The following is a 60,948-nucleotide window of genomic DNA, read 5'->3' as shown; positions in this document are numbered from 1 at the left end:
ACGCTCAGCGGGGTGCCTGCGCTAACCTTGAGCACAGCACCCCAAACCTCGGGCAGACGCTGGAGACCAGACTCCTTCAACTCGGCCGCCCTTGAAAAAAAGGGGGGCTCTCAGATGTGAGCTTTAATCTTCCCGTCAATGAAATCCTGATTGACACACCCACATGTTCATGCACATGTGCATGATGCCATCCACTTCCTCTGTTGATTTTCTCTCTTTCTAGCTTCAGGAAGCCTTTTCTACCGGTAATTAGACACGAATCCTTCCAATGTGTGAGTCAATATGGGGCTTGAATGTCTGCAGCTCTGTAGTGTTGCTGTAGATAGTGATCCTTTTACTGTCAATGTCTCCATTCATGAAAAGAGCTACTCCACCTTTATTTGTCACTCCTCTGTCTCAGAGGAATGGGAGATTATTACAGGTATATAACTCAGCTTTTTTACTTGACACCATTGGTAAAGTGGTTGATAAAATCCATAGTCCTTGTTCTGCGTAACAAAATATTCCAAAATATATCTGAAGTTAATATTAGGCTTCAGCAGTCAAATTAAAAGGTATCTTCCAAACTTAGTCTTTTTTGTACAAAATTCCCTCTCCTGGAAAAAAATGTGAACCTATCCTATAACATCGATTATTCAGTTCAGGCTGTGCTCATGCAGCATTCGTAGGAGCTGGATGGGACAAACAAAACCGACCTTTCTCCCAGGACCGCTGTTCATTCGCCGAGTGAAGCAAGAAGACATCGATGTATTTGTCGCGTAACTTGTGTACTTAAGTAACCGCACGAGTAGTTTTGTTGCCTTGAGCTAACTAAGTATTTCACAATCTTTTCCTAAACCTAGCCAAGTAGTTTTGTGGCCTAAGCTAACTAAGTTGTTTCCTGTGAAGACGCAAGTTTATTTTGAAAAGCCTGTACGCATGAAACCAGCGGAAATTGACACAGGTTGCTGGCTTTTGTAGGAAGACACGCGCTTCATAAGATATCATACAAACTGTTGATACAATCACAAATAGACTGGTTTGTTTTCATGGGTATCGAGATGTGTTTTACTGTGTGTGGTTGTCATTTGCTATTTTGCTTACATGGAGGAAATTACGTTTTTGTTTTGGGTTGACTGATTGATTACATCTTTGATTGTGTTATTCTGTCAACATGTCATTTTTATCATGGTTGTGCATTCTGTTTTCCCCCAAATTCGCATCATCAAAAAATAAATAATTTTTTCTGAGCATGAGGTAATTGGTTACAACAACTTGCCTGTAGATTTACTTCAGAATTCATAGAGGGTGCGATGTGCTGAGTTGCTTCTGGGAGTTCCGTGTCTCTGGCAGACAAATCGGTGCACATACTGTACATCAGTGCACCTGGCCTAACACTGAGCTCACCACAATGCACGGCGATGAAATGACTGGAGCCAAAGCATTCCATCTCTGCTATGAGAGATGGCTGGATAATTCTTTAGCTTAGATGTTGAAATCTGTTTTAAGAATAAACCAAAAACAACCTTAAACAGCAGCGGTTTGATGCCTAAAACAAGTCAGTCTTGACTCTAGGCTGAGCACATATTGATCAGGAACTGCAGCCACTGACCCTTGACCCTTTGCTGTTACAATGCAAAAACATTGTTTTGCTGCCAAATCAATGGTACCGGGAAATGTGACGTATAGTAGTCTGACCCCTGCTCAACCCATCTTGTTAAAACTCAGTTCCTTTTTCTTTTTATATCATTATTTCCGAGATACTGTATTTCTCGGTGTCTTCATTAATAATGCAGGAGGATATATAATCCAAATGACTGAAGTTGGAGCTGGTGATGTATGTTGCAACGGAGGATAGAAATACTCAGAGATGTCTTTGGGGACTATGTCTCTATTCTCTTTATTGACAATTTCGTACCTTCCTTCTTATCCAGCCAAACTCGTCTGGACCCCCTACTGTGATTTGAATGGCAAAACTCCACGTTAGAGCTTCTCATCGGATACCTGACAGAGAGCACTCTGTGTTACACTCCCCTTGGTGGAGTTGCCTCTTTCTTAGACAAGAGGGGAAAAAAAATGTAAAAAAGAAACTCACTTTAGAAAGTTTTATTCCAGTCTGTCATTCGTTTCTCCTGCCGTCGTGTGTTTGAGGATTTCCCCCTACGACTCACTGAAGACACACAAAAAATTAATCATGGTGCACAGGAGGTGGCTATAATAACAGTAATGACAAATCATCTGACCGCCCAAAAAGTCATTCTTGCACTTATTTTATCTCGACATCAAAGAATGCAAGGGAAGTAAGAGACAATCAGAATATGAGCTGTTTCCAGGGTCGTGTTTTAAATTCACTTTTTGAAGTTTACATCAGACACACAGTCGCTACAATGTTATTACTATTATAAACACTGCAGCATGGAATACCATGCAAAGATTATCATACTGTGTATTTATTTCCATCAAACCATTAAGACCCCCTCATACCAGCTTCTAATCAACAAAGGATTTCCAATTAAACCAAATGAAAATGATCAGCACAATGAGAGGGTGTGCACAGGATTCTGAGATTTTAAAATGACAAAATGTAGCCTCTTGAACAAATCAGGTTGTTTTATTGATGCAATAGTTCCACCAAGTGGTTGCATGAGCAAATTGCAACCATTGAGGAACTACCAACACGGACATTGCAGTTTTCCGCTTCATTATATTTCTGGTGGCTTTTCTCGGTAATGTGTCAAATGAACCGTTTCTATAGTGCCAGAGCTTCTGCTTTTTATAAAAACTATAATTCCTCTTCATGGTCCTTCTAAATGCAGTGCACTCTCACCCTGAAAAGCACTGGCCAGAGGATATAATGTCATCACACCCTCGTGAACAAGTGGATTGGCATGTGGCAAACCTGGAACATTGTTTTTATTCTATTTTGCAAACAGACAAACAGGAGGGACTTGGTGGCAGAACAAGTTTCGCTTACATGAGGAAGAGGAACATCTGAAGTCACGCAGCGTTTCAGTCCAATTGACAGATGGAAGGAAGAAAGCTCTCTGTTGTGGAAACTCTACCGTGAGTGATCATTTTACAATTGCGTTATGTTGCTTGCTTTTGAGGTTTCGGGCCCTGATATCAGTCTTGTGTTTTGTAAATGTTTTGATTGTGGAACACATTTTTTCTTTCAGTGTGTACACCAACACCAACAGCCTCCGTTGTTAGTAAGTATACTGATCCGACGGTGAGCTTTCTGAGTGGAACTGGTGACCAATAGCATGATGATATGTGGGTGTTCCCTGTGCCAGCTTGTGAAACTGGAAGTACACGTTGGATGTCCCTGAGTATGGACGCTGACATGCAACAAGCATGTCTATCCAGGAGCTCGTGCTGAGACAACGCACAGAGATCCTGCATGCGCTGTGCAGCAGCGGGTCGGCTGAACATCTGGAGCGGGTTCTGGACATTCTGCTGTCCCAGGGGGGGCTCATATTCGAGGACTACCAGAACATACAGGTACCGGGCAGAGCACTGTATACCAACGCCAGACAGTTGCTCGACCTGGTTTATATAAAGGGAGTGGACACCTGCGCGCTCTTCTATGCCGCTCTCCAACAGGTGCTGCCGGAAGGGCAGCGAGCTGGCTTCTCATTTTCAGAATGCGGTTCAAATCCAGAGGAAAAGAAAGAAGAATACCAGAGCACATGTACTCAGAGGCTTTTGACTCAAAGACCAAGCCTGGTCAGCAAGCTACAAGGCTGCATTGAGGATGCACTACAAGCTCTCGTCATATCAGGACACTTTACCTCCGCAGACTGCGACGAAGTGCGGCTGCCTATACACACGCCCGCTCAGCAGGTACTGTGATTGGCTCATGTTGTATACACAGTGTTCAACCAAATTCCTGTCGTTTTAATTTATCTTTTCAGTTATCTTGGAATTTAAACAGCTGTTTAGTTTTTGCATTCCCTTTTTATTGGCAACGTGGGATGTTATACAGGGATTTAAGCTGTTGCTGTTGTTTTGTTTTTACATTGCTCAGCACACCCACAGTGTATTTGATCTTGTTGCTTAAACTAGATATGGTGCTGTCATGCAATGCCTTTGTGCTCATTCTATAGGGAATGTTTGAATGTTCACTTTCTTTCCATGAACTAGATGAGAAGATTATACTCTCTTTTCTGTGCGGTAAATATGAATCTAGCACCAGCAGCCTCTTGGCACAACGATTGTTAAAGGTCACCAGTCAAGAGTCTTTTTTAGAAAGTTCTACTCCCGGCCACAAATAGTCCGTCACATAACACCCCCATAACACCGCAATGTGTCTTTTTTACACCTCAGGTTTCGCAGTGATTCAACATGTTAATTAGGGAACTTTAGAGGAGCTGGTAGGCGGATCCTTCTATCTTTGGACAGGCTAACTGTTTCCCCCTGTCTCCAGTCGTTATGCTAAGCTAAGCTATCTGTCTGCTGGGGCCAGTTTCATACTTAGCATTCAGAAATGAAAGTAGTATCAATCTTTTAACCAAACTCTCGGCAAGAAAGCAAATACTGGTATTTCCCAAAATGTTGAACTATTCCTTTAATAATGAATCTGTTGCCACTGCTATGTCCATCAGGCAAGGCGTTTGCTTAACCATGTCAGATCAAAAGGAGAATCAGCGGCGAAGGTCACACTGCAGTACAGTCAGGAAAAACAGGAATCTGGATCTCCGCTCAACCAGGACAATTGGACTCCTCCCAAAGGTATGTCTTCATTTGAATCATGCGGACAACTATCAGGCTACATACAGTATGTAGGCCCAACTTGAAGGGCACGCAGACGTCAGCTCCAAAATGTAACGGGTTCTTCTTTGGACCATGCTACACACTTCATAACATAACCCTATATATATATATATTTATAGATGAGATTCAACGTGCAAGCTAAATATAAATATTGAAATATACGCATTTCCCTTCAAAACATGCAAATGGTGGAGCTCCAAATATAGAACGTGGCTAGAAAAAAAAGTGTATTTCAAAAATGTGAAAAGACCAGCTGTCAGCACACCACAGTTCAGAGTTACAGAATATATTGGTACACATAGTATGTATCATTTTGCAGTGCTATGTATTTACTGCAGTTCATCTCATGTGTAACATGTATGCTTTTTGTCACAGAGGTCTTAAAGTATCAGAAGAAGCTCAGCAGTTCTGTGTCTGCTCAGTCCTGCTTTCTCAGTACTTATGGAGGGACCAGCCACATGTCTCTGGATGACATCTACACTGAGGGCCAGCTGGAACTAGCTCATAACTGCGATGATGTCCATGGACCTTTGGGCCTGAAGGACATAGTTGGTACAGTGGGTACAGTGAACGAGGAGGCCGACACAGTGCTGGTGTCTGGGAATGCGGGCGGAGGGAAGAGCACCTTACTCCAGAGGCTGCACTTGCTTTGGGCTCGGGGGACAGCCCTTCAGGACTTCCTCCTTCTGTTTCCATTCAGCTGTCGCAAGTTGAATTCAGAGCAGCAGGAACTGTCTGTCCAGGAGTTGCTGTTTAATCACTGCTGCTGGCCGGACAGGGAGCAGGAGGAGATTTTCCAGTTCATCCTGGACCACCCACAGCTCATCCTCTTCACTTTCGATGGCCTGGATGAGCTCAAGCAGGACTTTTCAGATGAGCACAGGCTCTGTTGCCCCACTCAGCGTGCACCTGTTCACATACTGTTGTTCAACTTGATCCAGGGTTCCCTAATGAAGGGTGTGCGGAAAGTGGTGACTAGTCGGCCAGAGGCAGTGAGCCCTGTGTTGAAGAAAAACCTCCGCAAAGAGGTCCTCCTGCAAGGCTTTACCCCAAGTGGGATTGAGTGTTTTGTGCGGAAGCATCACCGTGACCGCACTGTGGCTGCTAATGTTTTGGAGTCCCTGCGGACAAACAGCGCTTTACTTGGACTGTGCCATAGTCCAGTCCTCTGTTGGATTGTCTCACAGTGCCACAAGGAGCTGCTAGGTTGTGGAGAAGGCAGCCCACAAACAATCACAGACGTTTTCCTTATGATCTTACAGCACTTTTTACAGCACCAAAGCTCCCAGAGCACCATGGGGTCAGGTTTGCTTCACGAGCACCTAAACACAGTCTTGCATCTCGGGCAGCTTGCCTTTGAGGGAATAGAAACAAGCTGTTACATCTTCTCAGGTACAGCCCTTGAGACATGTGGTGTAACTGATACGGACATCTGCATGGGCTTTCTCATACAAAGCAGACATTTGTCCTCCACCCTCAGTCAACACTTTGAATTTCTTCATGTGACTATGCAATGCTTCTTTGCTGCTCTGTACATTGTTTTGTCAAAGAACACTGACCGTTCAACGATCCCTAAGCTCTTTGAGACGCAGAACATGACAGGTCTGAGGAGCAGCACATGCTTCGGGGTCTGCTTGCCTTCCACTGACCAACAAGAGCAGGCTTTAAAGGGGGAAGCTACATCTGTTAAAACACCAAATCTGCAAATCACAGCCACCTTTGTGTCTGGACTATTGTCCCAGCGCCATCGTAGCCTGTGGCTCCACTGCTGCCCCAGTGCAGTGATGGAGAAGAGGGTCAAACAGGTGATGAGATGCCTGTCCAAAGGCATGCAGAAACACTTTAAGTCTATCCCTCAACCTGTAGAGGGGGAGAAACAGAGCATGCATGCAATGCCAGGCTTCGTCTGGCTTATCAAATGCATCTATGAGATGCAGGAGAGCAGGATTGCTAAAGACGCCATGAGTAAGCTGGAGGTGGACCACCTGAAACTGACCTACTGTAACATCGGTCCTGTAGAGTGCACTGCTCTAGCTTATGTGCTCCAGCATTTAAGGAAGTCTGTTGGCCTCCAGCTCGACAACAACTCTGTAGGCGATGTTGGAGTGGAGCAGCTTCTTCCCTGCATGCCCATTTGCAATTCCCTGTAGTGAGTATGAAAAGATTAAATACCATCTCTTCATTGTGGTGGATAAAGCTTCCACAACTGTAAGGCAAAAATACATGTTATGCTCAAGTGTCCTATATTCTTCCATTATCAGCCTCAGAAATAATAACATTACAGATGAGGGAATTCACAAACTGCTTGCTAAAGGGATCCAGTGTGACAGCTTCCGGAAAATTGCGTAAGTCAGTGTTGTCAAAATGATGAATAACGCCATCACATGTCCCAAATTATGTTTGATCAATTACCTTTCATAATCAGTTTGTTTGTCTCTAGGCTTTTCAACAACAAGCTAACTGATGCTTGCACACAGCACTTTTCTCATCTTCTGAAGACCAAGCAGGATTTCCTTTCTCTTAGGTCAGTGCATACAGTATTTTCAGCAGCACTCATCAGATGTGACACTAAAATGGAACTATGATGATACGCACAAAGTCTGTGTAGCCTGTAATGAATAGCAAATGAACCTCTCTATTTCCTCTCAGGCTTGGCAACAATAATATAACAGAAGAAGGAGCAAAGCAGCTGGCAGAGGGACTGAAATACAACCATTCACTAACGCATTTCGGGTAAAATTCTTCCTGCAAAATGCCATAAGTTTTATTGGTGGTGCATTTCTATTTACTAATCTTTCTTTGTATTCCCAGGCTTTGGGGCAACAAGATAGGAGACGCAGGAGCAGAGGCTCTTGCCAGTGCTCTAGAAAACAGCACATCTCTGGTGTGGCTTAGGTAATATTTGCTTTGAATATTAGATCCTTAGGTATATTTAAGACAGTGTTGAAAATGTATTACACTTGTGAACATATTCAGATATGTCAGACTTCTGTGTAGCTGCATAATGACCACAATTATGTATGTAAAATGCATATATCCATTGTGAGGAAGTAGCCACAGTTATACTTTTGAACCTTTTAGTTGAAAGCAATATGTCTTCCTGCAGCTGAAGAACACTTAACCTGAATATAATCTAAATTGTATGTAATGCAGTCTGGTTGGCAATGGTGTGGGGAGTGCCGGAGCATGTGCCCTCGCCAACATTATCAAGAACAGCACGTCACTGGAAGAGCTTTGGTAAGTTTTCGCAAAAAGTTATACTGGTACTTACAATGAACACAATGTCTAACGACATTAATTGATCCACCCTCTTATTTCTTGTAAAAGGTTAACGGAGAACTGCATAACCAGAACAGGGGTGGAATGCCTGATGCAAGCCCTAGAACACAATACTCGCATGAAATCAGTATGGTGAGTGACGCTCACTCTTTCTTTTGTGTTTAGTACATGTGCTTGCTTAGTGGTTGTCTACATCCTGGATTTGGGGCAAGTTAGGGCAGCACTTCTCTTTTCAGTGCCTAGAAACACTGCATCTTATTTTGGCTCAACTTGAATTTCGTTTTGGCTTTAAGCTTCTTGTCCATTTCTAAACTGACAGTGTCATTGATTGATTTTGTCCCACTACAGGTTGAAAAACAATGACCTCAGTTTGGAGGAGGTAGAGGAGCTGACACAACGGGAACCAAGACTGATCTTCTGATTTAAAGTTGGCCAAGGACTGTGTATTGCTTTAATGACTTTTATATTTATTATCGGAAATATTTATATAAAAATGGTTGATGGTTGTATCATGGTTTTCTGCTTACAGGAATAGAATGACACTTTTCAGGGTTTATCCAAATACACAGAATATATCCACCTTTGTTTTGGGTTTCTTTTGAAGGTGTAGGTTGTGATACGATCACATAAAACCACACCACCTCTACCACCACCACTGTTACTACTACTGAAGCACTTTGAATTACCTTGTTGTTGAAATGTTTGTGCGATACAAATAAACTTTCCTTGCCTTGCCTTACTGCTAATAATAGTATTATTAAAGTAACTACACATATTCACAATACTTAAGTACAGTTTTGACAAGTACTTGCACTTATTTCGATTTTATGCTATTTTATACTTCTACATCACTACATATTAGAGGGAACTATCTGATTGAACTATATGTACATATATAGATATACAGCTATAGTTACTAGTTTCAGACTAAACTGTTCATCCAAAACATATGATCATGTTAGAAAATATGACACAGATATGACATATAACCTCCCAACAGTATATTACGCAGTGGTAAATAGCCCTTCTTCAACCAGCTGCAACATTGACATGCTTCATACATATGAATGCATGACTAACTAAAATCCAATAATATAATATAAATGCATTAATTAATGTATAATACTCTAAAAGAGATCAATTGAGCACATTTACTTTGATTATACATACATGTTACTGACAATAACACTTTTTTAGTTCTAAATACATTTTAAGTTCTTAACTGCCAAAGGGTATTTCTTAATTGATTTAGTATTGCTTCTTTTATTTAAGTAAATATTCCACAGTAAATACTTCTTCCACCACTGCCTGGCCAGAGACAGCATCATCTTGCCCTGAGAGCTACACCTCAACCTAACTCGTGTTCTGCCATTCATGGGAAAACCCCACAGAGCGGTGCCTGGATACAAACATAATGGACAGCCAATCAGCGCTCAGAAACGAAACAGCTGACCAATGCCTGTCAGGGAGTGCATGATGTCATACACTAGGTTTGTGAGGTCGTCTCCTGTAAATAATATATCTCATAGCTGTAGCGAAACTGTATTATTTCACGTATTTCCCATGGAGAGCAGATTTATCTAAATGCTGATAGCATACTGTCGAGATTGGCAGTCCTCTGCCGGCCCGGTTGCTACCGGTCAGCTCGCGAGGCTAACTTTAGCGTGATACTGAGCTGGTTTAGACGCTAGCATCAGCTAGCCACTGAGCTAATCAGAGGTTAATACGGGAGGAATCTAGCTTGTTTCCAGAGGCCTGTATCTAAATGAGATGGACACCTGAAATGACAGTCACCTGTATTCTCTAACTGAAACTGACGCGTATCAAAGGTAAGTGTCCACGTCGTTGGTATTGAACGTAAATTACTATTTGGGGCTTTTTAGCTGGCGGTACGTCAGCTACTTCCCTCTCTTAAAGGGCCTGTGACTGACAGCGTTTGCATGGCGATGACACACTGCTGCTCTGGTTGTCAGTGAAAATGTCAACGAAAACGAGTCATCACATGGGTGTCCGCGAGGCCGACACTGGAATAAACACAATTGTAATCATCTTTGTGGTCGTCACATGGGGTCAGCGCCAGGTTGAGATCACTTTCAGTTGTCTACCTGCTTCTTAGCACTGTACAGCATTAGCCATACACAATATTACTTCAATTTGATCATGGTGGTACTCTGACATTACACAATTTATTGAAAACAACTATATGCGAACCAAGTTAGCAATACTGTCATGCTTTAAACAAAAGACTGATGAAGTGTGCTCTTGACTCTGTGGTTGATCATCATTTCTGAGGTGTCATCAGGGGAAACCCAGTTGTCTGGTATCTGAGCCTTGCCCTGTGTGTTTGAATAAGTCAACTGTTGACTCACTGTTTATTTTTTGGAATATTCAAATCAGAATATGAGTATATTGTCACACAAGGACCTGCTAAAAAAACAGGGGTACTGGGCAGCAGATAGGGAGAGTACACATCATTAGCTAAATAAATCCACATATCTTTTAATTTAAAGATAAACTTACCTTTCAGATTTCCATCAATTATTATAGATCTTTACTGAGGTCCCCATTCAAGTGGTCATTTGTTATTTCTTCCTACAGGTCAAGCTTGCCTTGATGTTGGACCTCCTGCATAGCATGCAGCCATGAGCTCTGCCCTGTGGAGCCAGGAGAAGCCCAGTGGGGGCTTCAGGGAGGACTGGCGCTTCTACATGGTCGTAAAGGAGTGTACGGTGGAGAAGCCTCCCCAGAAGACCCTGAGGATCCCCCGTGGCAGTCTTTGTCAGGCCTGCCAGGAGCGCAACAGCCTGGGGAGAACACTGCCCCCATGCAAGGGCAAAAAAAGTCTCCGCATCCTGGACCAGACCAATGTGGTGCTGAGCCTGGACGAGAGGGAGGTCTTGGAGCTGGATGAGAAGCTGGCTGAGCTGCTGTTCCCAATCACCAACTGTGAGGAGCGGTATGCCCTCCTCTGCAACAAGTCCCGACTAGAGCGCGTCCGTGATATTGACTGTGGGTCGAAGGTGCGCGTCCAGCTGCTCTCAGGGGATGAACCTCTGCCCGGTGTGGTTCGCTTCAAGGGCTCGCTGCTCCCTGACAGAGCCCTCTCTGGGATCTGGTTTGGAGTGGAGCTGCTGGTGAGAAATAGTTTGTCTTTTGTTTCTTTCTTTTTTTAAAAGAGGGTTTCGTGGTTATTCTGTGATTCCTCTGTGATCGGTGCAAGAGAGCTCTACTACGGTAGAAATATTAATTTCTGTGTTGGTGACATTGTTTATTAAGTTGCACAGTACAAATGAGATATCTCATCAATAAAAACAGAAGAAAGTCAGTTTCAACTTGAGCTGGCACTGCAGCTTGAAAACAATATGTGCAGATATGGAACCAAAATCAGAATTGCAACCAAACACCACTGTGAATTTGTTTTTATAGGATACCAATTTTAAAGGTCATCAAAGGTCATCATCAATCATTTGAGATTTCAAATCAGCTGTCAAAAACAAACATGTAATCCTTGTTCTTCACGTTTCAAACCAGTTAAAACAGATTGCATCTGTGAGCCTTGTGTAGATTACTTCAGTCTTATCCAATACAAAATAAACATCCAGGAACTGGCTTTTGAGAGCATCTTGAAACCAGCTGATTTTCTTTCTAAAGCTTAAAGCTACATCAGAACCACAGTACAGCAAATTAAAACACATGCATTGTCTTTATTTATTAAGAAGAGATGTACAACCAGGGCCTTTATTAATTACAGTGCTCATGGCAATTGCAATACAATGAAGTGTTTGTACTCCTGTTCTTGATGCTATTTTAAGCTCAATAGACTTTAGTATCAACATACATGGGAGAAAAGCACATTTGGATGAATTGGACCCTGAAGCAAATCAAAGTTTCTGCTGATTGTTGTCGAGCTATTTTGGTGACTGTTTGTACAGAGCACAAGGCAGAGCTGCCGAGGCGCAATGCTAACTATTCACAGTTGTATGCCATTTGCTTTGACAATGTCGCATCTCGGCACTTTGTGCATCACATTAGTTTTGACTTGCTGAAAATGCGGGATTAAATGAAGTACATGTTGGTCTGTGAGATGTCAACATTCTTCGGTTATTGTCTGCAAAGTTTATTCTCACTGCCTGCCCTTTCTTAAGCTTTAAAGATAGACTGTCTTCGTGTTATTTTAGAGAAGGCTGACACAAAGAAGCAGTATTTTTACTGACACAAGGGCGAACCTTTGTGTTAACTATTCCATTAATCTCAACACTAAATGTGATTATTCGACATCACGCTATTCGTTCTGTACTGTATGTACAGCAACGTTACACAATACAAAGGGTCACTTATTGCAGCACAATGTTGTTTTTATTCTTCCAGCTGGCGTCTTCTTGAGTGGGCTGATGGAGCTCAAACCTACAGACCGTAGCTCAGGCCTCAGTTTGCACACATGCTTCAGATACAATTCAGATTTTATGCCCCTACAAATTAGAGATGACTCTAATTCATATCTAATAAGCATGTGAGAAAAGAGGCACAAGATGTTACTGTATGCTTTGTGAGAGCATCTGTGCTAGAACCTTCTGAATGTATTCATCATTGCAGTATATCAACTCGTATTCCTGCTGCAGTGATCGATCTTATGCGCTCACAGCTCTATGATGTTGACTTCCCTTCCCTGAAAAAATGCTGAGCAAGCAGCCTCGCTACCTGCCCTACTTTTTTATGATTTTCTCATCCCTCTTGCTCCTGTTCTGTCTCGCTCTGGACACTTGTCTCATCCTCCTTCCTTTACTTCCTGTCTCCCAGGAGGAGGGCCGAGGCCAGGGCTTCACGGAGGGCTCCTACCAGGGCCGACAACTTTTCCGCTGTGAGGACGAGTGCGGTGTGTTTGTGGCCCTGGACAAGCTCGAACTCTGGGAGGATGAGGATGTCGAAGACTTTGGCGAGCTGGAGGTGGACCACGTCAACCTGGTGGAAGAGGAGCCGGACTTCCCTCCACTGGAGATCAACTCCAGGGTCCTGGTGCAGACCAGGGACGGGCCGGAGAGAGGCACCATCATTTTTTGTGACCTGCTGCCGGGCAATGAGAGCCTGGGCTACTATGTTGGAGTTGACATGGTAAGTAACGCTCTTTCTAAATAGTCAGTTATTGTATCCACAACTGTATAATCAGCAGGTTAACTGAAAAAAATAATAGGGAAATATACACAATCTAATATTCCTGCTGCCGTCAAATGAAGGAAGGAATGAAGTTCTGAACCAATTTTCTCCCAGACAATGTTTCCCTCATGGAAAAACTTCAACATTTTTGGGAAATACGCATGTTTTCGCTTTCCTGCTGAACTTTCATGTTTGTTCGCTAAATATGAAGCTACGGCCAGCAGCCGGCGAACTCATCTTAGTACATAAACAAGGACTCTTTCTTTGTAGGAATCAGTAACTTTGTGGAGTGTCGTCTGATCGCTCAGCAACTTGTACCGACCAAGAAACAGTCCGTCTTATGAACCCTCGTAAAACGGCAATTTGTTTTTTTACAGGAAGGTTTTTCATACATGTTAATTGATGAGCTTGATGAAAAGTAAGGATGTGAGAATTAAATTTAAGAAGACAACTAGTCGCCACTTTGATCATGTTGAGTATATAAAATAATCATTGTATCAGTGCAGTAGCTTGGGAATGGCTGCTGGTTAACATGCTTATCGGGCGTGATTAAATAACTAACCAAAGATGAATTACTGCATGTCATTGTCTCAGTACCTGTACTCTGTGCAATGACAACAAAAGTTTAATCTAATTGAAAAAGAAGAGATTTAGCCGTTTGCATTCACCTGGAAACTCTATTATGAACACAAATGTCTTTCACACGAGTTAAAATTCAGATTTCTTATTGTTGACGTATTCTGTGCTCCACCATTCAGTGTTATTGCTTTAGGTAACAATTCACTCACTAACGATGGAAACAGAGTTCGTTCAAACCAGAGCTGTCACACTGGAACGGAAACGTACTGCCCTAATGTAAAACCTTCCTATTAACTGAGGTGTTCTTTGCACGTAAACTATTAATTACAAATGTAATACAGTGTTTGATAATCGATGCAGTATCTTCAAACATCCCTAGTTCAATGCTAGTGTTTAGTGTCAAATGTTCTGACCTGCTCAGGTTTACATTTAGGTCGCTGTTCATAACGAAGTGAGATGTTTCAATCACGACCGGATACTCCGCCATCTTTGTTGTAGTTTGTTTATGTGGACTGTCCTTCGACTCAGTAGAGGCGCAGAAATGTCAGCTTCAGACTGAAATTATGAGAATGAATGACTTCTGTCATGACCTGCCTGTGTTTGTGTTTGTCTCATGACCGTTTCTCTGTATGTTGAGGGAACATGTCTTGTTGCCTGGGATCACAGTAGCTGGTATCTATGACTACTGTTGTCAGGCGGGAGAGGTATTGTAGTCATAGAGAGATTGAAACACATAACTGAGGCATTTGACTGCTGATCGTTAGCAGCAGCACCAACAACAACAGCAACAGCAGCGGCGGCGGCCCACTCGGTGCATCTGAGCCACCCACACAAAGGCAAGGCAGTCACGCGGGGAGTGAGGTAAAGACTTAGTGCTGTATGACCCAACAGCATGGCAAGGGGCCAGCAGGCAGCTGAGGAGAGCCCACTGCTCTGCCTCATTCTGCGTCCAGCCTCGCCCTGCCTTCTCTAGCTAGTGGCACTGGCCTCGCGCCTACCGTAGATTACCCCGCTGGAGCAGAGTCCTGCAATCCAAAGTGAAGAAGGAGAACAGTGTGGTTGTGTCCTTTTGCAGAGACAGCAGAGCACCTGTTCAAGAACTGTTGTTTTGGTGGAGAAGATGAGATGAGCAGTTTGGATCATAACAATACAGAGCATCAAGCTTGAGCATTGTTGTTGTTTTTTTCGAGCGATAAGACAAAAGACCTCCAAGAAGATAGTAGGCGAAGAAGCACGTGTGGCACCTGATCAGTTTTTGCAGAGATGAAGAACGCCTGGCAGAGTTATAAGGTTCTCATGTCTCCAACTCTTTCAGGACAATCCCATCGGGGACTGGGACGGTGTGTTTGATGGGAAGTTGCTGTGTAATTTCGCCAGTTTGGAGCACACTCGACTCGTCCCCATCTGTGACGTAATGCCAGGTGAGTCACCTAGTATTCGTCCCTTGTTTATGGACCATGTGTGTGTTGTGAAAACGTCAACAGTTTCTGAAAACATTCAGCTGTGCCTGCCTTGGACCAGCTCTGAGCTCCCTCCGAGCGTTCTGAGTTTGTGTTTTGCTTGCACCGGGAACAGAGAGCCTTTTGTGTTGATGTCTCACTTGTTTTTGCAAGTCAAGTGAGATACTCGGGCTCTTTGTTCCCCACATTGGCATATTGATTTGTTTGTGTGCTACGGCTGCCTCTCTGATTATTCAGACTTGCATCTGGGAAATCTTGAAGATTCTTTATTTTGCAAATTTCAGGCTACATGAAACATGCTGCCACCAAGTAGAGCTACTTTCAAATATACACTAAACATAATTTGTTCTTCATTTGTTCCTTATTCGTCACGCTTCAGATACTAGACAGTCCAGTGAGAAAGAGAAAAACAGTAGAAAACTTACAGTCAAAGTTATGTCAGTGTGCAGTTAAATTCAACATCTTCTGGAACCTTCCATAAGCAACACATCTGTTGTCATTGGCTAAATGTCTATTACATTAGACAGAACATAATACAGAGTCTTTATATGTCTTGGTGGTTGTTTGAATGACTTGTATTTATCAAACTGCGGTGACAAATTAAAAACAGTTGAGGGGAAAATATGCACTACATACATGCATTGCAAGTGGGCTGTGGATGACATCTGGTGCATGGCAGTTTAACGTAGGCCAATGGGGGTGTTGTGCCTCTAATGTGGATGTATTTTTGGGCTGTGCAGAATATTCCATGCAGGACCAAAGGCTGCAAAAGCACAGTTTTGGCCCCAGAGGCACCAACAGTGACAAGTCGTCCTCTGGCCAAAGCAAACCAAAGAGCAAAGGTACTGCACTGCTGTTACGACCCTAACGTTAACTGATGTACCAACTGCTCGGTGTGATGATCATTCTTAAAGGAGCATTCCATCAAAATTGTTAGTTGAGATTCTACAAATGTTAAAAGCGATCAAAGTACTTTTTGTTATGTGCTGGTTTCACTGTTTTAGAGGGAAAAAAAAGTTTCAGTCAAACTTGAAATAGTTAGGTAATTAAAGCTGAGAATAACAACGGAAAAAACACTTTTGGTGGAAAATCTCGAAAAAGATAATAATAACAGAGGACATGCTTAACTCCATTTTTCACAAAATATCAGAAACTCATGTCGACGAGGCTTCGATTTGATGTGAATGGAATGTGTTACTACCCTGACCGCTTTTATTGTCTCTTTTTGTGTTCCTTTTATGCAGAAAACCGACTGCAGTTGACGATACATTTACTTTATTTCTAGAAAGAAAACAAAAAAAAGATTCTACGATTCTTTACCCTTTTATTTCTCACTCGGTCTGCTCTCAAACAAAGACACACACACACACACACACGTACACACGTGTGCTTATCTGTGTGTTTTCTTCATGTACTTGTGTTATTTACAGGATTAGGTCATCAGTGTGGCAGTAGAAGCAAGTCTGAATTTTACTATACTTTAAATGGCAGCTCTGTTGATCCCCCTGCCCAGTCCAAATCCAAAAGCACATGGTACATTGATGAAGGTAAAACACGGGGACTCATGGGATGTCAACCATCTTACCGGCAAGCTCCTGCTTACAACAAGTTACAGACTAATCCGTTTCCCTAAGGCTCACCTTAATATACTACACTATATACTTTTGATTTACTAACATTGGCAGGATCAGGGTTTCCATTCCTGCTGGGCCACCCCTGTACTAAAAAACATAAATACTCTGGTACAGCGGGTTGCTGTCCTTCTAAAGTAACATACAATAGATTGTAGAATGTTTTAGCAATCGGTAAAGTCATTCATGCAAACCTATTTCTCCCACCTGCTAAAAATGTGTTTCACATAATCAGATTTTTGGATATTTCATAGTGTAACAGGGCACATTAAACATCGACTGTGAATGCAGTGGACATTAAGCTTACGTTTAATTTATCATTTAATAAATCAGGAAAACAATGTTAATTGTTATTAGATTAGTCTTTCCTTGTTTGAACTTTTTTAACAGGTGGGAGAAATGGAGTTCCTTACAACATATAATCACTGTTTGTGTATATAGGTTATGTACTGTAATTATTATATTCTGGGATAAAATAAAATGCGGAAAAACAACAATTCGTAGTTTGTTGCAGTAGCTTGCTATGAAAACCTTTCCACTCGTCGTGTCCTTCATTACCATTTCAATGTGATGTCCCACCTGCATGGAGTAGTTGGTGTCGCCCCGAGGCTTTTAATAATGCTCAGTGCTGCAAATAACTCCTTAACTGGCTGTTGTCTTTGGCTGCAGATTGCCTTTTTTAAGATTAACGTTTCCGTGTCATGCTATTTGCCAGCCAAAGCATTCGTAAAAGCCTTTATTTCTACGACTCATTCACTGATTCAGTCCCGCACATTGTGTCGTTGTTTTGGTATTTTCATTCACGGGACACGAGTTCATTGCTTGTGGCATCACCGTTGCGTGTCAGTTGTGAAGAATTTGATCCGTTTTCTGAAACGTCACCTGTAGTCAAGATGGTGGAGGCAGATTTTCACTGGATCTTAACTCAATATTCTGTTTCTGGTCCCGTTCTGCATACCATTCATGTTCTAATCATGAATAAATGCATAACTCAAAACCAGAAGACATCACAAATCAAGCAAAAAGGAAGAAGCAAAACAAGATGCACAAGAGGTGATGTACCTCAGATCTACGAGCATGTGCAAGCTCTGAAATCTAGAATACTCATCAAAATGAGGACAGTAAAAATAACTGTGGTGTTGCCTCCTCTCCAGGCAAACCGATTACTTGAGTGTCTGTAAAAGTATTAGTAGTGGTCAGTCTTAAATGGCTCATGTGCCATTTTCACAACTGCTTACTCATCCTGTGAATGTATCATCATTTCCTCAGGGTCACTTTCCACGTTTTGGGATATTTGTCTTTGTGATTATGGTGCTTCCATTTCTGTCACAAAATGATCAATGGTCTCTGGTTGTCTCAGTGGTGGAATAGTTCAGGTGTGGATGTATATAAGCTTAAAGGGGAATGCCACTTTATTTAAGAATCCATGTCGTCTGGCATGACATTCTTGAATGAACACTTGTCTCAAAGGGTGATGTGTAAAGTTCCATCTGCCTTTAAGTGTTTGCTTCAACGACTCTCAAAATACTCCAGTTTTTAGCTTTAGCAAAGAGTGCGACTCAACTGTCATGGTAGGTATGCAAGGTATTCTTCTTTTGTGAATTCTAAGATAAAGTGACACTCCCCTTCGCAAATGCATGGATTTAAACGGAAGAATCTGAGTTTGAAGCAAAGTGAAGCACGTTGCAGAACACCATCAGATGGGAAGAGGAGTCTGCACACCAGACGTCATGTCTCAACAAAGGGCTTTTTCACACCTGAGTCTGGACTGTGGCTCCTCCCCTTTAGGAATTGAAGAGGTTCATCAACAGTTTTTAAACATAAGAATGTCTCCAATCCGAGCCATTCGTTGGTAATATATGTCATATTGACAAAAGCACTAGTTGACCAAGGTGTGAAAATGTTCCAAGACGCTGAGATAGTTCAGGTACAAAATATCAAAGATCTTTGCTGTTGAAATTTATGAAAACTGTGATCTCTGTGGAGCCAAAAACCTCCAGTTGCCAGTGTGCAGGTTGCTTTATTCCTTGCTTATTAAACCGGGACCAACACCGTCTGGAAATCTTGTTTTTGCAGACCTCCAGTGATTCAAGTTCTCCTGTTGTCTGTTTTAAAAAAAAAAGAGGAGGGATTTTCAGCTTGATGTTAAGTTCCTCTTTAAACACCAACATCTCTACAATAGTGACGACAGCCTTCATTGTATGGGGTGTTTTTACTGTTGAACGTCCAATAAGTTTTGGTTTCTGGTTTCTCTCCTGCAGTTGGGGAGGACCCCGCCAAGTCACTTACTGACACGCCCCCTGACTTTAACCAGTCCTCCCCGCCCTCCAGAGCCCCGCCCTCTGCCTCACTGGCCAGTGACAACAAGTTCCACTCTCTGCCCTTCAGCCTGAACAGGAAGACCGGGCCCATTGACAGCATGAGCCATGGGCCTCTCTCCCTTTCTGTCCAGTCGGTGATGGGAGAGCAGCCCGAGCCCCCGTTGCCTCCTGCCCCTCCCTCACCGCGTCCTTCGACGCCTCCCCGAGGACAGCCAGGTCTGGAGGTGGGCTCTCTGGTGGAGGTGAAGGAGAACCCCCCTCTGTGTGGTGTCATCCGCTGGGTGGGCCTTCCTCCTGGCCTGCTGGAGCCTTTGGCTGGGCTAGAGCTGGTAAGGCAACACAGCAATGTAAACTTGGAAGTTTGATCTAGTTTCCAGCCTGAACAGATAAACCCTATATTTCCATCTTATTCTTGTTGTTTCCCATGAATTCACCATACATTTCCGTTCATTCCCATGCAAAGTTTACACCTTAAATATTAACGGAATGTTGTAACCCCACCGATGACCACAAAAATATCTGCCAAACATGATTAACTTGAGCTTGTTTTCATCATCCACACATGTATTGCATGTCCCTGGTTGATGAGGACTTTTTTGGACTTATTTTGGGCCATGTTGATGTCATAACTGTTCAGGTAAAAACAAATGTGTCACCACATTGCTTGCTTCATTTATAGAACATTTAGTTAAAAATGTAGTTTGACATTTTTAGGAAATATGCTCATTTGCTTTCTTGCAGAGAGTTGGCTGAAAATATCTTTTTAATGCTCTCATATCTGTTGGTTAAATATAATGCTACAGCCAGCAGCTGGGTAGCTTAGCATAAGGACTGCAAACAGCTGGCCTGGCTTTAATATAGAAACTTAAATCCGCCTTCTAGAACCTCTAAAGCTCACTAAATACAAAAATACGAAGTGTAAAAATGACATAAAGATAGATTTTACGGGGGTGTAACTAACCGGGCACAGTGACTTCCTCTATTCTCTGCTGGCTGCATGGCAGCCTCATGGTGACGACAAGACTGAGGAAAGTCACAGCCAAAAAGCAAATCAACTTATTTTCCAACATGTTGAACGAATCATTTGAACACAATTCTACATTTATATTTTTCTGTTGATAGTTTGTATGCACATGGGCCACTGACAGTAGAAGGTCTGAGTAAAATGCAACATATTTGTCACGAAGCAGCCAATCACTATTAAAAAAAATTGGTAAACAAAGTCAATTACAAAAACTATCACATCAGGCAGTCCTACGTACGACCTAAAGCATGCAGAAAAGGACTGAATACATTCAAATCTATTCTATATCTTGATCTTCTCCTCCAGGAGGAAGAGTGCCCCGGTTGCACTGACGGCACCTTCAAAGGTACGCGGTACTTCACCTGCCCCCCCAAAAAGGCCCTGTTCGTTAAGCTCAAGTGCTGCCGGCCCGACTCCCGCTTCCCGTCCCTGCATCACTCCTCCAACCCCATAGAGCGGTGCAACTCCATCGGTGAGTCAGTAGAGCTGGGATGATTGAGACAATGCACCAAATGAACTGTTATCTCCAAGAAAAGCTTTACACTTTGTGCTGTGTGTTTGTGCAGCATTTGGGGGGTACCTAAGTGAGGTAGTACACGAGAACACGCCTCCCCGCACAGAGAATGATGGTCTGGATGTCATGGTAGGAAAAAAGAAAGGCATCCAGGGCCACTACAACTCCTGCTACCTGGATTCAACCCTCTTCTGGTCAGTAAATACTTCATCAGCTACAGTTCACTCCATGTTATATTTACGTCTCTGGACTTCAGTCATATTGATTGACGATATAGTGCTTCCTCTGCCAGCAGTGCTGTTTGCCCAGAGGCAGAAGCTTATTAGTAAACTGTTTTGACTTTGCCCACCGGCTCCAACAGGAGGTGTGTATTCCGGCTGTGGGCAGGTCGGTGGATAGTGGCTCATCTGTTGTTTTTGCCAAACTGCCAAAGGGCTATTGAACAAAGCAGTCAACCCAAACTACAGGAGATCCCATGCTCTGAAGATGCTTCGACCAGTTTGGAGTTTTGACCTTTTACATTTGACCATTTGACGAATGAAATGATAAAAAACACAAGTATTTAATGAGTAGAATGTTTATTTTTATTTTTATATCAACTATACAATAAATACAAATGTAACTGAACAAACATTAAATCCGTCATATGAACGTTCATATTTTTGGATGATGTCTGTTTTTTCAATGCCGGCCAAAGATCAGGGTGAATCCTCGTTTATCTTCTATAGAAACATGAATATCAGTGATGAATTAATTCTGTGATGCATAATCTGCTCTGCAGTCTGTTCTCCTTCAGCTCTGTACTGGACACGGTTCTGCTGAGACCACGCTCCAAGACAGATGTGGAGTATTACAGAGAGACCCAAGAGCTGTTACGCACAGAGATCGTCAACCCCCTGCGCATGTAAGTCAGAGTGGTTTCTTGCATACGTACTCATGGCTCACAGTGTTTTGACTTGATTTATTTTTTACAGGAAGCTAAAGATGATCAAGACAAGAATGCTTAAGTTTCAGATAAATAAATAAATAAAAACTGGAATATTATAAGTTGCATTATTTACTTCATCATCGAACCCTGACTGTAACATCTGATGCAACATTTCCCGAGCAGAGCTAATGTCACTAACCCAAATATGAAGCATTTTGCTAGCTTGTAACTTGTTTGTTCTCTGTCCTGCAGACATGGGTATGTCTGTGCTACTAAAGTCATGAAGCTCAGGAGGATCCTGGAGAATGTAGAAGCTGCCTCTGGGTTTACATCTGAAGAGAAAGGTGGGCAGAATGGGACCGATAACTTTCAACAGCTTCTCACTGTGCTCATTGTCATGAGTTTGACTGTATCGCGACGATTGTTTCAACTTCTTTGTATTGGACACACATTCATGTCATCGACTTCACAGGAACGTTGCCTCACATCTCATTTGAGCACATCTTTTATTGCAGATCCCGAGGAGTTCCTTAACATCCTTTTCCATCACATACTGAGGGTGGATCCGTTGCTGAAGCTAAGGTAATGGTCTGTTGCCTTTTGGGGGGGGGGAGATGCATGACCTCTTCTTGGATTCTTCTAAAGGCACAAAGAGACATCGGCACAATGTTGACTTACCAAGCAAACAAAAATGTTTTGTGATGCATGTTTCTTTTCTCACATATGACATGGACATGTCACTCTGCCACTCTGCAAATACAGCTCCGAACACATCACTGCTGCTAAACCACAGAATTGAACCGGGCCTTGTTTAAGCCTGCAGTGTGCAGATTCTCAGTCGCATATTGTTTCACTTCTGCTGCAGCGCTTCTGCTGGAGATTGAATGGCAGACAGTGTGGGCAAAGTGGTTTAACTGTAGGTGGTTTTTGTTTTTTGCTCACGACATGAAAACTCCCTTTGTAGTCATGTTTTATGGTCTTTGCAATTCAGATGAACATTCGGTCTACTGCATGACAGTGTTATGTAGTAGTATTTCCATAGTAGTTCCTTCATACCAAAGCCAAGAAGTGTCCGACTCACAGCTTTGTAAAGCCACGTCATATAACGTGACTAATCTGAAACATGTACCTGGACTAGAAATACATTCTGCAGTTTGTCAGGCACAGGGTACAGAACATGTGTTTCTCAAATGTCAAGCAGTTCAACTTCTGAGCATCAGGCACTTTGATGTCAACGTTCAACTGCTTTCAATGGAAAAATACAAATTCTCTGTTGTTGTCGTAAAATAAGTCATTTATTTAGATTATTTATACACATTTCATAGAAAAGTCTTATTCAATCTTCGAAAATTCTTCAAGTTATTTAAAAATAGAGTTAGGGGTCATGAAAAATAGTATAGATTTAGATTAACCTTTACAGATTTAATCCATATCTACTACGTAAACTGCTCTTTGGTATGGAATAGTTAGAATTACTAACGGGTCGGCCTCAAGTGTTAAAGCTTTAAGAATAGAATCCACTGATATTTTGTGTCGGTGAGATGAATATCTCTCATCGGTACGACAGGAAGTTCTTTTAATATCTGCACAGATTACAGATGTCCTGATATCTTTGTCCCCCTGAGAAAGGAAGATTGAATAAGACTTGTTTTCCAGGTCAGCAGGACAGAAGGTCCAGGACTGTTACTTCTACCAGATCTTTATGGACAAGAAGGACAAGGTGGGCGTTCCCACCATCCAGCAGCTCCTCGAGTGGTCTTTCATCAACAGCGACCTCAAGTTTGCCGAGGTGAATTTCATTTCGTTTTATTTTTTTAACAGATTAGCTTGAGGCAAGTAGAAAGATTGGTGTACATGTACAATGTATTTATGAAAACATAAAGTATAAAAATGTTAAATTATTTGATTAGCATTATATCATTTTGTACCGCAACAAATTGTGAAAAACAAACGAATCATCTGGAAATACTCCTGAGGTACTTTTAGCGTGTCCAGTGTTTTGGAAAAGCAATGGCTCCCCCCCTGTGTTTCTATACAAGTATTAATATATTTGTTATTGTTCCTAAATTAAAGTTGATTAAATTGGAGCGTGAGTATTTTAGTTTCAATGTTGATGAGGAGAACAAAATGCTTTTTTGGTAAAAAAAGAAAGGGAGAGTTCATGGCCCATGCAGTGATCTACAGTTTATTTGTTTGTTAGCTGAGGCCAAGGCAATCAGCCAATCGTCATGGTTTCCACTGACATGAATTGCATTAATAAACATAGTTACTATGTTTAAAGTGGTTTAAATGTGGACGATCAGCTCTGCTGCTTTGCTGATGACCACATAAGTTTTCTCTTTCCCTGTGTTTCCTGACCGCCAGGCTCCCTCCTGCCTTATCATCCAGATGCCCCGCTTTGGCAAGGACTTCAAAATGTTCAACAAGATCTTCCCCTCGCTAGAGTTAGACATCACAGACCTTCTTGAAGACAGTGAGTTGTAGCCAGTAATGCTTTTTTCCAGTGTGTTCGTGTGATGTGTTCTTGTCGATCGATGGTGTTTCAGAGCCGTGTGGCGTTTGGTAATGAAATCCCGCTGAGTTGTCACTGCTGCTACTCAACTAAGATGAAGGAACCTTTTTTTTTCTTGTTTCCAAACTGGCTAAAGAACTTTTGTGCAGCGTGTCAGGCAGAATAAATCGATGTGTTTTCTTTTTATTATCCAGCTCCAAGGGAATGTCGTATCTGCGGAGGCCTGGCTCTGTACGAGTGTCGAGACTGTTATGAGGACGGGGATATCACGGCGGGCAAGATTAAACAGTTTTGTGAAAAGTGCAATACACAGGTAAACAACAGAGGGCATTATTGCAACACCGATTCAACAGAAACCAAGCTGTAAAGTGTGGGTCAGGATCATCCATTTGGTGGCGCCAAATCCAAAGGAATCAATCTGTCTCAGTGCAGCCTCAAGTTATGTTGCAGAAGAGTGGCTTCTTCAGCAGAGTGTAACACATGGTCCCACCATTTCACTTGTTCACACTCACATTACTCAGTGCATACACTAAAATATTGTTCGGTTTATATGTAAATTGCTCATCTGGCAGGATGAATCCACAAATGTACTTCAAAGCTTTTATTTCCTGTGATATTTAATGATGTTAAAAATGTTTAAACATTAATAGGCCACAGTAACAAACTGTCTTTTGTGATGGCGTGTACCTGCTTGTACTGATTTAGGTTCACCTCCACCCGAGGAGGAAAGCCCATCGGCACGGCAAACTGTCTGTCCCCAAGGAGCTGCAAGACGGTACGGGGCGGCAGGGCAGTTTCCCCCGCCAGAGGATGGAGCTGTTCGCCGTGCTGTGCATCGAAACCAGTCACTACGTGGCCTTCGTAAAGTACGGCAGCGCAGATTCCGCCTGGCTCTTCTTCGACAGTATGGCTGACCGTGATGGTAGGTGTCATGGCATCACACTGGTGCTTGAAATGAGATCCCAGGATATGTACAGGAAATTTTTTTTTTTTTTTTAAACACGGGTGAAAGAAGATGGTATTAATAGGGCCTCAGAACCACTAAACTAATTAATCACTATACAAAAAGACATTCATGCACTCGTGCAATTACTTTAAATTGTTTGTTTGAATTTTGAACCAAAGTTATGCTTTGTTGTCACGTTGTATCGTACTGTAAGACTTTGAGAGACAGTGCGACTATTTATTCTTCATGTCAGACATGATTGCCACAGCGCCTTTAACAACAGCAATGACAATTGTATTTATATACCACATTTTATTACATATAAACTCAAAGCGCATTAAATGTAAAGACAAAATATAAAAATATAGTCAAACTTAAGAACATTGGGAGCATAAACAAAATAAATATAAGAATACAGTAGTATACACCCGACCACAGAGCAGTAATAACCAAAACATCAACACAATCAAATAAAAGCCCCGAAACACACACACACGCACAGTAATTGGCCATAATCCTGGGAGAATAGGAATGTTTTTAGTTTGCTTTTGAATATGGACACGGTTGTGATGGACCTCAAGTCATCGGGCAGCTTGTTCCAGAGAACACAACCACAGTAACTGAAGGCACACTCACCGGACCTGGATCTAATTCTGGGTACAGAGACCTGATTGGGTTATAGTCAGTGAGCGAGAAACGTACTGAGAAGCCAAACAAACCGTTCAGTGCTGCTTTATAGACCAGTAGCCGGATTCTGAAGGTCCTACTATACTAAATTTAGCTCCAATCTGACTTGGGTAAAATTTATTTTAGGGCTGCTACTATAGAATATTTTCCCTTCTAAATTATTTTTCATAATTAATAGATTATTGTTGGCCGAGAAAATGTGGCAAATACTCACTATTGGAACTACTGGAGGGATTTTTGCCTGAAAAGCTCTAATGACTAATTATTTTATGTTGGCCCAAAAAACTCAAATGTGTCATTTTAAAATAAAACAACGTAATGAGTCCTGGAAAGAAGAAATCAACATTAAAAGTATTTTTAAAAAGTATTTTACATTCATGTCTGCCATTTGCAACTTCTGGGTCACTGTTTGATGTGACCGGGTTGCATGAACTAGTAATTTGGTCTTCCAAACGCAAGGAATACGTTGTGAATATGATGCGACTAAGGCCTCGCTGTTACAAATGATCCCATTGTTTCCAATGACCGTGCATGTGGCTTTGCAGGAGGGCAGAACGGTTTCAACATCCCGCAGGTGTCTCCCTGTCCGGAGGTGGAGGCCTACCTGAAAATGACCCCAGAGGAGCTGCACTCCCTGGATCCCAAGAGCATGCAGGGCCAGGCCCGACGCCTGCTGTGTGATGCGTACATGTGCATGTACCAGAGCTCGACCATGAGCCTGTACAAGTAGACTCCTCGACCCTGCCCCTCCACCCTTGCCCCTCAGCTACACCACCTCCCCCTCCCCAAGGGCAGGAGATTCCCAGAAAGACCAAAAATGAAAAATAAAAAAACTGAAAGACGAAAAGGCTGCCAGCCAGCAGGGGTGCTGTCCAGAGTTAACCCTCTCCACCCCACCTCTCCTCAATGCCTGCCCATCTCTGGAGGTTGGAGAGATGGAAGAGAGGGGGGGAGGAGCCTATTTGCACTGTGCATTAGTTGAAGTGTTGTGTTCTTCATGTAGGCCCATGTAGCTACCCTGTGGCTCACAGCTGAGCATTGGTGGTGGATGATGAAGCAAAAGGTAGGCCTTATGAAGATTCACTCCCTGTTCAGGGAGGAAGTGGGTGAAGATGGACGTGAGGGCTCGCATCGCATCGCCGCGGCTGACACAACACGTGCAACAAAAACAAGATGAACTCGTGGGAGGACCTTGGCCACCTCATTTACCTTAAGAAAAGAGGAGTCCTGCTATTCTTAATCACTGTAAAAGACGGGCGCGTTCCATAATGCTACATTAAGGAAGCAATGCAGTGTGCAGATCCTCACCCAACCTGTGTGTACTGTTCTAAAAACTTGTGTAAAATCTCTTAGTAGCATAGATTTCTCCAGGTAGTAACATCAACGGTATAGACGTCATCCTTCCGACCAGAGTGAACCGGTTTGCATATTTCCCCATCATAAATGTCTTTACAGTACATGTTTTGCAGAAACAGATGTAGCCATTGTAAAAGTCTCACGTTTTACTGCATACTTGCTCAACCAGTGCTGCACATTTGCTCCATCCCCAAGTGGACCTATCAGGAAACATTTAGGTTTTGCTTCTTTTTTCTTTCTTTTTTTCTCCCATTGGAAGTCACAGTGAGTGCTAATTTGTTGGTTGGGAGACATCAGAGTTTTGTGTTCCAGAATACAAATGTGCTTCTCCTCTGTAGCTGTAAAGAGCGCTCTGCATTGCTAATGCAGAGTAGATGCCAGATAAACGCATGGAAGGGAGACTTGTACAATGGCTCCTGTTGTAGAGCTGGTTGGTGGAGCACTCCATGCATTCACAGGGTCAATGAGGTGAAATACTGGAAAAGTCTGGCTGTTATCTTTAAAGTATGAGAGTATGATGTGAAGAACTTCACATGCAGTGTTTTTTGTTATGTCTTAAAACCCCGTTGCGTTGAGGACTTAATCTAAATTATATTTTCTGTTTACGGAGCCTTTTCTTGGCCCGTCTGGGCAAGTATTGACTCTCGCTGCCTTCCGTGAAGATGTGACATGCAATGTTCCCAGCCACGCACCAGATAACACAACACTTGTGATCAAATCTTATTTATTGTATTCTAATCATATTACAAACTCCTATGTCGTCCCTTTTTGAGAGAAAATGGAACGGGGTTGATGATACTGGTGTGGGGGACGACTCCTCTTTCTTTCTCAGCACATTGAAGTGAGTTATTGTAGTTTACGCCATCTCATAGCAACTACTGAATGTTAATAGTGACACGTTGAACAGTGTAGAGTTAACAAAGGGTGGGTGATGAATGAGGCACAAGGCTGGAAACCTTGGGGCACCATATATACCTATTTAAAGAAAAAAAACGTTTTAATTCATTATTTAAAAATTCCGTTGTATTCCAATTTTAAAGAGTACCTAAAGCATACCGTGGATTGAGATACGAAGTTTGTTTTTCTACATCACAAAATTGGATTAAGGCAAGGAACTGCACATGTTGGCATCAGCATTATATATATATATATATATATATATATATAATATATATATATATATATATATATTATATACGCCCTTTCACACATTTTATCGCAACTAAATCATGATTAAGTTGTGATTTAGGAATATATATATAATATATTATATATATATATATATATAATATATATATATATATTATATATATATATATATATTATATATATAATATATATATATATTATATATATATATATTATATGTATATATATTCCTAAATCACAACTTAATCATGATTTAGTTGCGATAAAATGTGTGAAAGGGCGTTTTTTTTTTATGAATTAGGTTCCAGCTGACAACTTCCATTTAGCTCTGTGGTCGTTTCCACTGTCCCAGGGATCCTGACGGGACCGTCCTGTGTGAACCTTTCTCTGCACTGCTGAAGTGTGTCACTGACTGGAGCCTTGTTCTCTGAGAGAAGTCTCAGAACGGAGGATGGGATTTTTGAAGTTTTTTTGTTTGTTTTTTTTCTGTTGCATTTGTACAGTATAGACATATGTAATGGGTGGAAAATTAATGTCAGTGATGTTCCTGTAAATGTTAACAAAATAAAGCCCATTTTGAAGGGTAACCGGCATTGTTCTCAGTGATGTCATGGGTAGCATCGGGGATCGAGGGCAGTCTCTTGCTTTGGGTTGGAGGTTGAAGGGGATTTGTGAGTTTTCGGATTGCCGTCTCCTTGTCACAAACATTTATTCACAAGAAGAAGAAGAAAAAAAATAAACATTGTGGAGGGAAATTCAGAAATGTATTTCACATACAAACAGGGTGCTGTCAACTTACCTCAAAAACTGTAAGAAGCAGCAATGCATACAGAAACATGACCACTGAGACTTTCTCTGATGTAACATGTTCTGTTATGTGGCCATGAATTGATCAACACTATGATAGATGTTGGTAGAGCTTCATATAGTTAGTATGGCACAGACCTGTCAATTGTCATGTCTTACAGCAAGACTCTGTTTTGTGTCTCTGCTGGTTGAGGTGAAAATCTCATTACACTATTACACTATTAAGGAAAATAAATACAAAGTGTTGTAATCTTCAGCAAAGAAATGACAACACACAATGTGAAGGACATATCTGGCCTCACGAGCGTTTTCTACTGGGTCTGAGATTGTCAGAGCTGCATGCTGAAGCAGTGTCTGTATATTTTCAAGAGGTCCCTTGCTTATTATTGTTATTATTAATATTGTATTGTTTTTCCTGGGAGTTTCTGGAGGCTTTAGCAGTAAATCCTTGTAAAACCTGGCCTCTGGGTGTATTTTTCAATGTTTAAGGTGCGTGTTATCCACTCCAACGATCTGATTCTTTACTGATAGGATTACCTTGATCGAGCCCAATTTAGGCTTCTGACACAGTGATCATCGCTGACTTGTGAACATACAACAACAATATGATCACAGCTTGTTATGCCGACAGGAAGATGTGAAAGATTACAGTAAGTATAGTCTGTTTTGATCACTTGGTTGGCTTTAGTCTTCTATCTGGCCTATATGTTCAGATTAAGTCGATATTCAGTGACCCAATTCCCCAGACAGTCTCTGACAAAACGATACCCCGAGATAAATTGGCATGTATTATACATGCATCTCCCCCACAGGAACCCTATTCCACGCCTTACCTCGTTTATTTTTGAGTCAAACTTGAAACCAGCTTAGCAAGCTGACTTCAGAAGTGCCAGATAAGTATTTGTCAACAGAACAGCTGGCACACAATGCCCTCTTGTAGCTTTATGCCACAGCATATGCCAGCCGCTCGTAGTGTGTGATAATTTAGCCGGGGCTGGTTCTACAGGAACAGATGGGCTCAAGTATTGTTATTCTCGCTCCAGCTCAGGGCCCCTGGGGGGAATCACTAAATAAAATCAAAGCAGATGGACCTCTCTGGGCTAGGCTGTGTTTATGATAAACAGCCAGCCCAACCAGTGTCCATCTAACACCTTAACCCCACCCACCAAACAAACGAACAGGAAACGGGATTACAGTAGTTTAACCTCACCTGCACTGCGGGTTTCTGTTCTCCATTCACCCAAACAGTAGGCAAACCCAAACAAATAGAAGACAGGAAGTACATTATGACGTAACCTGTTCTGTGGAGAGATTCAATAATTTCCATCCAACACAAGTCCTTTTTACCCCTTTGACCTTAAACTTTGAAATTCTCTCAAAACATAGACAGTCTGACTTCCCTGTTCTTTCCCACTGTCAGAGGACTGTTTTGTTCTTTTATAACCTTGTCAAGATTTCATTGCTGTGGTTCTCACATCCATGCCATGGCCTTGGTGGCAGTATGGTCATAGTAAACACCGTCCCATAGGATAATAATTGTGTCCCCCCCCCTGTTGTTGTAGTACATGAGAATGCAGGACAGTTCTCACTAAGCACTGAACTCCAAATCTACGTTCATTCCCATGGGAAAAGACGGCAATAAACAAAGGAATCCTATCAGTGGAGAAGGAAGGTAAATGTGTAAGGCCATTAAGACAACAGGAAAGCAGTGATTTCCGGCACTAAAGATGAAAAAGAGTGGAGGATGAACGGTTTTTAGCCAATCAGTCTTAACTCAATATACCACTTAGGTGTTGTTTTAACTCCATCATGATAACCAGTTTTATTTACTGTCTTCAAAGGTCACTTTCTGATGAAGTCAAAGTAGTGTAATCAACCTAAATGTTTGAAGCCAAAAGTATTAACTCAGCAGTTACTCAGTCACCGTAAGCTTCCTTCAAATATTTGGTTCAGTTTTTCTTCAGGCTTCACCAGACAGTTGTTCTTCATCATTACCTTGATCAGTTTTCTTTCCGTGGACACACGCCCCTCCGAAATTACACTCCGCCAGACATTTAGCCTGTCTATCTGTTCAATTCCTCAGTCGAGGGATAGAAGTGCCTCTGGCTTAGATCTTGTCAGGACACAAAACCAGCTCTTTTTTTTTTTTAATCGCTTGTCATTGTTTTGTGATTTTTTTCAAATCGGTGAGTGCAGGCATCCACAGGTGTTAGGAGATCTAAAACATTATTTAAAAAAAAATGTATTAATATTTAATCAACTGATCATTTCCAATGATATTTTTTCTGTTTTTGTATTCCATTGGCATTCATATATTAGACCCAGCATGACAATTCCTTTCCTTTGTATTATCCTTAAAATGTAGAGAAATCAATTCAAATATATGTTTTTAAATCATTTGAAAATTAAAATCCATCTTTCTGTGTTTATATGTAAAATGTAAAATTAGTATAAACACCCAAAGCTTTTGAGATCTTTACCAGTGGGTATCAATGCCACTAAACTTTGTAATCTCTACATTTGTACTCGTCCAAGTAACATAAGTCCTTCTCCCACATGTTCAGAAAGGACCCTGGCCGCTTGGATGAAGAATTAATTGCCTCTAAAGCAACAGCTACCAGATGTTGTTGCTCCTAAGAGCCAGGTGTGGATAAATTGCATATGCAGAATGTGTGTAAAATATTTAAAGTCGTATCTTTCACTTAAGGTGTGAAGTGTTTTTATTGCCCATCACTGCTTTGAGTATGGCGAGAGGAAAGGCCGGTGGCCCCCCTGGGCCTGCCATGCTGGAGCTCAGCACCTGTGGTGTTAAGACTGCGGATGGCGAGGCTGACAGTGAGACTTGGCATGACAGTGCGTCGTGGTGGGGTTGGTGTATGGAAAGGTGTGTGTGCGTGGTGGGGGTGGGGTCCATCCACCTGTTCGCCCTCTAATTCTCTCCTGGCTGCCACCTTTAACACTGCATTATTTACAGGTGCTCTCTGGATGGAGCCACAAGCTGGTGTCTGCTTTCAATATGGATGGTTGTGTGTGTGTGTGTGTGTGTGTGTGTGTGTGTGTGTGTGTGTGTGTGTGTGTGTGTGTGTGTGTGTGTGTGTGTTTGTGTGTGCACATATTGGTCTTCCATCTACTGAGACGTTTTCCACCAACAAAAACTCGTTTTTTCAAAGATGACTCTCAAGCGGATCAACTTCAGTTTGCAAAGTTGTGTCAACAGTGAATTCCAAAATGTAATGAAACATGGTTGGTATGTTTCCAAACAGCAAGGTACTGTCTTTTATTTTTTCTACCTTATGATCACTTCTTTTGTGATCCAGTATTGACAATCACCCAGAGCAGGTGTGACTGACAGTGTCCACAAGTGCATTTAGGATTTGATTTTGACAATTCATAGAATTTAGCCATTGCAGTGGACGACATATTGTTATTCTGTTCTTTTTGCATTTTACAGCCACATATGAATGATGGAGGTCATCAGGTTAGCTTAACGAGGTGAAGATAGCTTATGTAGCCTACTACTCATCCTTTAATTTATTGCAGTTATGGTCAATGCTGTCTGGCCCACAACTTTACTCCTTTGGTTCATTCTCACCACTTTCATCGGGTCATTTTTGGCTGCATCAGGGAGCTCTAAAAACCCACTGTACACAACCTGATCACCACAAAATAGCCATCAGCCACAGTTAGAGACTAGCTGGTGAAGATAGTGCAGCGTTTAGCGGCGAAAGATCCAGATATTTCCCTCAGGAGTTGGTAGAGACCAAAAACGGAGCTAAAAGAGAGTGACTACTGGACTTGTATTTGTCATGTGGACACAGATTGACTCAAAATGAATCCTGATAATGCTCCATAGCTGGATGTGTAAATCAGTAAGTCTTTGCTTACACGTTTGCTCATTTCAACTTAAAAAATGATAAGTCAATGTTGTGTTCACAACTTGTTTCCGCTACCCACAATGCACCAAAAGTGATTGCAGATTTAAAATGCTCTCTGCAGGCTGCACAGGGAGCAGAGGGAAGTGGATCTGTGACCATCTTCCAGTGAGACTGTCGGCCACTCTGATGTCCTTAATGTTGTAAGACCCATGACCTCTGAGGTAACAGCCAGTACTTATTGTACATTGTACATTCTGTCATTTCCTCTATAGTTTAAGTAGAATTATGCACAGAAATACCAATTCCAGATGAAATCATTACAGCGCATAGAGACCGGCCACAGACATTAAACACTGTGCGTTTTCCACTGTAATGAGTACAAAATGACTGTTTGCCTAAGTAAAGTATGTCCTGTTCAATGACCTTTTATTATCTCCCTTACAACTTCCTCCCACAAACTAAGCAACAATGGTCAGATTGGACAGTTTTGTTCAAAGGGACTTGCAGTTATCTGAAATAAATAATCATTTGAGGATCAAAGGCCAATTAAATGATTAGTCTGAGAGGAACTTATTCTTTTTTAAATTTACTTTAAGAGGTATCCTAAAACAGGATACATTAACACTTTATGATAAAAAAGCAGATGGAACAAGGGTTTTAGAAAAACTCACACATTAGGCTTTAGTTGTCCTGGGGACATTATTCATTAACATTATATTGTATTGTATATTGTATATGATGTCATAAACTTTCATGTATGCCTTTAGCCATTACAGCCAAAGGTTAAACATTTTAATACATATGTGGTAATTATTCAGGAAATGAGTGAATACAAATAGAAAGAAAACATTTGACCTTTTCGCACATGACCATGTCTTTACATCACTGAATATTTCTAGCAGCAGAATCTCTCTCTAAGATGACTGCTATCTGCTGGATGGGCGATGTGCACCCTGTACAGATAGATGCATAAACACTCCTTGTACCCAAACAAAGGCATCAAGCAGGCATTTCATCAGACCATTGTGTGATATGGCAGGCCGCTGCTGTGAATGTATTTATTAGTTTGCGATACATGCCTTTTCCTGTTGTTCCCGGGGCAGTGGATAATGGCGGTTTTGTTCACGGCCCAGTGTGAACGTCGCCTCGGTTGCCAGCTGTCAGGGCTGATACTGTCTCATTTGGATTCCCAGCCTGCTCGCTGAATGGCTAATTAGATTTGCCATTTTCAATCCACTGATTGCTATACATAGCAGGACAAAGGAGCTGACAGCATGTAGCATTCAAATCCAACTGTAACAATTAATAACTATGGTAATTAACATGTGTTGGGCACCATTGATTATGACATTACCTGCAGAAGGGATGGCCTAGCCCCTGCCATTTCATTAAGGAGCACAGATATAGACTGTTATTAATAAACTGCTCTCTGCAGCTGAGAGGCGGTTATTAATTACACAAACTAGTGGGTGCATAGGGTAATCGAGTTAAAGCGTTTTCGTTCACAATAATTGATCTAATTTTTACTGACCAGTCCTGTTGGAATCATGTCACATGCCCCCGTGTGAAGAGAAATCACCTCATTAACAAAAGTTTAATTCTAATCATAGTTCTTGGTCTGCCTGGCTTTAAGGTCATATCTGAATGTCAGAACCATTTGAAATTGATTGGTGGTAAATTGAATCAATGTCATGTTTAGAGAAAACAATAACAACTAATGGATGGGGCAAGCCAGCCCCAAAACAAATAGGTTTATTGGGAGGTGTGGGATAGTGTGCATGTGTGTGTATGTGTGTGTGTGTGTGTGTGTGTGCAGAGGAAGGTTGGGCTTGGTCTGACACTTTCATAATTCATTATGTCCATAATAAGAGAAATGTCAGGATCTGGGCAATTAGCAGCAGCTGCAAGGACTTGTTGGTTCGTGGTGGAGGAGGGGGCTGCTTACTGGAGAATAGACAGAGAGGGTGCAGAAACAACTCGGACACGGACTGAACTCTGCCAATGACAAAAACTTACAGTTTTGCTTTTTTTTTTTAACAACGGTTTAGTATGAATTTGAAAAAATGTGTAAATAACAGGCCTGCTGCGTGACATCCCAATGGCATTTCATAGAGGACAATATGTTCAAACCTATGTGTATTGTAATACCAGGCACGTATTCATACAGAAGTCAACAGAATGATGTAGCTGTGGTACAAATGGTAAATAAATAAGCCGTCATACAGTGAATATATCATGTGACAGGTAAGAACATTCTGCAACAGTTGGGAAAAAATCAGAGCAAGATTACTGAAGTCAGAGCTATGCATGTGACATTTCACTAATTGTTTTTTGAACTCAAGTAGCAGACATTTGACATTTGGCATCAGTTGTGGTCGACTAGGCCACAACACAACACTGAAGTCTCTTTTCTTTAATTGGCTTTTCTGTTTCAGGTGACGGGCAAGCTGCCAGCAGCAACAAATCCTCTTGATCCTGCAAAACATGAAGGGAAATGGCCAGTCTCAGTTTTTCTGATTGATAATTAAACCTGCATCTCTCAACCCCACAACACAATGCCTCTACCTCTTTTGCACGTCACACAACAGATTTCTATTTCCCCTCCACCTGGCAGAACAGCAGCCATTTTCATCTTCCGGAGCGTGTGAAATTTCACACTCATTTTTCACAACACATCTTTTGAAATGTGCTGCTCCTTTATTTATTTATTTTCTTCCTCTCCCCTCTCGCATATGAAATCCTTCCATTCTTGGCTGCCAACACCAAAAGATGCAGCCAATCATCTCCAAGCGATGGCAGTTACAATTTTCTGCGAACAATTTGCTCCCTTAAGAGGAAAATTGCTTTCAATATAAGCTCCCTTTGACAGACAACAACAATAAAAAAGATACAACTGTAATGCCATTGCCTCTGTCAGCACTTGGCTGGGACAGCTTCAGTAGGAACGCATGACTGGGGGATGATGTGCTTACAAGTCAGCCTTGTAATATCAGCATCTCTGTGAGACAGTCCTGGCAAATGAATCCCACTTTGAACATAACAGCTTGGCATCACATGAAAATTACTGCCATGAGCTGTAGTTGTCAGATATGCTCTTGCCATTGTGATGGTGAATTGTCATTTATTATATGTTGTGCCTGCCTCTGTCAGCTCCTGTTGACTGTGTATTGATTTGCAAGAGCAGAGGGGTGCATAGGTCACTTTGATCAACACTCTGCAACACACGGGAATCACACCGAGCTGACATTCCATTACCTGAGACAAAAGGGGCTCAAAACAAGGAATATGTTAAGGAACGCTAGACTTCAATACAGCAATATGACTACAATTACCAGAGAAATGGATGGTGAATGCTGAAATGGCTATTGTGCACTGGAGACAAGTGCGCTGTCTCCTTGATATTACATGCTTGACCTTTTGGCTCTACCACTCTCCTGTGGCCTTGTTACATTTCCTGAGCTTCTTCAAATCAAATATGTTCCTTTTTGTTGCTTTAAAATCATGCCGGCAGACCAAGTAAGGCAGTGATTGGACACATATAGGAACAAAGTGAAAGACAGCATTTTCATTTCTTATATTTCACTTTGAGCAATACCCGAAACATATTTCCAGAGTCAGAAACTCTTTGGTTTGGTCTGGTTGTTGGGCTTCCCAGTAGCACCACAGTATGATGTATGAGGTGGAAGACAAATGAAAGGGAAAGTCTAACACAGATAATAAAAAAGAGTTACATAGTGAGTATATCATCTACTGAAGCCAAGGAATATCTCTTTAGTAAAACAATAAACAATACAATTTAATTCTCCACAATAAGGCTTTTGGCTGACCTCAAAATGTCTGGTTTTCACTTCCCTTGTTTTAAACGTGTCCAAGATCATTTATTTATTTTAAGAATAAGAATAATGCACAGGTAAGACAAAACAGGCATACATTTTATTATACCTGAATAGATTTCAATTCAATACTGCAATTCAATAAAATAAATGTCCCACAAGAAGTGAGATATCCTCAACTGACATATCAGTTTAAAATGGTGTTTATGTTGCACAGTTAATGTCTCATTTATGGTGCTGAACACAGAGGATTTGTATTGGACAAAAAGACAACAACCAAGAATAAATCATTGTTTTTACTTGATTTTCAGTTGACTAAATATAAAGAACAAAATTCATAACCCTGATGTCCTTGAAAAAAAACATTCAAACCCCATTATACTATCTATAAATGCATGTTTGTTCATCTGAAATCTACAAAAAGGAGCATGTGCTACTGATCTGACAGCAGCAATATGCCTTTATTTATTAACAAGCTGTTGGCAAGAATTAGGAGCATGACTGTGAGCGTAGGTGTTTACTTTGACTGCATTGTTGCAGATGAAACGCGTGTCTCAATGCTGTGCTTTGAGCGAGAGCCTGGTTGACTGGCGTTATTGCAGGGGCCAGCCCTGCTGCTGTCTGTCGTGCCTGTCAAAGTCATGACAGGATCACTTTATCATCATTTGTCCGTCGTGTCTGACGCTATTGAGTAGGAGGGAGCCCTTAGGGAAATGGGGGCAGGCTGCTGTATTTGCTGTATGCTCCATTTTTACTTAGTTGCTGGCTTGGCTTTATCAGGATTGTTGTTCCAGCCTGTCAAACTGCTTGGTAAGGTTTGTTACACGTCTCCCAAAAACCAGCAGCCTGGTCTCATGTGGTATTAGTCGTATGATGGCTTGTCAAGGCAGCTCTGTAAGACCTGGCTGCATTTACACAAAGGCAAAAAACATGATCATAAAGCACTTTAACTGGCCGAAGATACAGCCCAACTGATGATTTCTATTGATTTGCTTTGTTGCACAGGTACTGTAGAAACACACACATTTACTTTTCAAGCTTTCCTTTTTCCCTTGGATTATATTATTTCAGTAGAAAACTACTTGGAAGGAAAACGTTTGGTTGTATAACAAGAGCCGCCATGCTAGTAGCTTTGTGAGGCTGTACCGTAGCACTCTGGAGCTTTAAATGCTAATGTCAGCATGCTAACATGCTCACAATTACGAGGCTAACATACAGATGTGCAGCAAGTGTGCTGTTCACCATCTTAGTTAAGCGTGTTAGCATGCTAACCCATGTACAGTCTATGATGCTAACATTTGCTCGTTTGCAAAAAACACAAAGTACAACTGAGGCTGATAGGATTGTAATTAGTTGTTGGACCTAGATCAAAAATGAAGTGGTTGTCTGCACCAAATTACGTGGCAATCTATCCAATAGTTGTTAAGACTTTTCACTCGAAACCAAAAAACCTCAATGGTGGCACTCGAGGAAAAGTCATAAACAAAGTCATTAGAATAAATCGCCATGATTTTCTGCCCAAACTAATTTGTGCCAATCCATCTCAAATCGGATATTTCAATCTGGACCAAAGTGGTGGACTGACCAACATAAAAAATCATAAAGTCCCTAAAGACAATTTCTTCACATATATATATATATATTTACATATATATATATTTAACTACACAGCCAAGGCCAAAAACAGTCTCCCCATCCCCAGCCGATGATATTAGCAGTGCCCACCATATGAAAACATGACACAACATTGGGAGCTCATTAGTGCAACGTTATGATGCCGAGAAGCAAATGACATGGGCTATGAGCCTGAGCACAAGAAATCACAGTATTATTCCAATGCATTACACTCAGGTGAAACTGGTGTAGCATCCTGTGAAAGTGAAGAGCCATGCTGTGGCCCAGTGGAGTGAGGTTAATTAGTTCTGACTGGTATTAACATTAACAGACCGTGTCGGCAGAAACAGACAGTTTACATGACTCAGACAAACTTTAGCCTGTTTATGAAAGATTATCACGAGTGGCTCAGTAGCTATTATGAACTAAACAGCCAGTGCCAGTCTTGCATAGACGATATGGACGATTCAGTGTCGGTTAACACATGTGCCACTGCCAGTAAGCCAACAACCAGCTGGCTCTGCACATTCTTTGTAATCATCCATTAGAAAGGTCACATCTAGGACTTTAAAAAAAGGAGTATTTCATTGTGAATTTCTAAAGCAAGCAGGAAAACTAAATTGTCCTCTCGGATACCAGCAATAATCGCTGGAAAATGGTGCATTTTGGTGAGAATAAAGGAAATTTGCTTAGAAGCAAAAACTGCCTCCTGAGTAAATGAAGATATAAAGAAAAGGCCCCAGAGAGGGGCATGGCAGGTCATGTGTGCAGCAAATATGATAAATGCCTCGTGATACAGTGGCCTCAACCTCTCCACAGTTATCATCGGAGGTTAGAGCGGAGAAGCATCTGCATACATCCATCCCGGCAAAGACAGCGCATGTATTACACACTGCTCCAGGGCAATCCACAATGCAAAATTGATTAATATTTGCTTTCAAAATGACACGGCTTGATGCATGGGGGGCTCTCCACATGTAAATGAACACTTTAAAGGAGATGAATAGCCTCAAAGAAGGATTGTAAAGTTCAAGCAGCAGATTTGCATATTTATATTACAAGTTACTGATAATAAGCAGGGTAGGAAGAAATAAATGCAATCCGTTTGTCAATGTACAATTCCTACATTACAAAACTAGGTCTTATTAGCTTCTGTGAACTGATATGTTCAATTACTTGCAGTGATAGCTGTGCTGAAGATGTATCGTACTGCATTTTGACTTTATAATACAATTTAGATAAAGACTGAGACATGATACAATTGATGATTCATTCAGGATGCCACACCGAACATGGTGAAAGAAAATAAATCTCATCTCAGGAACATTATGTTATTTCTCAGAAAAGATGTCTGTAAAACAAGCACAAATTGAAATTCGCAATGTGCCAATATTTAAAGTTACTGTGAGGAATTAACTGGTTATGATACAGTCCCAATTTAATTCTGATGCCTCAATATGACCCACATGAGTAAACAAGACAATCAGCAAGAAGATTGGCTGTTTCGATGTAGTTATATGTTTGTCATCGGTTCCACCAGGTCGGATTTTGGGTGAAATCAGACAAAAACTAAATCAGACAAAATCATGCAGGGTCACCAGAAACTCCTTCAGCTCAGACTCCAGCGGGGCCTCTGACAGCGGCCACCTGCAGTCCGAGCTCTGGAGGGAGGTATCGGGCTTCCGTGCGAGGGAAGTGAGGCCAGGGAGAACCAGAACCAGGCCTCCGCGCTGCAGACTGCTAGACCTTGTTGCAGTAAAATCAGAGCTTTTGTCCACAGGGACTTCGAAATTCAACACAAAATTAAAGTTCCTTGTAGAAGCTTTAATAAAAAGCGAATCATATATTTCTTCATTGTGTCCTGGTAGACACATTTCTAAATCTTTACAGCAGTTCAACCTGACCAGCTATGAGAGTACTGTTGTTAAAAGGGTTTTCTCTGCTGTCATCACTTTTTTTTTTTTTTTTGGAGAGCAACAGCACGCCTTCAGCATGGATTTCCTGTTCCTGAGGAGAGATACAAAGACTGGCCACCACTAGAGAGACAAACTGCCGTTATGTTTTGTGAGGGGAAAAGAAACAGGAAGCTTGTGGTGTCCAGTAGTGTCCAGCATGATGTCACTTTTCTCCCTTCAGCAAAGCGTTATGCCAGTGTTTCCAGTGCTCTGGCTCTCTGCTGTTGCTTCATTGCACTGTGACAGAGAGAGAGAGAGCGAGAGAGAGAGAGAGAGAGAGAGAGAGAGAGAGAGAGAGAGAGAGAGAGAGAGAGAGAGAGATGCAGCCTGCTGCAATGTCATTATATATCACGTTACTCTCCATGAAATGTTAAGACAAACTAAATGATGACTTTTTAATCAGTTGTTATGACATACCGTACAGTTATCTGACGTTTTCATGACTAAACTATGGTTTTGTAATGCCCCTGTTTTTGTTCCCTTTTGTGAATGGGGGACAGACCTTCTAGTCAGAGACCTTTTCAGATGGAACTCCATCACATTGCTTGCTTCATCTATTTGTTAAAGTGATGGCATATAATGTTTCAGACACAGGTTTTTTATTAAAAGTTCATCACGGCTTTATTCAGACATGACAGGACAAAGAGTTGCGTGCATGCGCAACATTTGGCACCTGGGCCGACAGTGCACCAGCATCCAATGACAGGACGTTAAGTTGGGACTCATGTTTGATGCCTATTAGCTCACATGCTTTATAGCATTTTGCTGGATGATCAGATTATTACTGTGGTTGTACAAAGACATGTGTAAATTATTAAAGGGTAAAATATATAGATTGATCGGATAAGTGAAGAAGTTCTTCTTTATCTATTTATTTCAGTGATTTGAGTGTCTATTCAGACATAAGATCAATATGCTGGATTGCCATCACATTAATGTAACAGGTTGATTGTCTGAAAGAGGTTCAGGACTGGACAGGTCTTGAACAATATTGTTTGTAGCTGAGAATAAAATCTTATTATGGGAAAATTCTCTTAAATCACTCCTACAGTACACTTGTCAATGTCTCCTAACTATGCATCTGCAATTGACATGTCAACATGCCGCTACTGTGACTCTTGTAAATGATCAAGGCAACCGGTTTGAGGCGGCGTTAGGACGATTTTATCCATCAACAACTACAAGTGCCCTCAAGCAAAGCACTGACTCTCAGTGGTTCCAGTTTAATGAGCCTGATGCAAATGTGATATGAATGTGTTTGCAGCTAGCCCCCACGTTCACAGCAACTTCAGGATCAACTTTTTTGTTTTAATAGAAATACAACACACCTGCTAGCTACTCAGAGTTTAGTGCTCCTTTATGCAGGTATTAAATACTATAATAGCTGGAATCAGATACCAGATAGACTTCAATAGCCGGTGTGATATGAGGAATAGGAGAGAACATATGTTGCATGAAGCCATTGGATGAGAAAGACGATACTGCCAAAACAAAACACATTTGAGTAATCTAATATGTGCCATATGTTGACCATACATACAGGGCCTCCCCTCCTTGCTGCAGTGAAAAATGAAATCAAATATCATAAATGAGGAGAGGCCATTAAATTAAGATGATCGAGACAAACCGTAGTGTAACACACACCAGCCTTTGAATGGCCCATTTTTTTGTAGTTGGCTGACACTCAATATCTCAAGTTGTTTTTCCTCCCTCTCTTTTTCATCAGGTGAATTGCTTCTGTTGAGCTCCTCAACTAGTCATTATCGTGTGGTGTATGGAGAGGGCCTGGCCAGGACTCCAGGTGTTAAAACACACTTGGCTCAGCTATCAGGCCAGACCTGCAGCCAGACTGCTCCTCCTCACCTCTTCCACTTCTTCACACTGATAGAGGGAAGTCTTCAGCTGGCTCATAGAAGCAATTCACACATACTCTGCAAAAAATGCATGCAGAAAACATCTCACATTTGATTAACGATACAATAGCATGTGAGGATATTAATTTCGCACATTACATAACATGAACCCTCACTACCACATCTTAACATTAACCGTGATGTAAACACAGTCCTTCCCCTTCACCCTTACATCTAAACGAGCTCCTTATTGTGGAATTAGAGATGTATAATTACAAAAAGACACACAATCATAAGTCCATAAGTGGGAGGCCAAGTGCTGATTACAATATCAAACATATTTTCTACTAAAACACTCAGCAGGCATTTAGTCAAGTGCTCCACTGTGCAACACATCCACTCTCAGTATCTAATGAGAATGTTAGTTTTGCTAATGAATTGGACATAAAAATCACCAGGAGACAGATGCACATTTAATTTAATTTGGTGCAATTGCTGTGACTGTTGGAGAATGAAACACTGTTGTTGGTATATTTATGACGCTGATGTTGGTAAGGACAGGAAAGCGGTTGAGACCTTGTGCTACGGCCGAGCCATGAATCAAAATCATTTTAACAAGAAGAGACAGGAACCAATTTGTGAGATTTATGTTTTTTTCTCTCTCTCCAAAATGAATGAAGAACGGACATATCTGTGAAGCAATGATGATAACATTAAATCCAATCAGAGTGGAAAATTAATTTTAACTCGCTTGTCGTTACAATTGAAGTCTCGTAGTGAGCTACCCTTTCTGTCACGTTAATTCAATTCCCGATCACGATGATCTCCACAGAACCACGAAACTTCTGAACCATAAAGAAGGGCTTTAAGGGCAAGCATTGCATGTTTGTTGGAGAGAGATATGTCTTTTAATTGAATAATAAACCATGTCTAAATTGCATTATAGTCATGCGGAGTAATTGGATTGGAGGAAAAATGCAAGCAAACCACATAATAATAACATATAAAGAAATTGAGAGCAGTATGCTGGTCATTGATGGGACAGGAGGGGTCTGTGCTGGGCCCTGCTGTAGCTCTCTGAATGTGGCCTGCCTTTCCTACTATACAGGTTTCACAGTCAGTTCAATGAGCATGGACAAGCTCGCTCACACGTTAACTATAAGTAAAACATACAAAGTTAAGTGTCAACTGCAGGTTCTGCATGTGACAGATAGTTCATTCTCTGACTCCAGGTAAAACCAATGTTATTAAAGCAGAATCCTTCATATATTTGTTATTTTGAAGCTGAGAATAGTATTAAAAAAGAAAAGGGAAACCACAAAACTATAAAACAATGTTAATGCACTGAGGTGGAAGAAAATGTTAACTGCTAAATCCAATCATTACACTTGGGAAGTTCATATGAATGTGGTGGAAATAAATCAATAAGGGAATGCACCAACTTAGATTTCAGCGATCCTATTAATTTACTCGAGTCAAGCAGAGTCAACTGCAAGGATATATTCACACCTTCTGCAGCCGCGTCGGAATTATTGCCTTGCAGCCTTGAAACCAGGTGGAAACCAGCAGTAGTGACATGAATCTTGCGAATTAGCTTCATGGATATGGGGAAACTGAATATTACAGGCCCTCCATCCTGAAGTTTAGAAGCTGAGCTTTAGTTTGCTCATTGGGACCTCTAACACGCGCACCAACTCATTACTGTTCTCCACACTATTGTACACAACCACATGCACCTTCACGTCTTCACCACAGACGCACCATTTTTCCCACAGGAGGAATTAAGTGAGACAGCCCGAAAGAGTGACTACCTCAGCTCAGCTCACCCAGCATGCCTTGTCGTGCATGGCGTAATCTGATAATATCAATCATAATTGTGTTAGATGTAATCCATCTGACTTTCAGTTTGTCGGGGTCAGGGTAGGAAGCAAGGCCCCACTTGCCATCAATTATCAGACATAAGAGAGTAGTGGATGGAGCTCTCCTCTATAAATAATACGGTGGGGTCCCGGTGCTACCGATCGATGCCGTACAGTTCCACTGTCATGGCTTTAATGGCAGCTGGCTTTCTTGGCTGTGCAGATCAATAGCGTGTCTCCTCAGGGCTCAGTCTGGGTCCAGGTCACGCCTGGTGACGGCGACGTAAATGACACCTCTGTTGTGATTGGAAAAATGCAAGCCTTTTGGGTTGTTTAGTCCCACTTCTGGGTGCTCAACCTTTTTCCCAGCGCCTAGAGGGAACACCTGTTGAGATGAGTTTGATCTTCTATGAGTGTCTGCTGCCACTTTCTTCAACAACATGTTCAAACAGAAGGCATTTTTTTTCCTTTCAAATACAAATCCACATGCTTTTGATATCTACTACCACGGAGCCCTTCAGTCACTGCTTAATTCTGATTAATTATGTGTCTTACCACACACACAGAGGCAAACAAACATCACAGGTTCTGAGTAAAGTACAAGGTCACAAGTAAAAAGTATGTATGTATATCTATATTTCTCCAGAAAAAAACAAATTCACACTGCAGATTTTTACTCCCTATGTTGTCAGGGGTGAAAACAAGGAAAATGAGCCCTTTAAATTCCAAACAGGGGGGTTGAAGTGATGTCTAATTGAAAAACATGGAGACGCACAGCTGCTCAGTCTGAATGTCAATGGAAGCAAGAATGACAGACAGCACAGCAGGCACCCAGGCCAAGATTGCTTGGCCGAGACTTACGAGACACATAAACAAACACACACAAACTGAGTTAGCATGGAGACACAGACACAAAGCCAAAGTAGGTGGTATCAATTGCAAAACCAAAAGAAGGAGCAACAGACGAATAAAACCACGAAGATGGGGGAGATGGCTTAAATGTTCTATACCTTCAAAGGAGCACGAGGATAGAGGTTCAAAATCCTGACCCTTGAAAACCAAAGATGTTTATCAGACGGACATAATGTTGGATGCATGTAAAGTACTGAAATGATTCATCATGTCCTGCTGCACACACAGACTTCTTGTGTTTCTCCTTAGAAGAAAACAAGAATAAATCATCAACATCAGGCTTTAAGAGAGGCAGCGAAAATATGATATTTAGCATGAAGAAAACATGTTCTCGTATGTCAGTGTCGCATGTAAAATACTGCAACAACATCTCCGGATTGAACAGATAGACGTGAGATAAAAGCTGTTTTGAGTCAAAGACAGGCCACAGAGCCTGACACAAATCGGTGTCCTTGTCCATTTTTATGGGGAAGTGGCCTCACTGCAAAGACCGTGGGTGTGAGAGATAAACTACATTTGTAACAGAGATATGGGTCAGTCGTCAACCAAGGCCTCATTTGCCAATTGGCCCTTTCTGTTTTTCCTTTTCCTCCCTCGTTGTTCTAAAGGGGGTAAAATGAGATCATGTTCCAAAATACAGACATTTCTGATTCATTTTGGTTGAAGAAACACCCTAATGTGAATGAATCAACCTCTGGTGAAGCACTCAGGGGGGGGGGGGAGCTCCTGAGAGCATGTCTGACTTTGATGTTAACACAATCCTTCTCTATAAAAGTGTGCCGAAGAACTTTTGTTCTCCAGCAGTTCAAATGCTTAGACAAAATAATATTCTGCTTCGCACTTAATTCATGCTGATACTGGATCAGCTTCATTACAAAGGTGTTGCGCTGCAGAAGACAGGACAAAGTCACCAGATACTTTCGGTTCAGCTTCCACTCTCTGTTGTGTAGAAATGACATGTGGTAAGACTTCCTTGGCTGATTGCTTTTTCAGTGATACAGTACTTGGAACAAAGCACAAGTGTGACACAGTTCACAGTCAGCGGCCTACATCAAAGAGAAACATCCAGTAAATAGCTTTCAGGGCCTTGGCCATAGCATAAGCAAGACTCAGGTACAATTCCAATGCACTTTTTTTCCAAAACCTTATTTCACTGAGAACAAGAAGAAACTTGTGTTAAGTATAAATCAGTGCTCCAGAGGCTGTGTTCATTGTCCATAGACCTCTTTCCCAGAGAAGTAATTGAGTGTGGAGGGTTGCTGATGCTGGCAGAGAGAGAGAGTATGTTTCTGCTCTGCTGCTGCCAACGGCCACTCAGGGCCCGGGCCGTCCATGGAACTAATGGAGCTTCCTCTGGGCCGCTTTTCCCCTCAGATGGGCACAGCTGGGGGAGATCCGCCACCCAGAGCTGGGGTTTCACCCCCCCCACACCTCCAATCCACACCCAGCTGCCGCCTCCTCCCCCCTGCTCCTGCCTCCTTGTCCTGCTGTGCCACTACTGGGCCTGTGCCGTCAGCCTGCTGCACAGCGCACACTCCTTGCAGAGGGGAGGTGGATGTGGGAGTTACAAAAGTGGGTGGACCACCGTGATAAGTACTGTCAGACTCATATCTGCCCGAAGAAAATGGCGGTTGCATTGCATTGGCCAAGGTTTCTCTGCAGAGGCCAAGAGACAGGCATAACACGGCCATCTAACAAGGGCAATGCAGCCGGCTTTGTGCTGGACCAGTGGGTGGTCGGCCTGTTGATATGCCTCTGTGGAATCCCTCCATCTCTCAGACATTTTACATGGCCAAGGAGAAATGTCCGGGTAAAAGAACCTGAGTCATAAAAAAGTTACAACAGTGTCTTGAAGCAGGGGCACAGGACTTTTTGATGTTTTCACCCTGCGTTCTTTGTGACTCTGTACTGCGTTTTCTATTACTTTGCTCATCTAACTAAACTTTACCAACCTCTAAACCTAGTCGTCTGATAAAAGCAAAATATACCTCCATTAAATGCAAATAATATGCATATGCATACAACTACTTCACCCCATATAAAACCAAAGTCAAAGTTGGTCAAGTAGCATAGGGCTGCAGCGATGACCTTTTGCAAACAATACGAGGGAGCCAGGACTCCCCTCCCACATTGTGGGTGACGGATGGTGCGTGTGTGCGAGCAGGTTATAAAAAAGTGTTCTTCAACACCGTGGAACTTGTAAAACATAGCGAGGGCTGCACCCTCTGCAGCCACACAGCAGGATCCAATTAGGACTCTTATCTACTAATTATGTCCCTTACACATCTGCATTCCGGAATTTAGAAAAAAAAAAAAGCCTGCTGTCCTCTCTCCGTAACAAGCTCTCGAATTAATGAGATTGCTCTGTAATTGAACCTCTTCATGGGTCCCTTGGCATGCAAAATACGCTAAGTTAAATTTGTATTAACAGAGCATCAATCATAGCTGATCAAACGATAAACAGTGTTGATGATCACAGGCGTAAAGGGGTTGCACCTTTATGTAAATGTGCTGTCCACCTCTGAGCAGAGGAACATGCAGCTGTAGGAGGATGGAGGTGCGAGAGGAACACTGTCCCAGGCTTGTCCACTGTGGGGCGCTGTGCTCCGGATCACAAACTGTGATCAGACAGAGCTCACATGAATACACAAACACATTCAGTATGTGTATGTTTTTGTGTGGTAAAGACATGAAGACGCACTCACACACATAAAGCTATGTTCACAAGCTGCACCAGTCTTTCTTTGAATATGGTGCTTCCAGACTGAGCTGGAATACATTCTGTTGTTATCATAAGGTATACTACATTATTTGTTTCATCAGACAACATGTCAAAAATAAGAAATTTAAACGGGTAATAATGTAAGGCCAGAACATTTTTGGATCAATTTCAGTACACTTTTAAAACTTTCGTTTTTGATTTTTTTTTAGTGACTCGGCTAAACTCCACATTGCATTGTGAATGCTTTTCATACGTGATTATACATTAGGATATAATGATTACATGAAAAGATGAATCTATATTTATGCAAAATGAATCTGAAGGTATAACAAGGTTTAAGGTTCACATGCTAATGTTCTTATAACATGAATTTGATCTCGGGTTAAACAAAGTCACAAGTTCCAGTGCGACGAAAAACAGCAGAGTTCATTCGATTTCCATGAACATTTATTCCATGAATGTAGATTAAATCAAACAGGCCTTGTGTAACTCGACCTCTATGTGCAGATCCTGGTTGGCCTGCACTATCACATGTAAACTAGATGCAAAACAACATGAGGTTGCATAAGACTTTTAATATTTCAGTGAAAACTACAATGACAATAAATATAAAAAGTAAATAAGACGGCACTGAATATCTTCAGGAATTATGAAATGACCAAATATGTTATACTTCATAGAGAAAATGTCATTATCTTCCATAACTTTACCGTTACTTTTACACTTTTAAGATACTATTAAGTTACAAACACAGAGCAAGCTTTAATGTCTTGATTCCCATTAACAACATCACTATTTCTGGGATTTCAGTTTCACTATTTTGATGCTTTCCCTGGCAAACTGGCTATTTCAAGATTTCTTTGAGAATATAGTCATGCAGTCAAGTGTTCTCACAGTTTAACATGTGCTCGAGACTTAAGAGAGGGACACCGTGTGGACGCTAGCACAGCTATGTCGAGTGGAGTCCCAGTGGTTATTGTCGGAAAAACAACATGACAAGCAGATGGAACATGTTCATCACTTTGCACGGCATTTAACAGTACGCGTTACTTCAAACACTGTGCAATTATATTGTTATCGTGCCTCTTTTAAAGTAAGAAATGCTATCGAATTATCAGGTTGGTTAGTAAACATATTCTAAAGGTATCATAGAATACGAAAAGGAAAGTTTATATTCACAGTGAAGGCTGACTTTAGTTTTATATTTGTGTCCCTTTAATTTTCTGCTTCCAATCGCTGCTGTTTGGCTGGAACCTGGCCATTAATAATTGTTAATAGATGTGATCCCTGACCTGGACCGCGTGTCACTGACAGCCATGTCTAGCATATGACTGAACAAGGAAGACAAGGGATCTGGAGGTGAATGGAGGAGGAAGAGGCTTTCTTGCAAGGCTGAGCTTACTTTATTAGCATTGATTCCCTTTTTTATGTATTTTGTCACAGCTAATGCAATCGATCAGCGCTGCCACTGGCCATGCCCCCTTTAAAACTTTAACTAATTCTTTTTTTGTGTGCGCCATTTAGCCTCAAAAGTGTCTGATGTCCTTTTAGAGGCATTAATCATCCTTGTAGAGAGATTGTGCTCCTGTTAAAAACCGACCATGGTGGATGTTTCGAGAAAGCTTTGATGGGCTACATCTGCTTTTGTGTATTAAGAAAATGTAACATTTTTTGACGTTTTAAACGATAAGATTTCCTAAGCAAGGCTATTTTGTATATTTGTATCGCAATATAGAGATTGTAACTTCTCCTCTAAAGCTTAAAAAATTCACACTAACCATAAAATATAAAAGCAGTGCATGAGGTCAGTAGATTCATATTTATTTTAAAGTATTATATTGCATGTTTGTGTTATTACCTTGTTGTTGGTGGTTATTTCAGCACAAGGCGAGGGAAAAGCAGCTCTCAGACCAATGTGGCTGCAAAGATAACATCTTTCTAAGAGAAGAGGAAAAATGAAAGGAAAGGAGTTGTATTTTAAGATCCCTGACTGGTGTTGGTGTCAGCTCTCCTCCCCGTGGCCGGGCATGTTGACAGTAAAGCAGGGATCGAGCGCAGTTCACATGTCCCCTCCATCTCAAACAGGATCCCCACTGAGGAGAAGAATAGCAATTAGCATGCTAAAGGTAGCACAAATGCAAGACCATCTTTGAACCCCCTCTGAAGCAATCTGCCTATGACTAGCCTTTGTAATAGGCGGATTGGCTCAGTGTTTACACGGGATAATCAAGCATGTGGGGTTTAGTGAGCACATTTTGGAGGCTAACTTGTGTCAAACTGAGGGTCAAAGAGTCAGGAGAGATCTGAAATGAAACCACATGGAGGAAATTTATATTATACAGAATTGCAGACAGTTTGATCCTCAACATTTTATGCTGTCAGCTTTTGCAGGTCCTTTTCATGGAACCTGCCCCGTTGTTCCTCCCGTAGCCCAGAACAGACAAACCAAACACTGTTTTCACGTTTTCAAATAGAAGCCTTGCTGTCATCATTCAGTGTGGAGTCGGGTTGAAAATACTGAAAATAGGTTTGTGCGAGCATGTTTAAATGTCTTGCTTTATCCAACGAACAGTCCAAAACACAAAGACATTTGAAATTAGGAAACAAGATATTATTATTAATTGATCATCAAAATGCTAATTTTCTGTCAATCAACTAATCGATGAATCGACGAATTGTTCTCTCAGCGGGTTTGTTCTGTTGTCTCAGATTCTCTCTGTGATTACTTACTTTATCTTTTGTTAGAGCCAAACAAGACATGTTATTCATTTGGACTGAGCTTTTTGTATCATTTTTCAGTCGACCATGAAATGGGTATTTGAACAAGAATACAAGCTGAAGAAGTGTAAAGGTGCAGCTGTATTGGTCAAATATTAAACAGCACTTTTCATACTCCAATATGATGCCAATAAACTCATCCAGCCCTAAAGGGAGTTAAAAAAAGAGGGGCGTTCAGATTCATCTGCTTTGGAGGTGACATGGTCCGAGTCTCCCTCGTGAGCTGCAGATCGGAGTGTGTGTGCCGAGACGTGCTTGAGCGTTCTTCATCAGCTTATGGTAATGTTTTGAACAGTGTGACTGCTCCAATAGAAAGCCAGCTGACAGCCAGTGACATGGCCTGCCCGTCACCTGACACCTGCCAATAGAGGGGGAGGGCCACACACACACACACACACACACACACACACACCTGATAATCATTGAATTATACACAGCGCGCCTCTTTCACTAACCTCTCCTCTCCCGGGACCCAGCTGTTCATGAAATACCTCCCAGTAAGACAGTGGGGATGGAGGAGAGGGGCAGCTGGGGGAGGCTGGAGGGAGGAGGTGGAGAAAAGGCATTAAAAAAAAAAAACATCACGCCTCACTGGCTCCCAATACCATGCACATTTTTTAAGAGAGCCAAAGTGAAAAGATACAATTTCACTCAATGAGGCGGGCTGCAAAGGCAGGCACAAAGGAGACAAGATAGTGCAATCTAGAGGTCACTGACACTGCCTCTGCTTTAATTACTACACTTCCTTTAATACTTCTGCAATGCAACTGTTCTCCCACCCACATCCCCACCCCCGACACACCTCTTCCAGACGAACATGAACATATCAGTAAGAGAACAAGTGTTCACTGTTACAGCTGTATTGTGTGAGCTCAACGCTGTGTTCATTTCCTTGAGCTTTTTTAATGTGCTGATCGTGTTGATATTAGATGACAAAGAGCAGGTTTGTGACCCTTTACCCTCCGGATGATGCTAGAAAAAAATATTCCCCCGTCCTCATTTCTCACTCGGCTGACTATAAGTGAAAAAGATACATAATGATGGCACCTTTTTTTGGTGTCTGGTGAAATGAATGTGGCATTAAACTTCAGGTCACGGTGTTGATCAAGAGTATCACAGCTGAAATAGGTAAACCAACCTGAACACACAAGCTCAAATGGACATAAAAGCTATTGCAGACCTATGGGTTTGGCCCGGTGTGCACTGAAACGTCAATGTCTATTATTTGGCATTATTCTGTGTTTGTTCAAAGTATAGGTCGACTGAAACTTTCCCTTAAAGTACAGGGTTACTGCCAGATTATCCTGGAACAATTTTCACCTGTGATTCAGGTTCAAAATTTCAATTTTCCAAGAGGAAAGTAATGGTAAAATCCAAAGGGATTCAAAGAACATCTTCTGTTTCTACACTACTTGAGAATTCATCATTTTTTCAAACCAAAGTTCTATGCCACAGGAAAAATTCAAGGGGTGAGCAGCAATGGATCACATCAAAAAGCAGTGTATTTGTCTCTGGTTAAGTTTTGATGTGTGTGCTTGTGTTGCTGTTTTAAAGGATTGCAAGCTGGGTAAAGGGAAAGGCTGCAGTCAACAAAAGGCATTATATACCGTGCCCAGCCAACCACTTAAGATATCTTTGAAGATGAATCAATCACTATATTATAGTGAAAGTCCACAAGGTGCCTGGCTCATGATCGAACACTGCGTCTGCACTTCATAGCAGTCTACAGGGCATTGATGGTCTGATTGATCGCAGAATGGAAGTGACTGGAAAGAAGAAAAGGATTATGCTTGTCAAACGCAGTCAATACACCAGGCCGGTGGTCAAATGTTTGCAGTAAATCTCAAATAGTGTCTGCAAAGCTAAAAACGAAAAACAGGCAAAAGTAAAAAAAAAATTCATTTGCTCGGAGGACCATCCTCTTGCATCCCCACTCAAACTGACAGGCCTGCAAATATGCAGTGGGACGAGTAGCCTAAGGCTTTAGGAGATTAGCAATGCTTTAAACATCAAAACAGCCCTTTCTATTATCTCAAGAGGGACCTGCCATCTAAAACTGAACAGAATCAGCTCAGGCCAAAGAATATACTGCTTCATACACAAAGTGCATGATTGTTTCACCTCAGCGAGATTGTGATTTCAAACTTTTTTTTATGGTTCTCTACCTCACACTATAGGTTCAGTTTGTGTCCCTTGACAGTACTGGTATTAAGAGCTGCCTCATTTTGGAAAAAGTATACGCACAAGTCAAAGCATCAAATCCCCGCGTTGGCACGAGGATATTGGAAACAGCTAACAATGATATCCGCGCATCAAACAAAGCTCAGCAGGGCTGCTATTGGGCTTAGTGTATTCAATGCGCCAATCGCTCGAGTGTTATTTACAGAGGATTTTTCTTTTATGGAAAAATCAAGACGTGATTGATTCAGGTTAATGTGACTGCAAGCCAGCACCAAGCAGCATTTCAGCGCTCAGGTTAACAGAAAACACTAACTTCCATAAAGTGCTATGGAGATAAATCACTGTTATCCTGACAGCACTGACAGCAGTTTAAGCAGCGGCAATCATCAGAAGCACCTCGGGAGCCCCTGCGCTGCATTTTCCAAAATGTCATGGGGGGGTTTGATGAAAGGGGAGGAGACGGGTGGGCTGGGGGGGAGCTACTGGGAGAGATGGTCATATCAACCACCCATCAGTGTGCAGGTGCTTTACATAAACATCCCAGAGCAGTAAGCAAATTCTGTTGACGAATAAAGGTAATAAAACAGAGAGAGGGGTTGGAGGGGCGACCTGTCCCCGGTGTATTCCCTTTGCACTGCGCTCTCACTCACTCACCAGCTCACCCGAGTGAGATTATGGTGTTTGCTTTTATCTGTCAGAGATCAATATTCCAAACGTCCGATAAAAGAGTAAATTGAACTGGGAATAGACTGAAGTGCTGTAAAAGTACAAAGCACAATTATCAAAAAGCACTTAAACTGCCGAATAGGATACACATATTAAAAATGCTGAAATGGATGTCTCGCAGCCATAATGAGAGCTGATACTGGTCTCCCATCCCCGCTAGCCCCACCGCTGTCTTTTGATCACAGCACTGTGCCCTTCTGGATGCAGTCACAGTGGTCAATGCACTCTGTGTAGTATATGAACCCCTGGAGGCTGCGCTTTAACACGCCGCCATTAGGTGTGAATGACTCTTTCTGCCTTTATGGGAAGTGCATTACGGATTTAAACTTTGCGTGAGAGTGCTAACTGTGGGGATACAAGGACATGTGAGAGGCCCTTAGAAACAAACAGATAACGAGGTGAGTCCATAACCCTCTTTTGGTCGACGGACGTCACTCACTTCCTTCAGTGTAATGGTCTCTTGACTTCATGCTCCTTTGGCCATACCCTCAACAGATACGTGTTTTCTGATCTGACGCCCCTATTGGCAGGATGATGTTTGAAATGATGTTGGAGTCTGAAGTTTTGCTCAACCATTCGTCCTTCTGTACCTCATCCTAATGGTCTTTATTGTCACCTGAAATCCCCTTTTTCTCTTGTCATACGACTGCTGCTACAAGGCTTTGTCGTTTTGCGGTACTTGCTTAAAAAACTGTTGTTTTTCTAGGGAGGACAGACTTATAATAAAAAGCCAGCATAAGGAATACCATCAGTAAAAACATGTCAAACTTACTCAGTATGTCCAAAATATATAATAATAGAGCTAAATAATCCACATGCTAACCAGATGCTAACCACACTGGCAGGAAGTGTTCAGTCCAGGCCTACAGGTACAGTAGGAGTATAACTTATACTGTCAATCATACTGATTTAGAGTGTTTTAACGTGATCATTTAGAAATGTAAAATAAAAAAGCACAGCTGTTGATCGAGATCTAATGAAACCTCAACACAGAAAAACTAAGGGACTTTGCTGCTATTTATCAGAAAAGATGGGAAATATCAAGGGCATGATGCAGATAATATTTCCATTGTGTATTATATTTGGAATATCCCTTTAAGCAGAGAACATTAGATAATGAGACAGCCGGAGCAGGTTTATGAAGATGTAGAAGGCTTGCTTTTACTGATATCCGGGAATCTTCAGATAAAGACATCCTATTACTCCTTGGCATGATATGCCGGCCTATTGTTCTCCACCCTATCTAGATGATCCTTCATTAGAACCCTGATCAATATGCTCTCTTGATTAAGTGGGAAGAGAGACTCTCATTTCATTTTCAAGCATTTTTACGAATCGATGGCAACATTATCTTCCAACAAATGACAGCGATGCAAGGAAGGCATTCTGAACGCAGGCCAATAAAATCATCTCTGACCATCTTGTTTTTCACTAACACCCCACCAAACCGACACACACGCACACACACACACACTTAATGCATAACTTGCATGAATAGGCACATAAGGAAAAACACGTAAATACAAACAGACGCACGCGCTGACTACAGAGTTGCAGAGTAAATCATGGAAGTTGGTAATCAGTGGCCTGATATAATTGCAGACAGAGCTTTTAATCTGGAATGGTAAGACATTAAGTAAATTAGTTTTTAAAGATTTAAGATGTTTAAAGATTTCATTTGCAGATACCTCTGATTCAATGTAGCAAGGGGAATCACCGTTGATTGAAAGTGATAGATGGTGGAGCTCTGTAAAATGTGTCGACACTGCAAAGCCAGGCTTCATTATTGAACAGTGTCTACCTCACATTTTTTCCTTTTGTATGTTTTTAACCTTATTTATTCACTGTAACTAAGCATACGTGGTGTGTTCCAGTAACACTTTCTTCACATAAATATATATGTGCGTACTTTCATGTCTTGTAGCTGTGGGGAAACATAATCTTCTAGTTTTCTCTCCAAAGAGCTCCACTGGAACTGCTGAGGGATCAGTTCCTCGCTCTCGAGCACCTTGATTGTAGATCTTAAAGAAATGTTTCCCTTTCTTTATGAGTGTCAGATGAGAAGACTGATACCACTTTCATGTCTGCGTGTTCACCATAGAGATATAGTGAAGAGGTGATTAGCTTAGGATGCCATAAAAAAAACTGGAAGCAGGGGAAAAAACAGCTGGTTGTCGAAAGTTTTACAACATAATGTACAGCATGAAGCATTGCCAGAGCTGGAATAAATTGCGAAAGTTTCTGCTACAGCAGTCTTACAAACATCCACTACTATTTACTTGGCAGTGCCATCAAAATTGGTTCTGCGCATAGCTCTGGGATCAGCCGGTGATGTTAAAGTTGTACTATAATAGTCGTTGATGGCTTTTTAATGTGTATTTCTATAACAGAGGGCTATAATAACATCAGGCAGTAATATGATCAAACATTTTCAACACTTGGTGTTCTATGGGCTAAAAAAGTAGACTATTAAAAGTTGTATTATTATTAAATGATATACATTACATATGTGGGTGATAAGTTATATTGACATCAACTTGAAGACTAACAAATACAAAATCAGCTTGTTCAATATTCGTTTGTGACAAATACAAATAATGTTAGAAACTTGATAACCTGCATCAGAGTGATGATAAGTTAAACATCAGTGCTGTTGAAATGCTTCATCATAAAAACGTCAAGCTAGTGCTGCAACACAAAGCTAACTTAGTTAAGCTCGTAAAAGCCATAACTTTGAGGCAAAGATCATCTTTTTTTAAAGTCTGATATCTGTGTTATAGCCGATGTGGTGTCGTAAGGCTACCTCCTCAACAATGGGAAGGTTTGTTTGAGAAAAGCAGAGTAAAATGTGTGAACCCATCAGGACTGCAGCTTCTTAATTGTACTATAGCCAGCAATATAGCACCACATTTGGAAATAGAACAAACAAAAGAAGGAGCTAGCTGCATGAAGTCAATATTAGTAATTGTGTGGCAACCTGGGATGACAAGACACAGGAAGTCACTGCACCCGTTGTTTGTGAAGAAATAGTGACAGCACAAAATTATCCCTAAAACCACAAACTGGTGTTTTTACATTTCTGTTTGTGAATGAATAAAACAAGTGAGATGCAATTGGGGAGCTTTAGAGTTGCTGGTAAGCTGCTGTTGAACCTTAGCAGGGTCGTTTTTTCAAGCTTAGCAACCTTAGAATGGTTCCAGTCCAAGCTAGGCTAATCACAATCGGACTCATTTAAGTCTCAAATAGAAAGCGAACAAACATATAACTAAATGGTTCAAATATTTCTTTGTGGCCAAAAGGAGTCCAGGCCAAGTTTCACCATGATTTTCCCAGGCTGCCCAGGTATTTTTTTCCGTTCTCACAAGCTTCTGCTCCAAACTTCAAGTAAGCACCATCCACTTGGCCTTATCACAGAGATACTTGTGGTAGCAAAAAAAAAAAATCACAGGAAACACAACACAGCCATATTATTATCAGGCTAACCCTGTTCAAGATGTTTCTTTTGTTGTTCAAGTTCAGAAGTGAAGTGTTTTTAAGTCTGGCCACATCCGAGTCCTCCTCTCAAGGACAGGAACGATGAGAAAAAAGGCCCACAAGAGGATACATTTTTCCCCATTTCTGTTCAGAAATCCAACATTTTATGGGTTGACCCATTAAAGAGAGGGCACTTGAGTCACTTGAGGGACTTCAATTAACCCCTGGGGCAGTTTGGTCTGCTGCTCAGTGACTCTGGGCACAGCCTCTCCAGGGTTTGCCTCGCAGTGTAGCCATCTGACAGTGAGCTAAACAGACCCAATCGATGCCTGTAAAAGAAAGGCGAGTGAGCTGGTGTGTTATCACCCACCGCGCTGCACTGTTCCTCCTTTTGGTGCCCTTCAGCTTTAATTTTTTCCAGGATTCAAATCACATTTTTGATATTTGCTTTATATGATAGAAAACTGAAGGGGAAAATCTTCAGGGAAGAATTAGAGGCTTTGTGCTGGCCTCAAGGGCACTGATCTGAGGCTCAACCTAATTTGGAAAAATAGAAAGGTCTTGCTGTGTTATTATCATTTGTGCTGGTGCATTTGATACCGGGCCGCCTCTGGGGGTTGAGCAAACAGACGGCAATGGCGAGAGGCGACATCTTAAAGTGATATTTCGCTTTTGTGGACTGTTTTCACTTATCAGAAGTTCAGGAGCATACCATCTCCAACATTAGCTGCCCAGGGGATCGTCCGTCCGCAGCCCCCACTAACACACACACACACACACAAGGACACACACTTTAAGGCCTTGATTTGATCACAGAAGCTGTTGTAGATATCTAGCAACTTGTAGACTAAGTAGTGAGGCCGCTGTGGCCATTGCACTATGCAGTCGACTTTCACTTTTAGTGACGTTTCATGATATTTCTGACTTACAAAAGGTTAAAAAGACTTTCACATTGTCATCTTGATTACAAAGGGACTGGGCATAAACTTGAACTGGGTCAGATCAGTGTGGGAAAATTCAGCCCTCAGTTCAATACATTCAAACAGCCCCATGTTATGAGACGTGGGATAGTGCAGCTTGCACATACTGTCTTGGCCCCTGTGAGGATGACTCATTAACTTCCCTAATCCTCTCATGTGGTGTTTCAGCAGAAAAAAAAGATGAAAAGCTCACTGAATATCAAAAACAACGATTTCTGAACTCCTCGCATCGCCTTCTCACTCGTTGACAAGTGTCTCTGAAAAACAAGATGCTACATGTTCCAAGCATGCACATCCTGTGTTAATGAGCTTCAAAATACATTTTGCGGCAGCTCATGGCTGCACAGCGCACCGCTGTGGGATGAGAACAGCTCAATAAAATATACACAGGAGGTCGAAACGGTAGGGAAATAAAAAACCCTTTTTGACAACGTTAAGCCTCGCAGCTGCTTTGAGGCAACTGAAGGGTTTTTATCAGCTCTTCAGATGTTGGATCATAGGGCGCCGAAAGCTTTCCAAGGGTAAGCAAAGTCAGAGGAGTCAGTACTGTACCAGCACATGCCTCCCCCCACATGATTAATTCACATGTCATAGGGTTTTTTGCACTATCCGTCTGCACTATATGTGAGGTCCCGCTGTCTTTGTTACTTGTATATTTGTATGTCAGTATGCCTCGTCAATGTCATTTCAAAGTAATTCAACTTAGATGAGAAGCAAATGCTCCACTTCAGATTTAAATGTAATTTCACAAGTGACCAGACCTGAACAGTCTTCTGTCGTATCGCTCTTACGCAGCACTGTGGTGAGGTAAAGCTAACTCAAAAACTGTTTGCTGACTTTGTAAAACACAACTGCCTTGTCACGTTAACTTGTCACTCAAGTGAAGCAGCAGATACACTCATATGAAAGGATCAGGTGGTGCACGGAAAAAGTGTGGGGAGGGTTGTGGTCATAAACTGCAGGAGCTAAAGAGTGCTGAAGGGATGAAATGTTTTTTTAGGTCAAGGTGGCATCGCACTGGTTCCCTCGATAAAAAGGCCAATGGGATTCTTCTGTTGAATTTTGACACGAGTTTATTATTCTTACACGTTTTGTTCTGCAGGATAAACTTTAGATGCAAGTTTTGAAGCATGAATGTAATTGCTAGACATGAAAAGCTGACCTTTAGGCTATGAACAAACTACAACACGGTTGCACGAGTGTGAGAATACACAACGAGGCTGTGAAAGCAGAGAAGTCGGTGTCATGACGTTTTGGAGTTAGCAACTGCCCTTTTTAAGACACATAAATGCTTAAAAATTCATATGAGGGGTATTTGACATATTTTATACCGTGGAACAAAACGTTAAAATCTCTTAAGCTTGTGTTAACCACAGACCATATTTCAGGCATCTAACTCATTAAAAAGAACGAAACGAGGTAATGGGAAGTGCAAAAATGCTCACTAATTTCAGGTGATGTGACTCAATCCTCGAGCACTCTATACACCATTCCACAAGTTTTCAGTTTTAAATGTAAATCGTATTACCATTACCCTTTGTCATTGTCATGTGTCTTTCTCAATCTGGCTGGACATTAGAAAATCTTGCAATGTTGCGTGTTAGACTTCAATCAGATGTATACTTCTGTAAAGTCAGAGTCAATGCCAGAGTCTCGCCTGGTTCTTCATGGAAATAATCGAATTGAATCGTTCAATCCGGTATGACAGCAGCCACAACGTAATTTGCGTTTGAATCAATTTTAAGGAATTAAGTGTCAGTTCTAATTTGAAGTTTTTTGTTTTTGTTTTTAAAGACACATTTTTTATACTTTTACATGAATGCAAACTTATAATCACACCTATTGCAAACCCAAAAGTGCTACTCTAAGCGTGCTACAGCAAATAATTATTTGCAGATGATATATGTCCTGTCTCGTACCGTAGCCTCTCAAGGAAGGAACCCTTGAAGACAGTGTGGAAATGGCTTTGACATGATAAAGGATGGAGATATCAAAGGCAGCTGCACTTCAGGAAATACATCTTGAGAAAAGAGTCTTTATAATTTAGTTAATTATTAAGAGGTGGGTTACTGAACAGAGGTGGGTTATCGTTGGAAAATACATTCCTTGACTCTTCGTAGCTGCCCAGGGGAGAAGGAAATGAGTTTATTGATGCATGCTTCTGTCTGTGTAGATAGCGTTATAAAGAAGAGGGTCAAGCAACAAAAGCCGCTGTAGGAGCGTTCTATAATGACCTCGCTCTCAAACCATGGCGTAGGTTAATGACTCTGCACCTGGCCTGGGCTCCTAACAATGATTTTTCAGAGGCACTTGTGTGATGTATGAAGCTGTGATTATTTGGGGTGTGTATAAATTTAAAAAATGCCGTCTTGTTGACATTCTGAATGATGAAATAAGAGGCACTTTAGGTAATTCCTCTGATAAAGCAGCCCGACCTCATGGCGGATGATAGAATCAAAAGCACTTGCATGGGTCGCTGTCATGATCATCTGTCTAGTCAGTCCATTAAGGCCGAGCACAGGGGCTTCGACTCCCTGCCAAGAGCGCAAGGAACTCCACCATTCTAAATGGGAACATCCTCCATGAAGACAAGCGGTCACAGCGACATGAGGAGTTGACTATCTACAGTTCTGCAACAGAGACTTAACCAGTGCACCTTACAATGATACAGCAGGCTGGGAGTCAGTCTTTGACGCTTCAAACCACAAGGCTGCCTGTCCTTCTGATATCTCAATGCCAGACACAATTATGATGAAAAAACCTCTCACCGTGCTGGAAACAAAAATAGAAGTCACCCAATTTGATACAGTATCACATTTGTTCATCAAGACGCAGTTCCAGAATCTGAGATTGCCTTTTCTAATTAGTGTTGACGAACCAAAGGCAACATCCTGTTTTTACCCATATCCTGTCCTCTGAAGAAGCAGTCTGTGTTTGTTGGGAGCGGAGGGCGTTTAACATTAAAAATGATGATATTGCATCAAGGCGATAAATAAGTGAGTAAATATGTGGACAGGAAGCAGGATGACGGATAGCAGCTCTCGCTGCAGCCCATTAGTTGTTGACAGCTTTCTGCAAGGGAAGCAGGCC

General features: G+C 41.7%; 2 protein-coding genes across 4 annotated transcripts; both read left to right on the top strand.

Annotated features, from left to right (window-relative positions):
• Positions 1-3,333: 3,333 nt before the first annotated feature.
• Positions 3,334-8,580, top strand: nod2 (nucleotide-binding oligomerization domain containing 2; the record flags this gene model as incomplete). The annotated part of the gene is made up of 10 exons (XM_079281968.1): positions 3,334-3,822; positions 4,584-4,710; positions 5,128-6,901; positions 7,014-7,097; positions 7,193-7,276; positions 7,402-7,485; positions 7,564-7,647; positions 7,906-7,989; positions 8,080-8,163; positions 8,380-8,580. The coding sequence occupies 10 exons, from the start codon at positions 3,334-3,336 to the stop codon at positions 8,450-8,452; spliced, it is 2,967 nt and encodes a 988-aa protein (XP_079138094.1). The 3' UTR covers positions 8,453-8,580.
• A 972-nt stretch (positions 8,581-9,552) lies between these two features.
• On the top strand, positions 9,553-28,301 carry cyld (cylindromatosis (turban tumor syndrome)). 3 transcript variants are annotated; one of them, XM_079293775.1, is made up of 17 exons: positions 9,553-9,860; positions 10,630-11,165; positions 12,829-13,140; positions 15,077-15,182; positions 15,962-16,063; positions 16,652-16,768; positions 19,114-19,502; positions 20,504-20,669; positions 20,764-20,905; positions 21,493-21,615; positions 21,892-21,983; positions 22,155-22,221; positions 23,296-23,428; positions 24,004-24,112; positions 24,346-24,464; positions 24,857-25,073; positions 26,330-28,301. In XM_079293775.1, the coding sequence occupies exons 2-17, from the start codon at positions 10,674-10,676 to the stop codon at positions 26,512-26,514; spliced, it is 2,871 nt and encodes a 956-aa protein (XP_079149901.1). In that variant the 5' UTR covers positions 9,553-9,860; positions 10,630-10,673; the 3' UTR covers positions 26,515-28,301. The 3 variants fall into 3 exon arrangements, with proteins under 3 accessions (XP_079149901.1, XP_079149902.1, XP_079149903.1); XM_079293776.1 differs by lacking the exon at positions 16,652-16,768; XM_079293777.1 differs by lacking the exons at positions 15,962-16,063; positions 16,652-16,768.
• Positions 28,302-60,948: the final 32,647 nt, after the last annotated feature.

The sequence above is a fragment of the Melanostigma gelatinosum genome (assembly GCF_949748355.1).
Source record: "Melanostigma gelatinosum genome assembly, chromosome: 2".
NCBI classification, from domain to species: Eukaryota; Metazoa; Chordata; class Actinopteri; order Perciformes; family Zoarcidae; genus Melanostigma; species Melanostigma gelatinosum.
Note: the sequence above shows the minus strand (reverse complement) of the source record. Positions and strands in the feature narration are given on the sequence as shown.

Excerpts from the sequence above, each read along its gene's own strand:
- cyld (XM_079293775.1), top strand. The coding sequence starts at position 10,674 with ATGAGCTCTGCCCTGTGGAGCCAGGAGAAGCCCAGTGGGGGCTTCAGG. Across the intron at positions 24,113-24,345 it reads CACAGACCTTCTTGAAGACA|CTCCAAGGGAATGTCGTATC; the intron begins GTGAGTTGTAGC and ends TTTATTATCCAG. Across the intron at positions 25,074-26,329 it reads CAGTATGGCTGACCGTGATG|GAGGGCAGAACGGTTTCAAC; the intron begins GTAGGTGTCATG and ends GTGGCTTTGCAG.